Here is a 72,089-nt window from a genome sequence, read left to right as displayed (position 1 = left end):
TTTCCATTATTGTAAAGCTAATGATCACTTGATAAAGCAATGTCCTAAGTTGAAGGCCAAAGAGGCTAAGAAGAAAGAGGGTGGTTCCACTACAAATGCAGCCATTGTTGAGTCTTCTCTGAAAGGAGACTGTGATGCTGATGTTGATGCAGAATGGGCTTTTAGTACAGAGTGCACTTATTATCCTGTTGTCCATGATGCATGCACGTGAGTTGCTGCAGATTCACATGTGTGGTATTTCGACAGTGGTGCTACAAAGCATATTACCTCACATCGTGAATTGTTCACCTCTCTCGAGTCTGTCCCTGGCAGTTCTTTCACACTTGTTGATGCACTTTATGTACCTGGGATCAAGAAGAATCTTTTGTCTGTATCTGCACTTGTTAGACTTGGACTTGTAGTCAAATTTGTGGATAATAGATGTACAGTTCATGATCTCAATTTTGGTGATGAAATTGTTGCATAGGGCCTTTTATGCCACAGGCTGTATACTTGTCACAAGAACAGAATAATAGAGATAGGTAGCAAAAGATAGAGAAATAGATCTTTGTATTGATGGATTTTTGTAAAGTTTTGATACAACAGAGGAGCAATAAAATATATGAGCGCACTCCGTTGTACGAAGCTCGAACCTCCCGACCACCCCCGAGCTTCAGTTCGCTTGCATGCAGCATCTCACTCGCACTTGCACTCGCACTCACACTCACAATCGCACTCGTAGAAGAGGAGATCTATGAATGATCCCCAAACGCACCACCCGTCGTGCTTTTATCCTTCTTTTCCTCGAAAAGCCTGTGACTTCTCAAAATAGCCGCTTTTTAGGCGTTCAGTCAACTCGATTTTCACACCAAGTATACCTGCGAGAATAAGATAATAACGTGATCGCTAAGCGATCCGTGAAGGTTAGATTTTTATCATGACACTTTGCACAGATCCTGTTTCACACATTGATTTCTGCATCGCCTACAAAATAGCCAAAAGAACATACTCGTGCAACCAATTCAACATGATAATCAAAGTAAACAAACATAATTATGTACCTTCATAATGTCAATTGCAATAGTCTACCATGAAGAAACAAATCCACTTCTTGGTTGATAGCAGGGAGAGCTGTATGATGTTGTATGTCTGTCTGTCCCTGTGTATACTACACTGCTGCTGCCTTCTGTTTGTTTTCATCATAACTTTTACAAACGAACTCAGAACAGAGCAATCCAGGTACTCAAAACGACGGGAATAGGTTTGGTCTACAAGGCATCGTAGATAGAATTACGAAAAACGTTTTTCTTTGGCTGAAAATGAAACGTTTAGGTTGCGACTCATAAAAGCTCTATTTTTGGATCTCCACTACTTTTTCAACTTATTTTAAGCCTACCCATGCATTTTAAGCTAAAACACATAAATATAAAACATTGATATTAATAAAAATCTCAATTTTACTGTTCATAGACAGACTATCTGTTATTCATTAATCTTTATCAAATACGTCTTTAGTGTATTATTTAAAAAAACAATATATATTCTCTCTTAATATCTCAAACTCATTCATATAAGCTCTATTTAATAGACTATTCAACAATCTTTCAAATCGTGCTAAACGAAAGATATGCCCTGCTACATTCTTTTCGACTTTAAGAACTTCAAAGATTAGTCCTATTACATTCTCCCCTTATCAAAATTAACTCTGTCCTCAGATTTGGAAAGAGAGAAAATTCTCTTTGCAAAACACTAAGATCAACCCATGATTCTTCCTCTACTGGATAGTTTTGTCACTTAACCAAAACTTCCACAATGTCTCTATTTCTCAGATGTTTAACACGCCTATCTATCACTAAGTCTGGTTCTACTGTCAATGGTCCGTCATCTTTCAACTTAGAGTTGTCTTGTAAAACATGATGCACATCAGAAACATACTTTTTCAATAAACTCACATGAAATACAGGATGCACTTTAACATGAGAAGGCAATTCCAATTTGTAGGCTAATGAACCAATGCGCTTCAAAATTTTAAACGGCCCAGCAAATCGTGGAGACAATCTTCTATCCTTTTCAAGAATCAAATGAGACTTCTCACGAATAACCTTTAAAAAAACCATATCACCAGTTTCATACTCCACAACACGATGCTTCTTGTCATAATACAATTTATGTCTCTTTTCACTTTGTATGACAAGTGTGGAAAAAATCTTACAAATGCAGTTGCAGATTCAAGGGTTGTTTCAGATGGAAAATTGTGGCATGCACGTTTTGAGCGTCTCAATTTTACCAGTTTACTACGTTTGCAAAAATTTGATATGGTTGCTTCTTTGCCGCCTCTTGAAGCACCTATCAAACATGTTTGTGAAGGTTGTATTTTGGGTAAAATGCAGCATTCTAAGTTTCCAAAGGATGGTTCAGTTAGGGCCACATGCATTTGCAGCTTGTGCATAGCGATGTTTGTGGGGACATGCAGCTTGTGCATAGTGATGTTTGTGGGCACATGCAAACTTCGTCCTTGGGCATAGTGATGTTTGTGGGGACATGCAGCTTGTGCATAGTAATGTTTGTGGGCACATGCAAACTCCGTCCTTGCGCAATTACTTGTACTTCGTGACTTTCATTGATGATTACTCCAGGCATGCATGGGTATTTCTGCTTAAAGTGAAGTGCGAAGTTTTTAGGTGCTTCAAACAATTTCTGGTTATGGCTGAAAATGTATCAATATGTACTATGGGCACCCTCCGTTCCGATCAAGGGGGGGAGTATATGTCTCATCAATTTAATGCATTTCTGGCTAGTCATGGGATAAAACACCAATGTATAGTGCCTTATACACCTCGGCAAAATGGTGTTGCTGAGAGGAAAAACAGGTCACTTACAGAAATGGCACGATGTATGGTCAAAAGTCAAGCTTTTCCGCATTCTTTTTGGCTTGAGGCCATCATGTGTGCCACTTATGTACTTAACACGTGTCCTATAAAAGTTTTGCAGTCTATTATTCCATATGAAGCATGGCATGATAGAAAGCCTTCTATTGAGCACGTGCATGTTTTGGGTTGTTTGGCATATGCTTTGGTGCCACAAACACAGCACATGAAATTGGATGATAAGGCTGTCAAATGTATTTTTGTTGGTTATAGTGCTGAAAGCAAAGGTTACAGATTGTATCATCCGCAAACAAAGCGTATTTTGGTTTCACGGGATGTAGTGTTTATGGAAGATTCTGTTCAGCTCTTGTTGTCATGTACTAGAGACAGTAATGTAAGCTCACAGGACATTTATGACACTTTGTTGCCTCTTTTCAGTGGTGGAAGTTTGAATGTAAATTCCAATGAGGCAAATGTACAGCCTATGGGGGTTTTCAAAAATGTTATAGATTAGCCTATTACTAATGCAAATGTACATGATGTACTCATGAGGAAACGGCTAAAAATGAGCAGGCTAGATGTATGCCAAAGTGGTTGGTGCATACATTGCGTGACAGTAAATTGGATGCACCTTTGTCTAGTCGTACTCGGACAGGCTCTGTCCATGCATTAGATGCATCAGATTGTTATGCTTTGACTGTGTCTAGCTTACATGATGTTGAGGAACCTCTCTCTTTTGATGAAGCACAAAATTCAAAAAATTGGATGGCTGCCATGCAATCAGAATATGATGCACTTATAGAAAATGACACATGGAATTTATGTGATTTGCCTCTTGGCAAAAACTCCATTGGTACGAAGTGGGTTTACAAGTTGAAACGCAAGCCGGATGGTGAGATTGATCGCCATAAGGCTCAACTTGTTGGAAAGGGTTGTGCACAGCAAAAAGGCATAGATTATGACGAGACTTTTGCTCCCACTTGTCATATGACTACTGTGCATTTTTTATGTGCATTGGCAGTTCATTTTGGTTGGGATGTACATCAATTAGACATTATTACTGCTTTCTTCAATGGTGACATATTTGAGGAAGTTTATGTAACGCAGCCTCACGGTTTTGTCAAGAAAGGACAAGAGGATAAGGTGTGCAAATGTAACAAAGCTTTGTATGGGTTGAAGCAATCTCCTCGTGCTTGGTATGATAAGGGTGACACTCATTTAGTCAAACTAGGCTTTCGTAACAGTCCAACAGAAAGCACATTATATGTAAAGCGTGAGGATGATGTACTTCTCATTGTGGTTCTTTATGTAGATAATTTGCTGATCACTGGACCAAATGAGAGACATATTGTTGAATTTAATGCTGATTTGAATGCTACTTTCAAGATCAAAGATTTGGGGCTGTTGCATCATTACTTGGGTATACAGTTTAAGCAACGTGATGGTGGTATTGCCTTGTGTCAGAATAGTTACATAGAGACATTGCTATGTAAGCTTGGACTTGAGGATTGAAAACCTGTTGCCACTCTCATGGAAATAGGTTTGAAATTGAGTCTTCATGACGCTGGTGATCCTCCTGATGTCACTCTTTACCAAATTGTTGTTGGATGCCTCATTTATGTATGCAACACAAGGCCAGGTATTCAGTTTGCAGTCTTACAGGTCAGCAAATTTATGCATAGCCATGGGTCTAAGCATTGGCAAGCTGTCAAGAAGATTTTTCGCTACCTTAGTGGCACTTTACATCTTGGCTTGTTTTATCCCAAGGGGGGGATCATTACCGCCAAACTTACATGTTTTTTTGGACTCAGATTGGGCCGGTTGTTTTGACACGCGAGTGTCCACAACTGGTTTTTGTTTCATGCGTGGCAGTTCATATATATCATGGTTGAGCAAGAAGCGACCTACTATGGCTACTTCTAGTTGTGAGGCTAAGTATAGGGCAGTCTTCACAGCTACGGTTGAGTGTGTAAGGCTCAGATGCCTTATGGATGATTTGGGTGTTGGACAGGACACTGCCAACACTATCTACATTAACAGTCAAAGCGCATTGATAGTTGCGAGGAACCCAGTTTTTCATGCTCGCACAAAGCACATTGAGGTGCATTACCACTATGTCAGGGAGAGGCTCTCAGCAGGGGAGATCAGCTTGGCTTATGTGCTAACATAGGACAACCTTGCAGATCTTTTCACATAGACATTGTCTTGTGAGAAGCTCGAAGCTTTTCGCAAAGCTTTGGGCTTACTCCCCTTTGTGGACTGATCATGTCCTCACGGCATGGCACTTCCCTTTACTCATGTGCCAGCTCTCGTTCACCGCATCACTCCAGGGGGGATTTGTTATCATTTACATGTGGTAGTGATGTGTGTGAACACACTAGGACCGCCGGGGCATTTTTTCCCTCTTTAGGAGGTTTTTTCCCCCGTGCATTGTATATACGTCCATCACTCTAGGGCTATCTATCCTTCCATTGCACACTAAGTAATACAACCTCAATTGTGTGCCATGAGCTTCCTTCGTCTTCTCCAAGCTGTGTGCATTTCTTTGCAACCCTAATTCCAACAGAAGTTGTATCAAATCTCTCTCTCTCTCTGAGGCATTTGCACATTGGACTTTGCTACTGTGGACATTTGTGTACCTCCACGTGCTCTCTCTTCTCTGTCCCTCATAATGCCGTTGTTTGCCTTCTCCTTGCCCCTCATCATACTCCAAGAACCATGGCAAATCCTGGGAAACTCTTCCTCTTGAAGTTGCGGGATATCTGCTTAGGGTTAAAACTTGCTCTGGTTTTACCAATTTCGAGCATTGTCTGCAAGCTTGTAACACCTCTGATGTTGTTGAATTTGCACTTTTGCAACCATCTAACACAAGCAATAGCATTGTAAGCAGGAAATCCCAAGACCAAAATTTCAATGCTAGGAAGCAAGTGACTCGACTAGGGCATGAAGGCACACCAATAGGTTGTCAATCTCTTATTTGAACACAATACACTCCGTTTAAAGTAGTTATGTGTGCTCTAACCATGAAAAACTTGGTCCTTCTCTCAATGATCCATTCACGCATCAACATGCAAAACCAATAGCAAATCAACTCCAAACTTCATAGGCATTATCCTTGTAAGGTCAAAAACACTTATGGGCCCTAAAATCTTAAATTTCCATTTCAAAAAAAAAATGATTTTCTACAAACGCAAATTATAGGTCAGTAAATCTGCAATTTTTTGTTCCTAACAGCTGCTCCTAAGCATCAAGGCTCTAAATCAATAGTCAAATATGCAAAAACAACACTTGGAATAAAAGATATATCACCTTGAAGGTCATGGGATCAGCTAATGCTTGGATCTTGCGACGATACACTGTTGTGATGTGACACATACATAGTGGGAACGAATGCTACAAGGTCTATCTTGTGACTTTTTAGATACATAAGTATATTTTCTATAATATACATATGCATATCTAAGTATAATAATAAACTTTCTATCTCATCCTATTATTTATCTCGAGGGTGACATATTCTTACTTTACCGTCAAAAAGTACTATGGGAAAAAGCATCAATAGCTCCGCCTCTTTAACTAGGGGCAAAAAGCATTGGTTCTTTCTTTCTACTATCTCATTATTATCTCACACCCTAGCTAGATCCTATATCTAAGGTAACTTTCAATATATTTATATTCTATGTATTTTTATATTTTTTTAATATTTCTTTTTAATAGCTACCAGGAAGGAATCAAATCCTAGTGGGACACTAGCTTGCATGATTCTCAAAGATACACCTATCATTGATGCATTATTGCAAGCATGATTACAACACTTTGTCAAGGAGCAATGTCATTCTTTCATATTGCATGAGGTGTCCATTGGAATCAAATGAAAGTTTAAGCTAAGGGGACCACAAGAAGACTTTTGCTACCAAAACTATACCCTATTTTGATGATTTTTTTACACAAGTTTCCAATCCAAATTGAAAAAAGCATATAAAATGGGAGTCATAGCTTATGAGCTGAATTTTTTGCCCCTATTTTTTCTTTTTTAGTTGGACCCATGATCGAGGAGATATGATTAAAATACTGGGTCCCAATCTGCCCACATCATGCAGGGATAACACATTTCAAACTTTTCCAGTTTCTGTTCACACTGGCTCTTCTCTTCTTGTGTAAACCCTTGGGGGTTCCCTTCACCTATAAAAGGGGACCTCTTCTTCCTTGAAAACCATTCAAGCCATTCATGAGATGAATTCATGAGGGAGTGAGAGTAGTAATGCCTAATTGTACTTAGCCATAAACATAAGCCTAAGCCTACACTTACTCCTAGAGAAAAACTAGCCAATCTTGTAAGCTATCTTTGGAATATAATCTCTAATCAAAGAAGTACTTGAACTTGGTGCATCAATCAAGGCTTGAAGTCTTCCCTCTTCTTCTCTCTCCATCAAAAATGGTGAATAACTCCTGAAGGGTTTGTCAAGTAAGATTTTGATATTTTGTTGATTTCTTGTTGTTTTCTTTTTCATCTCTAATCCAACATATATCTCTAATTTCATCTCCCTCTCTAACCGAACGTATCTCTCTCACCCTAGAAATTCATTCTCTCTATAAATTCTAGGTTCTCCTTGCTACACGTACATTTCACCCCACAGTATCCTTATTGCCTACGGGCAAGAATAAGACTTGGGAGAGAAACTTCTCATCTCTTCACTTCTCTCATATCTACATTTCTCACATACTATCCTAGCTGAATAATTCAAATGATGTGAATTTCTATCGCTTCCACTATGTGCGATCTATTAGAATTAACGTTAGATTAGCCGTAAAATACACTTTTAACAACGAATAGTGTTTCTCTTTGGCCCAGAAAAACTCAATGAAATAATTCTTTCACCGGATCCCATCATACTACCCCTTATAGAGTATAACTTTTCTTTTGGCATAAGTGTAGTCATCTTGCTATGAACCAAGAGGATCTGTACACACAATTAATCCCAATCACTACACAAAACATATATATTATGGTAAGCACAAAATTACAATTCCAAAGAACAATTTGTAGCCTGTTTGGTCGGCAAAGATTGAACGCCATTAACTCCTCTATTAACCCTTTCATATTACCCATGATACGATATGACCATAGCCTTGATGTTTTTTTTCTTTGTGTGTGTGAGTGCAAGAGTGAAAGGCTTCTTTGATTGTACTTCCTTCCAAACCCTAGACTTCATGGCATCTATGGTTTAACTTCTTCATATAGTTTTTGGAGTTCTCTCACAAACTCTCACAACCAAAATCCCGGTGCTTTCTTGGCAAGACCGCAAATTTCTCGACATATTTTTGGTGAACCCAATGCAAAACTGCCAGGATGAGAGTTTTTGGGTAACCATATGGGTGATCATGTTGAGCAACATGGTATGCATTTTGACCCAACAATAATGCAAATGTTTCAAGCATTTGCAATGTTCATGCAACAACAACATGCCACTGAAAGAAGGGAGATTTCAACAACCAAAGCCATACAAGCGATCATCAACAAAATGGATCAATTCAATGGCAAAGATGTAACCAAGTACTTACGCAAGTATGTGAAGGAGATGGAGTTGCATCACGTGTCAGAAGATGAGATGATTCAAAGCTTTTAGCAAGTTGTTGTTCCAAAAATTAGGGAACATTTTAGGGGAATTAAAGATGGGCATGGGAGAAACTGGGAAGAAGTTAAAGTAGCTTTGAAGGAGGAATATTTAATGGAAGACTCTGAGAGAGTGACCAAAAGGACATTCTTAGAATGGGTAGTCAAGCCAAAGCAAGGAATATTAATAACAGAGCTACTTAGGGAATTTGAGCGACGCTATGCACAACTCACCAGGACAGAAAGGGCCACACTAGATGCAGAGAAGACATACCTTTTCTTACAAGCTGCAGGTAAAGAGTTTCAAGAAAATTTGGAGCTTCTTCTTGAAGATAAAGATGTTGAGCAAGGACTATAGACCGACTGAAATGAGGTTGAAGGTGTTGTCTCACTACTTGCCAAACGACAAAGAAGAAGAGACAAGATGGTAAACACTACAAGTCCTTCCACCTCAACTTCTAACAAAATGGTAAAGCCTACTTTTATTGCTCCTAAGTTTCATGAGTCCACGCTAGATGAGCTTGTGAAGGGAACGCGTGACTTGAAGGTGACGCTTGCAAAGCTTGAAGAAAAAGGCCAACCATCAGGGCCACTTCCTAGGCAAAGACAACATCCCAAAGAAGGTTTTGTTAGTAGATGTATTTGGTGTGATAGTACAAACCATGTACGAAGGGATTGTGATGGTTTTAGTGATGCTTTGACAAAAGATGTTGTCTTTTTTAAGGATGGTAAGATCCACTTAAGAGAGATAGGTCTACCCTTGAGAACTAACTTTGGGAAGGGGGGAATGCAAACCTTAGTTGAAGACGTGGCAACTAACCATGCCACCTCTTCGATTGAGGCAGCTACTTATGGAGTAAGAATTGAGCATCTTAGTGATGAAGAGGTGAGTGACCATCATGGTCAACTTTGGCCAAATGTGATGCAATTAGCTAAAAACGGGAAGCTTATGAAAGAGATTCTACATGAAGCAGGTGATTGCATACGTCTAGAAATAGGGTTGAGTGATCCGGTGGATCGTAGGCGTGAAAATGGTGATGAAGGGCCCCGAGAATTCACCATGGAAAACTTACCGCACCACGTAAGTGTAGGGGAGGGGTTTTTTTTAACAAGTTACATAAGCGTATAAGTTAGGGGAAGGCCCCAATAATCTATCTCCCAAGCTTAAAAATAAGGGAGGGGGGTATCATATTTATGGGGGGGGACCTGACTCGGGTTGATTACTTGTAACGATTGGTCATCGATGTGTACTAGAATTCAAATAAATTTAGGAAAGTTTTTTATCAGGTCACACATCAAATTTTGCATCAAGCCAGTCATAGATAAGGACTCATTTTGAGCAGGTCAAGGGTTGATTTACATCAGCTTTGATGGGTCAGAGTTGGACAAGTAGCCAAAGTGCAGGTTGAGCGGGCACATAGTTTGAAGGTCAAACTAAGACACATTGAGGGTACCTCTAGTTATCAATGGAAGTGGTTCCTTAGTACATTGCCAATCACTATGCCATACACTCTTTGACTAGTTTTGTTCAGTTAGATCGTTTTAGACCTGAATTTTATGTAAGATAAGGGTACGATAGTTTTCCTCATTGATTGTCGTATAAACGTAGAAAGGGGGTTCATATTTCCTAATATGAGTCGTATATAGGGGTTTTATCAAAGTTGTCCACTCGCAGGTGGCATCCCATTTTGTATATAGAGTGAATCCCCCGGGTGAAGGGCCTTCAAAAAGAGCTACAAGAAGTGGAGGGAGGAATGATGCAGCACCTTTCGAGCACCACCAACACAAGAGGCACCTTCACCAGAAGTAACCATGGAGGAATCTACAACAGGAAAAAAAAAGGAGCCAACAAAAGGTAAGCCAAAAGGACCAGCTTACAAACTACAATCTAACATTGAGCTTGCTACAGACTTGAAGAAACTTCTAGAGGAGAGGATTTTGAATAGCAAGGTTGAGTTTACTTTGGATGAGGTGCCTCGCATAGTCAAGTGTGAATTCCATGAAGAAATTATCGACATCATCAAGAGAAAGAAGCAAACACTTGGAGAGTCTATTCGCCCACAGGCTGAAGGCGATACTTTGAACACACAAGGAGTACAGGTGCATGCTAAAGAAGGTGACAAAGCTATGGTGGGATGCTACCAGTCTTCTTGGAATGTAAAGCAAGTGAAATTTGCTGATGATGGGAAAGAATCTCAAAGTATTCCTAGGAGCCACTATTCTAGAAGCCATTAGGCACACGGGCTACTACAGAGACATTGATCAAGGTAAGTGATCTTGAAGAACCATTTGTTGCCTTAAATGAACATGGTTTTGAAATAAGTATAATGTCAAAAAGTCTTTACAACAAATGTAAATGGCCAATGGACACAAAACACGGTTGGATGGTCAGAGTGGCAAACAATTCATCAGGTGAATTATATGTAGCATGTCCAAGTGTAAAGGTAACAATAGGTGATGTAAAAGTTGAACAAAACTTCTTTATATAGGACACATCTTCATGTCATCTTATCCTTGGACAACCCTACATTGTGGGAGTTCAAAGGGAAACAAAGGTAATGGATGATGGTTCAACTTATGCCAAGATACGAAGCAAAGATGGTAAACGTGTTGTTCAATTTCTCACAGTTTGTGTAAACCATGAAAGAACTCGTGACAACCTCAGAGATCATCCTCTTCCGAAGGTGAGCAAAGAGTTTCATGATCATAGGGAAATGTTGGATTTTGGCCAAGTACCATTGTAAAGCGGGATTGCAGTGGTACAGAAAGAAAAAGGGTTTCGCCTAATCCAAAAATAGGTGAAACTTTCTCAACGAGCTCCTTGGTAACAAGGAATGGATCAGTATGTTTTACAAAACTTGAAGATTTGAAGAGATGTGAGAGGCAATATATACATAATGTACAAATAGGCATGACCGAGAGTGGGTTGCTAGAGCCTACTGAAAATGTTTTGGGTTTGTGTGAGCAAGTTGCTTTTGTAGATACTATGGGTGAGCTTGATGCTATAATGGAGTCTAGTTTTTTGCATCTTGAAAATGAATTTGTGGAAGAATGCTCTATGGAAATGTATCAAGTCATAGAAGCCTTTAAAGAAAACCAATGTTTCAAGCAAACAGATGGCTTAGAAGTCCATGTTGAAACTAAATACAAGAGTGTAGCAAAGAAGGTGAAACCAATAGCTTCACCCTTACCACCCAAAAACAAGGAAAAGATTGAGTAAGCTGCTTTGCAACCAAGTTTGAGGAATCCTAAAAAGATTGGGCACACCTTCACAAAGGAGTCTTTTCAAGAGTTGCAGGTTGGTGGCGAGGAGTTTCTAACACAGAAAGAGACAAAGTGCTTTAAGGAAATGCTTTCAAAGCATGGTAAATTTTTTGCATTTGAGCCACATGAGATAGGATGTGTTGATCCTTCTATTGTAGCTCCTATGGTAAGTTTTACAATACCTCATGTGTCTTGGAATTTATGGCCTATTCCGGTTCCAAAGGCTCATTCGCCCAAGTTAGTAGAGCTATTGAATGAAAATATCAAAATGGGTATTTTGGAGCCTTCTTGTGCTCCATACTCAAACAGGTGGTTCACAGTTCCAAAGAAGAATGGTGCTCTACGTTTCATCCAAGGTATGCAACCAGTGAACAAGGTGACAATTAGAAGTATAGGTATAAGACCGATTGTGGATGAGTTTTTTGAGGCGTTTATCTACTCAATGGGGGATCTCTACTCAGGGTATGATCAATTTCAGCTTGCGATTGAAAGTAGAGACTTGGCAACCATGAGGACACCTTTGGGTTTGGTAAGGATGTGTACCTTGCCACAGGGAGCAACCAACTCGGTTGCTCATATGATGAATAGGATGATTAAGGTCTTACGTGACTTTATTCTTCAAATCACAATGTTTTTCATTGATGATTTCCTATCAAAGGATGTGAAGAAAGTGAGAAACATGAAGCTTTGGATCTCAGGGGATGTCGCAGGTTTGTGGAAAATCACATAAATGATTGTAATAAAATTCTATCTAGGTTGGAGGAAGTGAATCTTACTTTGTCAGGGAAAAATTCTATGTTTGGTGTCAATGAAGTGCTCATTGTGGGGCACATGTGCGGGCCATATGGTAGGAAACCTTGTCCAACAAAGGTAGATTCCATCCAAAGAATGAAAGAAACATGAACTAGCATCACTAAGGTTAGCATGTGTCTTTTGTGTTATTTGGATTCCACATTATGCACATGTAGTTTATCCTCTTTATGAATTGCTTAGAAAGAATCAAAAGTTTAAATGGAAAGAAGCACATGTAAAAGCTATGAAAAAGCTAAAGGAGTTGCTCCAGTCAGCACCAACTTTGAGAAAGGTAGACTATGAGTGTCAAAGGCCAGTAATTGTGACAGTAGACACCGGTCCTATAGGGATTGGATGGGCAATAAGGCAAGATGAGGAAGAGGGACACATGTATGTGGTGAGATTTGGAGCAAAGGTACTGAGTGCTCGCCAAAGAAACTATCCACAGGTAAAGAGAGAGTCATGAGGTATGGTTACAGCCTTGAAAAATGGAAAAGAGTACCTAATTGGTGCATGTGTGGTTGTAGAAACAGATTGTCTACCACTTCTTGGGATGATTACAAGCTGCTCAACTCCAGACATTGCTATGTTGCAATGGATTGCCTACATTAAGTCATTAAGTCATTAAATCCTGCGTTTAAGCACATTGCAGGTAAAGACAATACAGTGGCATAGATGCTATCAAGGGCAAGGTATGAAGATGAGTCACAGATGATTGACGAGGGAGATTATGTCGGCACAAAGTTCTATTCCGTCTCTCATGTCAAAGGTAGCAATGTTTGCATTACTAATCCACTTGAATTGTTATTGAAAGAGCTTTATGAAGGTGATTGGCTTCTATCCGTAGCTTGTTTGGTCGACAAAGATTGAACGCCATTAACTTATCTATTAACCCTTTCATATTACCCATGATACAATATGACCATAGCCTTGATGTTTTCATCTTTGTGTTGTTTTGATATTCTCTTTTGTGTTCTTTCTTTGTGTGTGTGAGTGCAAGAGAGAAATAGTGGGGCTTCTTTGATTGTACTTCCTTCCAAACCCTAGACTTCATGGCATCTATGATTTAACTCCTTCATATAGTTTTTGGAGTTCTCTCACAAACTCTCATAGCCAAAAGCCCGGTGCTTTCTTGGCAAGACCACAAATTTCTCGACAACGCTTGCAATGTTGATATCCACGCACAGAGCTCCTCAAGGCTAACATGATGGTGCTCTCAAAATTTTGATACGATGATCGTGCGGTGTGGTGAAGAGAGATAAAGAAACATTAGCAAGAGGCAATACACGACATGCAAAGAAACCTTATATGCTTCTACCTTTCATTAATAAATATTGTGAGGTGTGTTGCACTCAGACTGTGTATAGTGTTGATTACGTGCTTGTGGGATTCATCAAGTATGTATACATGTTGTTTTATGGCTTGTAGTATGTTAGTTTTTACATTTTGCAAGGTCCTCTGTGCTCTTGATTGTTGCAAAGGCTGTTGCAAGCACACCATTCTACAGTATATAGCAAGTCCATTCAATACTTGGGAGACATAGTTGCCACGTGTATGTCTTTTTTCATCCATACACCTTGGAATGTTGGAAACATAAACGAAGAGCATTTAGAAGAACAAGTCAAACAAGACAAAACCTTTTCCTTCATTTTCTTTTCCAACCTTTACATTAATGCATGCATTCACTATAAACATTAACTAAGGACATTCAATCCTTCAACTTAAATTAGCCTTAAATCACATAAATATATTTTTAATGGCTTTTGATTGTTCCAAAATCATATAGCTCATCTACAGCTGGCATGACCATTCTCATTTACATTTTCATCTCCAATTCAAGCATTGCATATTATTTTTTCTCTCTATTTTTTAGCCTCAAACTTTATTTCCTCAAAGCATTGTTAAATGTTACAAAATGAAATTCAATAATTAAAGTCTGATGGGGCTATTACCAAAATACAATTTTGGTGACATTACTTTGTCCTTACATGATAGTTGCCCTTAACTATAAATCATCTTAAGGAAAACAGGGATGCGGATCATCATTTGAACAACAACACCCTTCCGTAGTAGTGGGTGGCAGACATAGTATACAGCAAGCAAGTTTCCATATATCTGGCCCTACACACCTTGATGACTAGTCTATGTATTGCTTGAGGCACATAGTCTACCGCAAGCGTATCTTCATGCATTAAAATCTTAACACTAGAATGGTAACATGACACTTTTATGTCCTTGGACACTTTTGTGTCCTGTTAAGTGACCATTTTGCTTGAATTATTTGAAGAGTATGAAAATGAATTTCTAGGTGCTATATATCCACAAAGTTGCCTTATGAGCTGAAAAAAACTTAGCATTTTTTTTTTAGTATCGATCTCACCATTAACCTTACTCTTGCACAATATTTTTGAACCTAAACTGTGTGAAAAAACGGGTCCTGTTTTTTTTTTTTTTCAATTTTTGGCAACTATACCACTCTAAACTTCATGTTTAGATGGCTAGAGGTTAGGCCTTCATTGTTCTCAACATGTTTTGATGCTTGTAGGGAGAGCTAAGTGTTAAAATTGAAAGTTATGACCAATTTACAAGAATTGCATAATCCTGTTTTTTTGGCCAAAATTAGCACTTTTATGATTTTTTTGGTGGCTTTCTTGATATCCAAATTCAATTTTGATTGTGTAAGTGTAATGTATAACATAAAGCTAATCTTCCTTGAGTTTTGGGGGACCTGATATGCTATATAGCATAGTATATGATGATGGTTGAGTTTTTTGATACGATACATTTTAGAGTAGCAAGTATAACTTTCTCAATATTGCTAGTTTCTTAGACCAATTTTGTATATTTTGTAGGTAGTGACCATATCTAATCATAGACTACAAACTTGGCTAGATATTGAGTAGTTTCTATGGGTTTCTAGAAGTCATAATGCTAAACCCAATTTTTTCACATTTGCTGTATTTAGCACTTTATCATTGCCCCCAAGGTTCCAATTGTAAGAGATCCATTATCCTTTTGACATGCTCCATGGCTCCTTTTGAATCCAGAGGCCCAAAGGGAACTAAGAAAACATGTATATAGTATCTGTATTGAGCGTGACTATAGAAACTTTGATGATAGGTCCGCAGAATGGCAAAAATGCAACTTTTTTATACCTTTTTTTTTGCCCAAAAAAAAATTAGTGAGGCAAAAGCAACCATATGTTTTGGTCACCAACCCATTGAAGTTAACGGGGCATTTTATCTCATGTCCTACAAAAATCCCCACTCTTATTTATATGCAATCAACCATAAGAAATTGCTGTTTTGGGCAAAATGCACTGGTCCATCAACTTTGGAGGCTTGTAGTGACCAAGGGATGAGAAAAATTACAAGTTTCTCATTTTTTCCATATGTAGTAGTTATTGAACTATAAGCTCATGAAAGGATTTTTCAAAATGAGTGGATCTACTATGGTTTTGGAATTTTTTCCCAAAACCCTGAAAGGACACTTTTATGTCCTGTTAGGTTACCATTCTAGTGTTAAGTAATTTATAATTTTAATGAATACATAAGAGAAATACAGAAAAAAATTGTTTCATCAAAACCATTTCTACATTGATGTCTTGTTTGGTATTCAATTTCTATAAATATTTTATTGCATTTACATTGGTCATTGTATCATCTAGCTACAATTCATTACTTACCAAAAGTCATCAAAAGCATTTCTACATCCATGTCTTGTTTGGTGTTCAACCATATGAACATTTCACTTCTTTTGAGCCGATGTATGTATGTATAGAGTTCCTTACCTTGGGGCTGCAGCTTATCCACATACTTAAGAAACCTTGGTAGTTGGAAATGTCCTCAAGTTACTCAAACTCATGCTATGAATAATATGTGTCTCAACAAGAGGAAGTCATAGGTTTACTTGAAAGGCATAATTTTAGGCCAAATAGGTGGCAACTTGAGTCTATAAGCCAACCATTCACCCTTTTCATACTTTCTTTGTGACCATTTGAGTAACTTTGCATGAGTCTGGTGATCTATGCATTTCTCACCCTTGTCCTTGCTTGTGTTTTCTCATTTACAAGCCTTATTGGACGTGAAACATTAACCATTTATTGAATGCATTTTAAAAGAACTTTGATGCATTAGACAAAGATAACATTGGTATCATGTAGTATGGTGTGCTTTTTATCTTTAGACTAATATCTAGAAGAACACACACATATGTTTTTGTGGCAAAGTTTGAATCCTTTGTGCGACTTCAAATATTGAAAAACATATGCAAGAATATGTATTGGTCTCAAGTATTGCAAGTTAAAACATTGTCAACATAACCTTGAATGTAGCTTAAATACCACATTGCTCTTTAATTGAGATTTAAGCACAATCTTTTCTCTCATCATTCATGTGACACAACTCTTGTGCATCAATTACAATAGTAGTATCTGCAATATCTACCATGCTAGGTAGCCGTGGAGATACGCTACTGAATTAATTTTGAATCCTTGTGTAGTTTGAAAAAGCATAATTTACATAATTTTGCTTGCAAAATGTAAGCAACATAAAAAATTAAATACATAACTAGAAAATGAGTGTACCTTAATCAATGCAAGTAGATTTCTCCTTAATAATTATTCCTTCTTTAAAAGAAGAGGAAGTATGATTTCTTGAATTCTCTCCTTGATTGTAATCTTCACGCATATAGAACATCCAAATCCTTGTGGGAAATTCATTCATGAGATGCTCAAGTTGATGATTATAGTTCTCTTCTTTGGATTCCATGTTGCGATTACGAATGCTTTGCCTCACGTTCTCTCGGTGTTTATGTTGTTACTCTTATCTTTGATTGCTTAGACACAACATTCAAAGAGAAAGTGGATGCTCTTTTGGGAAGAGATTCGTGACAACATGCATGGTTTGAATCTCTTTCCCTACGTCATAACAACTCTTGCAAACCTCAACATGACTTCTTTTTTCCTCTCTTTGATAGAAATCAATATATTTTCAAGATTTGAGCTTCCCATGTTATCCATATTACTTGATAACTCAAATGTGAAAGCTCTCGGCCTTCTCTAATTAGAAACTCATATTCAATGAAATTAAGATATCTTTCTTTGTGATTATAAAAATTATTCTTGTTACATAAATTCATCTCTCGATTGAAAAAGAAATAAAGCTTTGACATTTTTGAATCTCTTAGATCAGGTCACTTCATGGAAGAAGAAGTTAACCTAAACTCTGATACCAATGTAATGAAGTTTGAAAATAATAGACTACCACCATCACTTCAGCGTCATCAAAATAAGAAATTCATAACATAATCACATAATCTTGTAGAACCTCAGAGAGAGAGAGAGAGAGAGATAACACAATATTGAAGGTCAGAATGGCCGACCCTCTCCCCATAGAGATTTTTGTATTACAAAAGCTTTCGACGAAGCTAAATACAATCATAATACATGAGCTTTCCTATAATGTGATATTTTTATCTATTGATAAAGCCAACGATTTTGGCCTTCTTTGATCTGAAACATAGATTCACAAAGTCCTCTATTTGACAAAGCGTCATCTTTTTCCTTATTTGACATCTCTTCTCCCTTATGTAGAAGCATCACAAAGCACACAAAACGCTTCAAAAACATGTGCATGCTTCTCTTCAGAAGAGTTTTACTTACTGAGTTCAATGCATGACAAATAACTTACCCAACGTCTTCTTCAATACTGGCAAGCAACAATGCTACAACAAAAACTAGTAGACATTACTAAAATATGAAATCAATACCATAGATGCATAGAGCTCAAAGAGAGCCATAGTAGCTATGGATATCTTTGGGGGGGGGGGGGGGAGAGAGAGAGAGAGAGAGAGAGAGAGAGAAGAGTGGGCCTTTTGAGAGGAATAATCCTTGCTTTTTCCAAGCTACCATTAGCCTCTCGTGCAACAATAATTCACATTTTTCACCTCTTTTGCTCTTCAATTCAAAAAGTGTTCAACACAAAAGCTATAGATATTGCCATTTCTATTCTAGAGTATGTTTCATTTTAGAGATCATCTCTCTATCATGAGATATGTCAAAAATACTATCATTAGGTCTCCTTTTGGTAGTTGAACCACTTCTAAACCTTTCCTTTAATTTTTTATCCACTAATTTCCTCGTGAGAAGTATCCATCACTCATATTCAAGAGGTGTGTGTGCATGGATACTTATGGGTACTCAAGCAATGTTCAAGCTAGCCCACATCTCCCTTTTGGCTAGCATTCCCGCACACTTTTTGGAAGCATTCAAGATTCATTTTTAATTCATTTTAGTCCCATAAAAGCACATTTGATTCCAAAAAGATTTCCATTGGTACTTCTAAATAAACTGAGATCTTGATATGCACCTTAGACTACCTGTTTTGGCACTTTTTAAGGTCGCTTCACCCTTCTGGCACCCTAAGGCTTGAGACGCTCCTTACAGCCATCTTTGTAATCTTGGTCCTTCCACTCCTTTTATTTTCTCTCTTTGGAATGGCCAATTCTATAGAGAAAAAACATTTAAGTAGACCAAAATTACATTTGGTGACAATACAATGCCAAAAAAGGGTGCTTGCATAAGTATACAAGGCAATATTCCCAAACTTCATACAAAAAAATTTACAAATATATCAAAATCTGCTAATGTAGCAAGCATTGTGCTCAAACAGGTGCCAAATTAATCAAGAAACTCAAAATCTATCTTAGATTTGTCAATACTTAAAAGTATCCAAAATCAAACTCGGTCCCCATCACGAGAGAAGTGAACCATTAGGAGACTGAAGGCAGTCAAAAAATGCACCAAAGCTGCACTAAATTGGTATTAAGAGGACCAAAAAAGTGTCAAAATCGAGTGAAAAATGCCTTAAATTGCATAATTGCACCATCATGTACATAAGGAGCTTCAAATATAATCCAAAATCCAACATCAAAACTATCTTTTCAGAGACACAACGCCATAAGCCTTCACTAAATAACATCAGCACATCCACTAGTGTAGACTTACATATCCGTAAAAGCATCTATGGGATCAAACTCAATGATCAGTCCTCAAAGATGCATAAGAGCCGATATCAATTGCAAGAGAGAATTCCATCAATCAACACTAAGTATGCATATACGACATGTGAAGACTCTTGTCAATGACAAAGCTGATAAGCACAATACCCAAGGTAAACACAATCAAGACTTTTTTCAAACGCATCAACTACAAAACTCTCATAAACTTGGCCTCAAATCAAAAGCTTCTCAAACACTTTATATCCACAAAGCATGACCCATAACCACATCCACAACCTACATGTTTGCACAAAAACATCCACCATATCATGAAGTTAGTTCAATCTTGGACTACATAAACTGTACAAGAGCATTTTTAGAGCTACTTTTGGATTTATGGAGCCAAATACCCAAGGCATGCACTCAAGAAGATCATCAAGAACTTCTGTGTGCTTGCTTAAGAACACCACAATGGTATACAAGTCCATGAGAGAGCTTCTTGGCTGCCTTTTGTGCGTTGAGGTTCGACGCTAGCAAGCAACTTCAAGCTTTGTCCCCTGCAAGTTGCAAGCCATGCCTTTTCCAAGTTGATATAATTTGAAAAAAACCAATGCTACTTGTTTCCTACTAGGAGTATTTTAATTTTATTGCTTTTTCATGGTATTGGCCTTAGTTAAATACAAACCCAGATGATGTCATTGAGGCCTTAAAGATTGGCTACTTATATTACTCATTCTAGTCAAACTACTATAGTTTTTTTAAGCCTTCACTCCCACACAACAATACCTACAATGCTATTTTTCAAAAGAGCCTTCCCAATCAACCTTGGCATTTCCACATTAATTGACTTAACCTTGCATTTGTTAATGTCAACCTACTACTCTTTTGGACATTCCGCATTCTGTTAACTTTAAAAATTGCTTGTGTTCACTCCCAGAAATCAGTCTTATTGCCTTTGGCCCCAAGTGAGCCCATTGTGTTGAGCCTTAGCTCCACACGCCATAGAAGGTAAACACTAACTCTCTCAACCGAGGTTTGAAACTTTAGGTTCCCATACCAAAGCTAAAATTGAGCTCTCTTAAAGAATGAACCACCATTGACTTTGATACAACTTGAAGGTGTAGGAACACACAGGTGCACAAGGATCAAGAGAGACAGGAGAGTAGACCGAGATGTAGGCGGAGTTCCGTGCATCAACACATACTATGGATTCTTATTGTATCTTTGTGTGATAAGAATGGAAAATAAAGAGTCAGTAAGATATGTAAATGAGATGTTCGGCTAGGGCACATTGGCTCTTTAACCCCAACCTGCTCAACTTTACCCCCTTGTCTTTGTGAGACCCGGTTGTTCTTAATCTCTCTATCTAGGATATAGCTTGTGGTTTTGGTACCCATATTGTGTTTGACCTTCATAATATCCTTGATCTTCCAAGTTGAATCAAAGCAGTATACATGCCTCATGCTTGTCTCTTCCTCCTATTTTTAGAGCTTGAAGCCATCTTGGATCATTGAACATGACTAAAGTGCACGAGTGAGAGCCTGTGTGTGTGTATGTGTGCAGAGCGAGAAGGGGAGAGAGAGAGAGAGAGAGAGAGAGAGAGAGAGAGAGAGAGAGAGAGAGAGAGAGAGAGAGAGACCACGATGTGGGGTGGAGCAGAGTGCCAAGAAACAACACTCACTCCTTATTCTTCTATGTATAAACAATAAGTGAGTAAGTTAGTAGAGTCAGTGGCCGATCGGACACACCGCATGTCCGACCTCAGGCCCGACCTCAGGCAAAGGCACAACACCTTTACCCCAACAACCTCCCATGTAAAGGCAAATGTGCCAAAACTGCGTGCTACTAGCTAAACTACTAGTATGTACAAGAAACCAGGTGAGAGACTTTCTCAACCTATGCCCACTGGCTCGCTCTCTCATTGATCTACATGCAACCATATGGGCTCTAGTGGTAAGCAAGCATGCATATCCAATCTAGAGCCCGCATGTAAATCCTGCAGACAACTCTGTATGGTCCATAAAGCTCCATTATGCATCATGCTAGTGTCAGTCATAGTACAACTGACAATTCCTATTGCAAATGCTTCCACTATAGCTACTAAGATGGGCCTCTACACTAGTAGGTCGTACATGAGACCCCTAAACACTCGTAGGTCCTAGCCTTCTCTATGGTATGTGCAATCCCTGCACCATTAGGACTAAAGACAAATGGATGTGACAAATCAAGGGTGCTCCACACTGTGACTATCCCTGCATCCATCATACCATGATCTACATGTCCTGGCATAACCATGTCAACATCTAGCATGAGAATATTGAAGAACTCCATGTCCATCATCTCTATCTGTGTCTCTGGGAAGCAGACCCACTCTACCTCTACCTGCACAAACTCTGACAACACCTATTGTGTCTCACTAGAGCACTGTCACTCTACCTCTATCTCTATAGAGTCTAGTGGCACGTCCTACATAGCTCAATGCTTTGTCTCATGAGCATGGTGGATCTCAACTACAAAGGAGACACGTCTCGTCTCTTGCTCAAACCATGCCAGTAACAAAATTGAGAAAACTTGAGACACATGTATAGGATATCTCAAGCCATTGCGGGCTCCTCTAGCAACCTTAATGAACCGCGATGCATCTAGAAAGACTACTATCTAAGTAATTTTGAACACCCACAATTTTCTCTACCTGCCTCACTGATATCAAGCTCTATCTCAGCTGAGGAACATAGCACACATGTCGTAGCATATATGATGCACCACTGGGCAGTGAAAAGCAAACATCTCATGCACCTGCAATGGCAAACGCCGAACCATCGGTCAAGTGCACACAACCAAATCTCCCACTAGAGAAGATGCTAAACCAGTCACGATGTGGTGTGATGTGGAACATTGCATCCTCATCTAGCAATCAACATGGAGAAGTGTCACCTCTCAAAGACATGTAAGCAAGAGGAACGCTAAAGAAAACGTGACATAACCGTCACTAGCATATGAAGCCATCACTCTAGCATGTGTCAAAACCTCATTTGCACCATGCATAGATCTCCGTTGTTGCCTCATACATCTAAAACAACAACGCCTAATGTGCCATGTGTGACCACAATGCCAACAACGTAAGTATCGGAAACTATGAGACCACCGTCTCTCATGAGTCATCACTGTAAACTCTAAACTGTCACGCGTCTCCAATATGGATGCTAAGAAGCCAAATTTATGGCAAGAAATCTTGGCAGAAAATTGGCAGAGTCTCCCTTGTAAACTAAGCAAAAAAAAAAAACTCAAGTACAATCTCTATCATAAACCATGCCAAGCTGTCAACAAAGTGGGAGATCACTGAACCACTACACAATCATGGAAATCATGATCAAATGCATCAAAATTGATGCTCACATATGCATAAAATCAACTCCACAACCTACAAACTGCAGGCATACAATCTGGGACAAACAGTTCAACCAAGCATAAAGCGCATAACCAAGTAGCTGCTCTTGCTGCAAGAGGCCAAAATATCAATTACACTGCTAAGAGACCACCTCTTCAATGCTATGAGTGTGGAGGTCCACATCGTGTAGCCGACTATCCTATTAGGCTACAAAAGAATGACACACTAATTCAAACCAATCAAGCGAGCACGAGTATAATGCCGATACTCATGTGTAATTGATGTGGCATAAATCATTTGATTGCCCAATGTCCAAAAAATCCAAATGCACCAAAGATCACGCCATTAAACTTGATTAAAGTTACCGAGTGTTGGGGTATAGGCGCCTGTGCCTTGCCCGGCCGCCCAGAGTCTGGGCGCCCACTGACTTGTATACCTTATACATAGCATAAGTGTATAGGGGGCTGCTCACTCTTTTGAGTCTCCCCACCCATATCTGTGTTGTGTGTCTCCTTCTCTCTCTCTCTCACTCTTCGTCTGTGGTGCTCCCCGATCCCCTTCAATTGGTATCAGAGCTATGGTGACCGCGGAGAGCATGACGGCTTTGAGAGCTTCAAGGCGATAGCTCGCTCGCTCTCGAAGGTAGAGAGATTAAGAAAGCTTGGTCGAGGAGGCGGTTGCGGCTTCCTTTGTGAGAGGAGCTTTTGAGCTCAGTGGAGCTCATTAGAGAAGTGCTCGGCGGAGGAGAGCTTGACATTCGAGTGCTTGGATGCTGTTGTGGCAGAGCTCTTGCGTTGGAGCTTGCATTGAGAGGACATTGCATCACGCAGAGTGGAGCAGGAGCAGGTTCAAGAGTGTGTGCAGCTCGTTTTTGCCATTTTCGGGCTCTAAAATGCAGTTTTTTGCGTAGCTCCGTCATACAGAGTCAGATCTACATGATCCAGGAGTCTAGGTTAGGGTTTTGGCACGCTCCGGATGCGATGGTGATGTCTATTTGCTGAAATTATGCTTTGAATTACAGTAGCAACCAGCAAATTCATAGGTGTACATAGGTTTTTGGATATGCATTTGTCCAGAGAGCCACTCATGCGACAGTGAGCTATGTTGCCATGGTCTTGGCGGTTTATGTATGCCATATATGGATTTGTGTATTTGTTTCTGGCTGAGATTATTTGAGATTTGGTTCAATTTATAGAAGAAACTCTGTTGGATTTTATCCAGGTTCTCGCCATAGCTTCTACGTATCCGTAGGTTGCTCTTTGACAGTTTAGTGGTTGAGTTTACTCCCACTTTGACAGGTGATTTTCAGTCATCATTTGGTTGGAGTTTGGAGTCACTTGTGTATGCCCTTGTGTGCCGTATTTCGTATTGCGCATAGCGACAGATCTTGCAAGGTTTTGCGAAATGTTGCTATAGTTATCTGGCAGACATTTGGTCATCGATTGAAAGGTATTTTGGCAGCAATCATCACTCACATGTATGTCATTTGAGGTACCGTTGAGTGGTACTCCGGCAAGAGCGGGTATGCTCATATGTATGACTTTGTGAGGTGATTCCGGTCGAGTTTATTCCCGGACTGGCCATCGTGGCATATATTATTGTCTCTTTGAGGTTTACTGTTGAGATTTTGCTCCAGTTACAAAGGAGACTCTGCCAAAATTTTGTCAGATATTTATGCGCGATTAAGTCGTATTGACTTGTGATTTTGTGCAAGGTTTTGCACGGTTATTGGTGCAACTTTGCATCAGGTTTTGAGCCATATTTTGCGGACTTTTGTTGATGCGATTCGAGCCAGTTTAGGGCTGATTTGGTTGACACTTGCTACTCATTGTTGGTTGCTCTTTTGCGAGGATTATGGCTGATTTTTCATTTGACTTCCAGCGTTATGGTCTGACACAGTTTGATGGTGTAGATTTTGTTGCTTGGAAGGAGCATATGCTTGTTGCATTGGCGGATTTGGGGCAGGATAAACCCTTGCGTGGTTTATCGGCGAAGCCTAAGTCTATGCTTGATGATGATTGGCAGGATCTTGATGAGTTAGCAATGTCTACGATTCGTTTGCATCTGGTTGAGTCTGTTGACTGGCAGGTCTCGAGGGAGACTACAACTCATGCTTTATGGCAAAGTTTACATGCTATGTACGCGACATCCATGTCTACAGGGGAGTCTAGTCCCACTTCTATGTCCATGGGAGAGATTGGTCCCACACGCAAGTCTCGACGGCATAGAGACTTGACATGTTGGCATTGTGGACATAGAGGGCACATTAGGCGTCGATGTTTCAGGCGTTTGAGACAACGGAGGCGACAGATGTGTGATGCAGATTTGGGCACGACAGATGCTAGTGAGATCAGTACGATGGTTACTGAGTATGCTTGTGACGACGATGTCACATTTACATCTAGCTTGTCTTCAGACGATCTTATGTCTACGGATTGCATATCGGATTACACATTGTCTTCACAGTGGTTACTAGATTCAGATGCTACATTCCATGTCACGTCGCATCGTGAGTGGTTTAGTACGTTTTCTAGTGGGAGACTTGGTGGTGTGCACATGGCTGATGGTGTTGCGTATGACATTAAGGGTGCAGGAGACGTATGTTTGTCCTTGCCTAGTGGTATGAGATTTAGCCTGCGTCATGTGCGTTATGTGCCAGATCTGAGACGGGATTTGATCTTAGTCAGACAGTTACGGGATAATGGATGTCGGGTATCGCTGCTTGAGCGATCTTTTGCGTTGCATTTGGGCTCTCTAGTGATTGCGAGAGGTGCCAGGAGTGGTACAGGTTACCCATTGCACTGTGTTGTCTCTGTGATCACGCAGCCAGGTAGAGAGCGAGAGAGCAGGCGAGTCTCTTTTGCTCATGGGTTACAGGGTACTTTGCATGGAGTGCAGAGTAGTGAGCTTGTTGTGCACACAGTTGGGGCACGACTTGAGCAGTCACACAGAGAGGTGATAGAGTCAGACATGCATGCTTTGATAGTGACTGAGCAAAGCAAAGAGTCAGTTGTGCGAGATACTTCTATGTAGGATAGGCAGGTAGAGCGGTCTTGCTCTAGTGAGTCACAACAGGAGGACGTTGTGCAAGAGTCTATGCATACGGAGTTAGAGCATGAGAGCTCTAGTGAGTCACAGCAGATTGAGTGGTCATGTTTGCAGTGGATGATTGCAAAGGAGGCTGAGATGTCAGCGATTATGCAATCATTCATTTCTATGCTCGACAGTGAGCATGGGCATATAGTTGTGCAGGATATGTCTTCCAGCAGACATCTAGAGCAGCTGGTTTGCTCTGAGGTTGCACGACAAGTTGATGCGTCTTTTGCGGACAGTCAGGAGATGCATGTGGCTGACACACCTCGTCAGTCAGAGATGCCTATTGCCAGGGATATATATGTTGATGCATGCTCTGTAGAGCTAGTAGGGCCCGCTAGCATTGCATCGGCATTCGGTGGTCTCATGTATGAGATGCTGATCTTGAGACCGGATATCGCAGCTGTAGTGGGAGCATTTGAAGTTGGGATTGTCAGTCGTTTGTTGACTGATGACGGCATAGTGCACGAGGGAGATATGCAGGTATTGCGTACATACTTGCAGTACGTGTGCGGTACTTATGGTGGTGTATGGACTTACACAGGAGCAGGACAGCCGGATGCACACGATCACAGCCAGCCAGTGGGCATCGGTTGAGAGCAGTTTTCTCTCACCTTTTGTAGTCTTTAGACTAGGTTCCCTTGCTTAAAGGCACAGCCGCCTTTAAGTGGGAGGTTGTTGGGGTATAGGCGCCTGTGCCTTGCCCGGCCGCCCAGAGTCTGGGTGCCCACTGACTTGTATACCTTATACATAGCATAAGTGTATAGGGGGCTGCTCACTCTTTTGAGTCTCCCCACCCATATCTGTGTTGTGTGTCTCCTTCTCTCTCTCTCTCACTCTTCGTCTGTGGTGCTCTCCGATCCCCTTCGCCGAGGAGCCATCACAAAGTACACCTGTGGTACTAGTAAACGTACTCACACGATCGATGCTCCAAAAACAAAATTATATTCTTGAGGAAAGAGACACAGCATCAATTGCCCAATCTTAGAAAAAGAAGAAAACACGAAGGAAGAGATCGCAAAAAGCAGCCAAGTCAGAACCGAGTTCAAAGACCAACATAGGGACTGGTGACGACCCCGTATATATGAATGACGTTGAAGAGGATTCTGATTCAGGTGAAACCATGGAGACCAAAACGACCACTAAGATAGAAACCAACACGGAAGATCTTCATGAGCCACAATGGCCAGGATCCAAGAAGAAGATAGGAACTTATCCAAACCCTACAAAGGAGATTGAGCGAGTCAAGCAATTAAGGAGTTTGGTAGAAGATACCCAAAGGGATCTAGAACCAGCACCTAGGCAGATCCCTACGCAACAACAACCTCACCAAGTCCATAGACCATTAGCCATACCTAGTGTCATCCAAGAAGAAAGTGACTTAAAGTCATGGGAAAGTGGGCGTACTCACTTCTTGATGGAAATAATGTTTACAGAGGGACTACCTGATCCTATCGAAGAAATGGAGCTCCCATCTTCCCCATGTCAAGGGACTGAAGCCCAAAAGGTGTCGTTAAACATTGCCAAATTGATGGATTTCATGTCTTCAGAAGTTAGAACCACCATCATGTCCAAACTATATAAAGACCCTGAGCTAGTCTCAGCTCTTCGAGCCTTCCTCAATGGGGAACTAAAGTTTGGGCTACCACAATTTGCACAAATGGATGGAGCTGGGGAGATGCCAATAGAGGAGGAACACTTAAATCCACAACCCAACCTAGATGAGAACTTTGTTACAGAAATTAATTTATACATGTTAACAAGTTGGGACAATACTTTGAGGGTGATGAATCCAATGCAACCATACCAATCACTACTAAGGGATTAACTGTGAAGGGAATCCTTGATGGTGGCGCTGGGGTTACCATTGTGACTAAAAATTGATGGGAAACCACCTTGCAACCACAACTATTGTAGTGAAGATGGCCAATGGGTCTATCGTTAAACCTATTGGGATGCTAGATGACCTCAAGATCAAGGTCTTTGGACATAAAATAAGAGTTACCTTCATTGTTATGGATTTATCCAAGCACACTATGGCATCGGAGATGATCTTAGGACGTCCTTTCATGAGGGAAGCAAAAATGGAGCATGGCTGGTCTAAAAACCATGTTTACTTGCAGTTCCAAGATTCTGTCATTCGAGTGGATCTTGTAACAGGTCGAGCACATCCTCTAGGAAATAGGTTTATAATTGATCATAGATCTGACACCACAGTTCACTCGGCCCCATTGCAATATTGTTACACGTGTAAAGCGGACACTGATGTTGGGGAAGATTCTCCTTATATGGACATACTACCTGGGATGACTGAGTCGGACAATGTGGATTGGGTCCACCTAGCAGCAACCATAGACACTTGGGGAAATAGGGGGACGACCTGGGTAACACCTGAGGGGGATGAAATGCCCATACCCTTAAATATGCTACAAGCAATGCATATAGTTTCTGACAAGATTCATCCTTATATAACAAAGAGAACATACAAGTGGGTCCCTAAATCTTCTTTAGCGACCATAGCTAGTGCTAAAAAATAGAAGCCTTGTAAGAAACATCCCACTCGCTCCAAGAAATATAAGGAAATGTGGCGTTGGATTCCTAAACGACTATTAGAATCCCAAGGCTACTATCAAGGAAATGACATGACCCATGTACGCCCAATCTAGTAGCTCCAAAACGAATCAATGATCGTCGAAATAAAAAAATCACAGAATGCTACACACCCACTCTAGAGCTAGTTTGGGTACCTAAGAAAGAATGATTTGTTCCACCTAGTTCAGGAAGGGGGAGTCCTATGAAGCTTCTAGCTCCTCATCTAATGCATCCATAGAGGTAAAAGCTTCTCCACAGCCTCCACCTACAATAGTGGACATCCATGAAGCTACAAAGGAATTCACACCTCCCAATGTTCAAGAATCACCTGATGAACCACTTCAAGTTCGATCCTGGGAGAGTACCTTACCACCCTTGCAACTCGATGAGGCACCTAAGGTAATAGAAAACTACTGGCAGAAATCCTCACCTATTACCAATTGGAACAATTGGTTTCAAAAGGTGACGAGCACATTTCAAACAGGTATGATCTACCCAAGGAAGGGGGGAGTGTTTGCTGACAGTCATCATTCACTCACTCCCCTCTCAACCTTCCTCCCTGACCTCTCAATCTTCCAATCTTAGGGAATGTATATATAAAGCCTTATACTCACCAAAACAAAAATAATAAACAACAAGAGCAATTAGCAAACGAGTATGCACAATAAAAGTCAAAACATTGACCCAGACCTACGCATTCACATCCGGTACACTGAAACAAAGATCTATGTCATTAAACACCTTTGATCCTCATCACTCGAGTGATGGAAGGGTAGGTAGGATTAGTACAATAGGAGTGTTTCTGTTTTAGAGTTTAGTGATCAACAAAGTTATTTCTTCCCACTGATGTGCCTCCTAGAGGTATTCTTTGTGTTTCCTAGTGTGTACAGGAACGTGTTGTTGTGGTTAGGATTTGGACTATTTCTCTCATCCACTCTTCAAATCAAGCGTGATCATCAACACAAACAGGTGTTTCTTTTCCATTAGCATGTCCCCTTATCTTTTTTGCATCTATGTTTATCTGCTTTAATTATGATTGGTAGCATAATATTCAACGCATTTGCTTAGTACCAAACATTAAATTCAATGTAACTTTTGTCACAATCACTTGTCTAGGTTTCAAAATCAAGTATTCTGACTAAGTTAGTTTGACCAAGCTAGGCGTTCGAGATCTTCTCTTAATACCATGGGGAAGGCCTTCCTAATTATCAATGGTTACTTAGGTTCTTAATCCGATTTAGGCAGCATTGTGTGAAATGTACTAGGGCTTTCTAGTGGGCTTAGTCCCTATTGACCTTTAGCTCAAGTATTATAAAGGGAGTTTACTAGTGTGATGAGCCTGGGAGGGTAACAGTGTTATATGACCCCCCAAAGTTACAAAATTAAAATGTTGAAAACGAAAAAACAAAAAATCAAAGTGCCACAATGTAAAATCTTTAGCTGGAAGAGAAACCTCAGCTTGATTTGGTACTCGACTCACATGTATCGCCTATGGTACTAGAGCCCTAGAGGCTCCCAGTGTGGGTGCTTTTCCTTGAAAAGCAAAAAACCCAAGGCATACAAAATAAGCACACCCATCAAAATTGAAACAATGTGAAAAGACTTTGGGGGGTCAAAGAAAAGGAAATAAGTCAGACGATGATTTCATGAGCAATTCCTTTTATCGTAGCTTAACTACAAGGTCTTTTAGGTATAGCCTCTAGTCAGCCCTCGGACATGAATACTTGGCTCTCACGATTAAACAACTTAATTGACCAGAGAAAATTGAGAACCTTGCCCATGGTATTAATAGTCGATCGTTAGTGCCTTTCGACCGTTAATTTAGCAACCCTAGACTTGTTTAGTTTTTTATCTTTACAACTGTTTATGCGTTTGATTATATTCAGTTTAATGTTTATTGCTGACAAATGGTTTAAAATTCTATTATCGATCAAATTATCTGCCTACAACTGCATATGCTTTTTAATTGTATATGAGAATGCAATTACTGTGCCAATGTCGTTTGATTTTGCAGTGACTGAAGAAGGCTAAGGACATTCATCTCAAATGCTCTTCCACCTCGACGAACGAGCTTCAACTCAATAGCTTCCAAGGACGGAATCTACATCAAGAAGGGGGGCATGTTAACCCTCACACACATTCCTATCACCTAAGATAGACGCCGTATTATTTATTTGGTAGAGTCAGGTGCCGGGTTTGTCGGTCCAATAGGAAAAGGGTAAGAGTGATCGCCAATGAGAGACGCACTCTAACTGTAACATTCAAGGGATTAGTTGGCTAAGCATGGGTGCCCAAGTGTGAATGGGGCGAGCTCATATAAAAGTCAACTAAACCTAAAATTCACTCATTCTCTCATTTGTGCGATTGAAGAGTGCTCTTGCTCCATCTCCATCTTCTTCTTCTTCATCTCCTTGTGTGTGTGTGTGTATGCGTGAGAGAGAGAGTGTGTGTGTGTGTGTATGCGATCGAGCATTGCGGCGGCACGACGGCGACGAGGCGGTTGAGCGTGACGTAGCGCCGTCTCCCTCTTCTTCACGGCGAGGAATCCTTCACGATGGCAAGCGTAGAGCGGTGAGTGACACACCATCGCCATCTTTGAGCTACTAGTTTAGGCTTGTTGTGTGCTTGGAGCCATTTGTGGCTCGCACACAGTGTATCGGCAAGTTCCTTGCATTGACACATGCGGCAGACGCACACGACGGCGGCGAGGCGGTTGAACGCGGCGTAGCGGCATCTCCCTCTTCTTCGCGGTGAGGAATCCTTCACGACAGCAAGCGTAGAGCGGTGAGTGACATACCATCACCATATTTGAGCTTACTAGTTTAGGCTTGTTATGTGCTTGGAGCCATTTGTGGCTCGCACGTAGTGTATTGGCAAGTTCCTTGCATTGACAAACGCGCACACACGTGGCATGACACGTGGTGCCAAAAAGATGCCAAGTGTATTGTCGCCCAACGACAGTACACGTGGCATGCCACCTGGACACCTCACCATGGACGTGGCAGCCCACATGGTCAACGTGGCATGCCATGTGTATTATTGGTTGGCGATGATTAACGTGGCAAACCACGTGTCCACGAGGCGGCCTACGTGGTCGCTCCATGGCCACGTGGTCTACCATTGGGTGACTCTTGGCCCTTGGGCTACGCGCTACCCAACGACTTTTGGCCACGCGGGGACACACGCTGCCGCATGCTGCCTCACCCCCCCCCCCAGCGTCGCCCACACACCCCCTGCTCCACACCTGACCGCCCACACACCCCCCCGGCCGCCGACACACCCTGGCACCCGCACACCCGATCGCCCTTCCTACCACACAAATACATGCTGTCATCGGCCCTTGGCGCATTGGAAAGCGATCACACGTCACATTTGTGGTAGCATGTGTGTGGCCCACGCATGTCACACCCCCCCCCCCCCCCCCCCACACACACACACACACACACACACACACCTCACATTGAATGTGTGTGCTTGTCATACACACATATTTGCGTGCGCATACAGTCGCACACAAAAATTATATTATATATAATTTTTAAAAATACTTTTTTTAAATTATATATATTTAATATTGTTTTTAAATAAATTTATTAAAATATTAAAATATTAATAAATTTAAATTTATAACGGCTATATTATTAGATGTGAGTATATAAACAATTTGTTGGTTTATATAATGTGATCTTATGCTTAATTATTTGTTTAGCTTATTATTATGGATTGTTCTTTATTTTTCCTTGATAAAGAGCTTTCTTATTCTTTTTACAATGGTAAATTTATATATCTGAATCATTTCTTTTAGAAATAATTTCTCCAATGCAATTTACAACTTTAGATGCAGTGATCGAAGTTGGTGATATTGAGATGAATTTGCCTCTTGAAAAGACGCTCAACAATTTGGGTGAATTCGTCTATGTACTGGATGAATAGCTTTCACATAAATACAAAGTCAATGTGTCCCATCGAGCACACTATGCAGTCTCACCTAGCACAACTCCCATTGCCATTATGGATAGTCCGTCAGAGGTGCACTTCGCTCAAAAGCAGTTAGTAGATCTTTGCACCCCGCCTCGAGTTTTGCTTCCAAATAGCTTCAAAAGGAGTATAAGACAGAAACTTCTGTAGGCCGAAAAGAAGGGCACACTGACAAAGCTTTTAATGCAAATACAACAAGTGGAACAAGTTACAAAGATTCCAAGGGCTTACAATAGTGATCTTGTTTTAGAGTTTCCACCTTCCATGGGGAGATTGCACCATATGGATGCAATGGAGCATAAGTATGATCCTCATTTGTGGTCGAAGCCACAAACGTCCAATATAGTTTTCTCGGGTGTAGTGCGTCTTAGTCATTGCATAGGATCTCTGAAGTGCATGAATGAACAATGTGCCCGCTTGGTGGGATGGGATGGGATTCACACAATCTTTCCATCCCATCCCACCAAATTTGCATAAACAATTGTTGTGAAGTCCAACTAATTTATACATACTTGATGCCCCATACCACCATGCATAAATGACTGGTTGGAAGCTCCATTGTGAACCATGAGATTAAACAATCATTGCAAAATCATGCAATTTAGATGCTCTACTATGGCATTCCTATGATTGAAGTGAGGCATACGACTTCTTATATGTACTTTTAGCAATCAAACCAGCAATGAGGATTTGACATCCATAATTGGAAACTAACTTAGTCTAAGATTGTCCTAAAAAATGTATCAATATTTGAAACCGCATGCCCCAAAATAGGATGAGACTTAGCAAGGAAAGACCAAGCTTCCTAGTTTTGAATACAAAAGTTAACTGGAAGATACCCTTGGAATCTTTGCTTGTCATACCTTGTGAAACTCTTTGGTAAACCCGTGTCCGAATCAAAAGAGACAAAATTTGTGTCGCAAACACATGTATAAGAGGCACTCATGCACTCACTTTTAGTAAAAGTCTCAAAGACACCCAAACAAACAACATTTGTATACTTAAACCCAATGGTACCTTCCAAGCCCTTGGAGCAAATCTACAAAGTCCATATGATGTAGGAGGAAAATCTCATAGCATAACTCAAACATACGAATAGAGAAAATTTTTGTTGGATGGAATCTAACCTTTCAGAGCAATAAAAAAACCTTTGTAGTTGAATGTTTATCACGTGCTAGGAAGTTTTTAAGATCCTTTGTATTGGATGATATGTTATGAAATGCATCAACACTCTTAATGCAGTAAGTGTTACATTTCATCCACAAATGATGTGCCACTACACATCAATGTGGTTTGTCCTCACGTGGAAGACTGGGTGCAATGGAAATTGTACACTACTAAGGTTATCACCATAACTAACAACTATATGCTACTAAGATTGACACAATGAAGGGAAACCAACCTCTAAACCTATATTTCCAACTCTCCAAGTAGCAATACAACCATGCCACCTCACATTCTACCACTATAGCACCCCTATACTTAGCCTTTGTACTTGATGAAGCAATCATGGGTCGCTTCTTGGTGCTCCATGTGATATCGACATTCTCATGATTTTGTTCAAAAAGGGTAAGAAAGCACGGTGTGTAGGTTTGAAAAGGCTTTCATATGGTTTGAAACAAGCTCCTTGTGCTTAGTATGAAAAGAAACATGCTTAATTGATTACACATGGTTTTGTATGTGCATGACATGTTGGTCACATGCCCCATTGACACACATATTGTTCATGTTGATTCAAAGGATGATTTGGAGGTGTGCCATTATGTCAAGAAAACTATGTGAAGAAATTGCTATGGAAATTTGGTCTTGAGGACCATAAATTTATGGCCACAACTACAACAATGGGTGTGAGATTTGATGTCTTTCTTTATCAGTAGGCTGATGGTTACCTTAGCTATGCATGAAGCGGCAAGGTTTGATATCCATCTTAGTTATTACTCTCAAAGGATAGCTCAAAGAAGAACCCTACCCTCCCTCCATTATCATTGTTGGGTGTCTAGCTATCCATTATGACGCTCTTCTCTCATACTTTGCCAGCATATTTTCAACCTTTTCAATATTACAAATGTAAAGGAGATGTAGTAAGTAAAGATAAAGGAGCAAAGTGGTTGATTCCACCTAATGCAAAATATTTAAGCTCAAATTTGTGCCTAGAAAAATATCCTATGCTATTAGCTTTAATGTTTTGATTGCATGGAGGTTACAATTGTTTGAATGCTTGAGCCAATTGATTGTTGCATCTATTGACTGAGTTGGGGTAGATGAACATGGAATACCAAGTCATGTCGCACAAAAATACATATTGGATTCTCTATCCTCCCCAATCTCTCTCTCTCTCTCTCTCTCTCTCTCTCTCTCTCTCTCTCTCTCTCTCTCTCTCTCACACACACACACACACACACACACACACACACACACTTACAGCCATCGGCTGCTGCCCCTTCCTTTTCCCATTGGCCTCCCCTTGGGCAAGGCGAACTTTGAAACTACAAGGGTTTTTTTCCATGAGGATGGATCCCCAAGCTAAAAATAGAATATAGAGCTCATTCACCCCTTTCAAGCTAACATGTCTTTCTGTGCCCACCCTATGAGTGGGTCCACAACAAATCGTCTTGAAGCACAAATCCGAGAGTCAAGGATGAGAACGTGGAGATCAAGGCATGTCTTGCTACCTTGGAGACGTGTCTTTGCTTCTTGAAGTCACAAAAGCAAGCAAAGAATAACCACCTCCTTGCCAAAGCAAAAGAAGTCAAACACACACTCACCACAAATCATGGCCAATCTTGCCACTAAAGTCCACCAGTGGATCCAATAGATCACCTTGAAGCACAAATCCAAGAGCTCAAGGACAAGAACATGGAGCTCAAGGCATGTCTTGGTGCCTTGAAGATGTGTCTCTCCTTCTTGGCGTCAAAAAAGCAAGCAAACATAAGCACCTCCTTGCCAAACCAAAAGAAGTCGAACCCACACTCACCACAAAGCATGCCCAATCTGTTATGAGCACGTATAGATCTAGAAGAGATCAAGAGGAGGCACTCACAATGTACAAGAACTTGGATTTGATGATAAGCTTAATATTGATTACAAGACTTAATACTTCATTAAGAGAGCTAGATGCAAGACTTGGATTGCATGACTTGAGTACAAGACAAGGCTTGATTGTAAGGACAAGAATTGAACATAAGAACTAGAAGAGGGATTTCCTTATAGGAGGCTCACAACTGGTGTTGGCAAGATTGAGGGGCTTGTGGCCCAAGACCCCTATTTATACTAGTGCTTGAGGAGGTTACTTGAGGAGGTTAGAATCTTCTAGAACCTTCTTGATCCTTCTAGTTCTTCTAGAACCTTCTAGATCCTTCTTCAACTTTCTAGAGATTTTTAAAAACTTCTAGATTCTTTCGGAATCTTCTCCATGTTTCTAGAAACTTCTTGATCCTTCTAGATCCTTCTAGATTCTTCTAGAGCCTTCTGGATCCTTTTAGAACCTTCTGGATCCTTCTTCAAATTTCTAGAGCTTTCCAGAAACTTTTAGATTCTTTTGAAATCTTCTCCAAGCTTCTAGAAACTTCTTGATCCTTCTAGTTCTTCTAGAACCTTCTAGATCCTTCTTCAACTTTCTAGAGCTTTCCAGAAACTTCTAGATTCTTCCGGAATTTTCTCCACGTTTCTAGAATCTTCTAGATCCTTCTAGCGATGATGTAGGCGATGATGCAGGCAGCGATTGACTCTCAAGCATCCATGACATTACCCCCTCCTTTAGCAATGAGTTCCACGAAGAGCTGTGGTGTTCCTTGAGTTGGGTTTCCATGGATGTTGTTGATGGAACTCTTGGACTTTGAGAGATGCATGTTGTAAATTATGTGTTGGTTCCCAGGTTCATTCACTAACATCATAGCCTTTCCAATGCACCAAGTACTGTAGCCTGCCACGCGAAACTCGAGAATCTAGGACTTTCTCGACCTCATATTCGTCATGTCCTTGAATCTCAACTAGAGGAGGTGGTTGTAGGGCTCTTCCTAAGATCTTAGATGTGTGACAAGGTTCTAGGACTGAGACATGAAAGACCGGATGGATTTTCATGGATGAGGGCAATCGGAGTCGATAGGTGACTGGATTGACTTGACGGATAATTTTAAACAGGCCAAGCCTTGGATAATCAAGCTTATGACAAGGACGAGATGAACGCAGATCACGTCGGAGGAGCCACACTTTATCCCCTTCTTTGTATTTTGGATGCTGCATGCGATGGAGATCTACACTTTCCTTATACTTGGATTGAGCTTCTTTGATATGAATCGTAAGTTCTTTGTGAATTGCAAATAATTGTTGTGTAAGATGAATAGCAGCTGGATTCTTGATTTGATAGTGTCTGTGGATATCCTGTTTGGGATGTTGACCATAATTAGCAAAGAATGGAGTGTGACGGGTGAAGGCATGAGAACTGTTATTATAGGAGAATTTTGCTAGCGATAGGAGCTCGACCCAATTATCCTGGTGATAATTGACAGTACAGTGGAGATACTGTTCCAAAACTTGATTTACTCTCTCTGTTTGTCCATCACTTTGTGGGCGATTGGATGAGGAGAGGTTGATATGTACTTCGAGTAGCTTGAATAAGCTTTTCCAAAAGCTAGAAATGAATTGTGGGCCTCAATCAGAAACTATGTCATCCGGTAATCCGTGATAATGATAGATATGCTATAGAAAGAGTTTGGTCGTACCTTCGTTGATGATGGTTTTAGTGGTTGGAATGAAGTGTGCCATTTTTGTAAACCGATCCACGACTACTAAAATGGAGTCAAATCCTTGTGACAAGGGTAGCTCTACAATGAAATCCATGGAGATGGATGACCATGGTTTGGTTGGAATGGGCAAGGGGTGGAGTAACCCATGAGGATGATGACGAGGGGCCTTTGATCTATTGCAAGTGTCACAAGTGCCTACATACTCCTTGACAAACTTCCACATTTGAGGCCACCAAAAGTCACGGGAGAGAAACTCAATTGTCTTATTAACCCCGAAATGCCCTATTGATGGAAGATCATGCCGTTGCTGAAGTACCTCCAAGCGTGTTGGTCCTGGCAGAATATAGAGAAGAACCTTATAGTAAATTAGTCCTTCAATTTCTTGAAAGTCCTCATTAACCTCGTGTCCTTGTATTTGTTGTCTAATATTCTGAGCAGGTGGGTCTTTGGCAATTTGCATCTTCACCTTAGAAAGCAAAGTAGAATCTTCAGGAGCTTGGCTCATGGTGGTGTTTAGCTTAAGCTGCTCAGGTTTCAAAATCACTGACTCTTGTTGATCAAATGTTGCATCGCCTTCTCTAGGTGCAAGGTAGGATCTTCTTGATAAGGCATCTGGATTAGCTTGTTGACGGCCAGGTCTATAAGAGAAAAGAAAATCAAACCTTGATAGGATCCCACTCCACCTGGCTTGGCGACGATTCAAGACGCGGGATGTCATGAAGTATTCCAAATTCTTATGATCTATATAGACAGTGATCTTATGAGGAGCTCCTTCAAGTAGGTGACACCAAGTGTCAAATGAGTCGATGATTGCTAAGAGCTCTTTGTCATGGATTTCATAATCGAATTCTGCAGCTGAGAACTTGCGGGAATGAAAAGCCACTGGATGAACTCGCTTAGTGTGTGAACCTTTGGCATAGTCAATAAAAGATCTTTTACGTCATCCTTTAATCCCCACGAAAATTGGCTAATGAAATATTCCTCATGCCAAGTCAGATCACAAGTGAGCTTTGAAATTCGGATGCATAGATGGATGCAGATCTTGATCCTTGGCGAACATTTCTAAGTTTGGTTTCAACAACCCTTGCTCTATCAATATTCCCAAAGGTTGCAGAGAACTCCCGCACAAAAGCTTCAAAGTCATGAAGGAGAGGAGATTCTTTTTCAAGTAAGGGAGCAAACCAACAGAGAGCCGTACCTGAGAGGAGGGTCCCAATAAGGCCTACTTGAGAGGCATCATCTAGATAATGCTCTCGTTGCATTCGAATGAAGAAACGCACTTGTTGGAGAAAACTTCTAAACTTTGATCTAGTCCCATCAAATTTTTCAGGCATGCTGACCTTCGGCTCCTTCTTATGTTGTTGAGAATAGCTGGATCTTGCAGCTTGTGCTTGATGTGTGCTTGTCTCTTGACGCTCTTGAATTTGAAGTTGAAGATATTGCAACGCTGGTCCCAAGATTAGGGGTTGCCCTGCTTGAAGTTGAGTGTTACTCTCACGAAGTTCTTGTAGCTGAGCTTGAATGCTTTGCAATGCGTTGATGAGACCTTCCATCGTCGGCTCCATGATGGCTTGAGAAGATTAAGAGATGGTAGTCTTGCCAAACTGTTATGAGCGCGTATATAGCTAGAAGAGATCAAGAGGAGGCACTCACAATGTACAGGAACTTGGATTTGGTGATAAGCTTAATATTGATTACAAGACTTAATACTTTATTAAGAGAGCTAGATGCAAGACTTGGATTACATGACTTGAGTACAAAACAAGGCTTGATTGCAAGGACAAGACTTGAACATAAGAACTAGAAGAGGGATTTCCTCATAGGAGGCTCACAATTGGTGTTGGCAAGACTGAGAGGCTTGCGGTCCAAGACCCCTATTTATACTAGTGCTTGAGGAGGTTACTTGAGGAGGTTAGAATCTTCTAGAACCTTCTTGATCCTTCTAGTTCTTCTAGAACCTTCTAGATCCTTCTTCAACTTTCTAGAGCTTTCTAGAGACTTCTAGATTCTTTTGAAATCTTCTCCATGTTTCTAGAAACTTCTAGAATCTTCTAGATCCTTCTAGATTCTTCTAGCGATGATGCAGGCAGCGACTGACTCTCAAGCATCCATGACACAATCTTGCCAACACGCTTAATTTACAATGGCGATTTGCCCTCTACTTGGTGGGGGGGAGGAGGGGAATAATTTTTGGCGAGCACTTTTTTGGAATTGAGTGAGCAGATTCCAAAGAAGATTCTCTCTCCCATTTTGGAAATATGCCCAAACCAATCGCACCCCTCCAATGGGAGCAATAGGATCCATTTGTCCAGTGGAATTCAAGGAGCCTAAAAATGGTTGAAAAGCAACCATGTAATTATCTCTCAATCATATTTACTAATTTGTCAAAGAGTTAGATATTGTGTTGAAAAATATTATGCATTTACCTAACCTAAACATGTCCTTAATGTTATTATGTGACAATGGACTACAAACGTGCGCTCAGACTGGTGATGGGCACTATGCTCTAACTCCAAACCATATGATTGAGATCTCTCTTGGACACTCGCATGCGATATTGTATGGTTACCACCCTCCTCACCCTAAGACTTTGCTCTTCCATCATCATGAGTGTATGATTGTGAGTGTGTGTTGTGGTGGATACTATCTTCATTGCCTCCTCCATGGCCCACCATTTTATCCTCATTGCTATCCCTATATTGTTCATGTCTTGCCTTCTTTTTGCGCTTTCCACTAGATCGTTTTCCTTCCTAGTTATCCTCACTCCATTGCTTTTTTGCTAGAGGTGAATCTTTTCTAGAAGCCGCAATCCACGGGCATTGAAAGGTTTTTTTTTGTGTAGTGAAAAATTTGACTCAAAATTATAAAGAAAACTATCTCTAAGTGTGTTTACTTACCATTATACTCGAGGGCTTCTTTTGCTAGAAACACTCCATTGGGATAATCTAACCACCACGGATTACTTCACTACAAAGCTCTTTTCCGAAGTTTTTTGATCCACTCCTTTAGGTAAAGTCCAGTCTCCTCCCTCTTCAATTCATCCATGCCTCAGATGGATGTTCTAGGTGGAGCAACCAGTTCTCTATGCACTTCTTCACTGTCTACATGGTCTGCAGATCACCTTGAGAAAGAAGTAGAAAAAGTCTACATTATGATAACATCATTTCATTCGTAGCTTACATAAAAAGTCTACATTATGATAACATCATTTCATTCGTAGCTTACATAAAAAGAAGATAGCGTGCTACGCATGCCATGTGTGGTTGTTCCTATGGCTTATTCGTGGCTCACATTTGACTTTTCCACTTGCTAAAGGCCTTCTCGATATGGCATGTGCAATAGGCTTGCAAGGTGGATGCTAAACCAACCTCTAATTTCTATATAGCCGCTCTATGTGCTTCTTCCACCTCATAAGAGGAGCTCTCAACTTCACATCAAGTTCAAGAGTAAACTCTTGTAATTGCCAACAATATGTATGGCATCAGAGCCATTTAAAGAAATTCATGTGTGTTAGGGGATTCTAGCCTCTTTAAGTGCTTCATTGCCTTCAAACTGAATATCTAGCAATCTATCTTCCTATATTTTAATCTTTCAATTACTCGACAAATGAATGTTTTCTCACCACACTGGGTAGTGTTTCTTCCTTGACAGCATCTTTTCACTTATTTTAGGGGTGGGGCACCCCCCATGGTGCCCAAAAGGTCACCAAGGGGCCAATCCCACCAAAATTTTTAAAAAAATCAGTAGCAACTCGCTCTCATCTGCTGATTTTTGCAACATGAGAGGGTTGCAAGGGCAAGTTCAGCAAGAAGTCCTTAAAGGTTCAAAGCTTTGACATACACAATATTTCATGGAAAAGCAAGGTAAAAGCAAGAATCTAGACTCTCAAGCAAAGGTATCAGCTTTAAGGAGCAAGGCTCCATATATCATTGTTGAAAGGCAATTTACCCTCGAATCGGGCCATATGGGCTCTAAGATCAATAAGATTGACAAGATCAAAGCATTTTTTTATGACGCTTCTCAACATATGTCTAACGTGAGCAAGGTAACTTCTTTCAATTTTTTTATCAGTTTCTCAATCACAGAGCTGATGCATGTAAGCAAGGTTGCCTAGTAGTATGGCAAGTTCAAGAAAGGCCTCTGGCTTGTAACGCAAAGATGTTTGGTAGGGCCAACCATTTGTTACACTTCAAGAAGTCGACATGGATATTTCCCTCTATTTTGGAGCTTTGGATTTGAATTTTTACTCCAGGATGGCTCCTAGTAGGCAAGTTTTTTAGAGCTAGATGTAGTCGGAAATGGCCATGATCAATACCTACCACGAGTTGGGTTTCGATCTTATTAGGTCGATCAAGACACAATTGTACATGGTGAATGTCATAAAATCTAATAGCTAACCAACCCAAATGATTTTTTCATTTTAAACTGGTCATTCAACGTGGGAGAATAAACGGGAACAAGGGATAGAATATAGATATGTCCTTATAGATCTATCTCAACACAGGGCCAAGGTTAAAAGGGTCCAAATGAGAGATAGTTTGTCAAAGAGCAAGGCTAGCTAATGGAGCTTAAAGACCTTAGGTCTAGATTCATTAAAGACCTCCAAAGGTTAGTGTTAAAAAGTCCTTTGACCTTAGGCAAGCTAGGGCTCTGCTTGAGGTGGGAACCCGGTCCAAGCTTGAGTGCTTAATGACTAAGGTGCTAAGGTGCTCCATGACTAAGGTGCTTGAGGGGCTTGAGGAGTCCCAAAAGTCAAACATGATCCCTACTCAAGGGGGGCCAAGCCCTCATTGTAGGAGCATGAGAGAGCACATATACCCTCACACAAGGCAAGCTTGGTCTAAAGAAGCAACAAGGACACTTGTCAAATTTCAATCCATGTTGCCCTCATGGATGCATAAAGCCGATTGGCTGGCCTCTCAAGGGGTCCAATGATCATTTAGCTAATTAAATTAATTGTGTATGCATTTATCAAGTCCTCTCTCTCAAAGGGGAAAGGGGGACACTTGCTCCAAGGCTAGAATGGTTGCTTGATATGCACTCTGCATGTGATTGTATAGGCTTGAAGGGGTCCAATCAACTTCCATCATGAGCTACAAGGGGGGGGCGACTAAGGAAGCTGGGGTACTCTCTCTCTCTCTCTCTCTCTCTCTCTCTCTCTCTCTCTCTCACTGTGTGAGATGCAAAGTGCAAGAGCTCCATCTCCTTCTCCAACCTTACTGAGAAGTTGAGAGCCTACACCAACACTCTTGGCTATGGAATGCAAATCCAACCAAGAGTCATGTTTCAATGCTTAAGCTTGACAGCTTCTTCATCATCATTATTATTATGTTATGCTATGCTATGCAAGAAGAGTGATGATAAGTGAGTAACTACCTCTTTTCGTATATTGCTTCTTCTTCCTCTTCCCTATCCTCATTCCCCGCTAGCTCTCTCCGCCTTTGAAGGTGTTTGAGGCCTTGGGAATGAGGTCGGGGATGGTTAATGGTTTTACAAGATTATGTTATGCTCGTGATGCATGAAACTTTCCATCTTCATTGCATCACCTAGGTCACAACAAGGAACAAAAAGATTGTATTGTACCAAGTCTCTCTTGATGGGAGAATCTATGATACAAAAGCCTATTGGAGGGGGGACCGGCTCCACATAAATCCACCCTCAATTATTGTCAAGTTCTCTAACTCTCTCTTGCAAAAGTATTGTTTCATGCCAAGTTAATTAAGTATTATGGTTATGTTGCCATTGCTATTTAAGTTCACCCTCTATGTTCTCAAAGTAGTCTCATGAAAATACTCACTCTAATTCTCTTAATTCCTCTATTTTCAAAGTTCATAGGCCATTTCCATTACATTGGTATTAGAGCTATTGGTTTCTCTTTTCTTGCTTAAGAAGAGAGGTTCTTAAGTTGTCCATGAAAGGTTGGACTTGTTCATTGCAATAGGGTAAGTGGGACAAGGATCTATTATCTTGGTTTAAAAGGACTTAGTTTGAGGTACATCGTTGGAAACTATAGTATTAATAATGGAGTCTCTCAAGGCTTGCCTTTGGCTTTAACCATTATTGAGCTACTAGCAAGCTCCACATGAACCATAATCAACCGAGCAATGTTAGACCCTCTTCACTAGTCTTTGCAATCAACAGTGTCTAAACCACGATGTGGCTGCTTGAGAAGTAATTTTTAAAGGTAAATAAGAGTAGCGACTAAGGTTTTTGAGGGTACTAAAGCACAAATTAATTCGTACATAAGTTTGATTGCATGGCTGACAATAACCAAGAGAGTAGAATGAACATTGATAACTTTGATTTTGCACGTAAAGGTACTAATGGTGATGCCCCCATGTTTGTTAATTATCTTGTTACTAGGTTGCAGCAAGCTAAGGGCAACCCTGCTTCGCAAGCTGAAGTTACTCAACAACTTTGTGCTTATGGGATTTCCCTTTCTCTCCAAGAAGAGAGAGAGCTTAGTAGGCCTCTTGATGAGACTCCCAAAAGAAGACTCTCTCCCATAAGATAGGAGGAATCCAAAGAACAAGAAAGAAGCAAATCCCTAAGTTCCTTTGAAGATCTGGCTCCACGAAGATGGCAGTCTAAATGGTCGCCAACTCCTCCCAAGAGGAAACGATCAACCCATAGTCCTTCTCATCGTCACTTTGAAAGGGAAGAGAGGAAACAAAGGAAGAAAAAGGCAAGAAAGAGGTCACCCTCTTCTCCTTCTTCTTCACCTTCCTCCTCTTTCAACGAAAGGAGCGGATATTCTCCTAGAGAATACAAGAGGAGAGGATATCGCAAATCTTACCCTGCATGGCAAAGGCCCCAAAAGCTCAAGAAATTCAAAGAGGAAGGAATACAATATCTCTTTTCTCACCTATGATGGCGCCTTTGGTGCTACCAACAAAGTATTGGCCTTCATCCAGCAATTTGACATGGTATTTGGAGACGAGGGATTCATAGAGTCCTCCAAGCTACGCCATGTAGCTACTGTGAACTTTCAGAAATATACTCGTCAATGGTGGGCTAGCCTTCGTGGCAACAGCAAAGCCCCAAAGACATGGAAAACTCTACGAGTTTCCATCATGAAGCAATTCCTTGCAAGCAATGCAAAGGACAAAGTGTTTACCGAATGGCAGAGTTTGAAGCTGCTTTCCCACGAGTCTATCCACAAATATGTGGACAAGTTTTGGGATTTACATCTCAAGGCTACCATCTTTCAAAAAGATAGACTTCGCCAATTAAAAGCAAAAATTATGTGCGGGATTACCTGAAGAAATAACCAAGTATGTCAACTCCCAACGGACTAGTTCTATCACCAAAGTAATCCACCACACTATGGTTGCTTCACGCATCAATTTCCAACAAGGGGCTAAAAGGAATGCCAAGCCCATGGAGGACAAAGAGTGAAATGATGCAAAGGGGAAAAAAAATGCCCAAAACTCTTCCCAAGGCAATTCCAACAACAATCGGTGCAAGGAGAAGGGAGTTTACAAAGGTAAATATAAACTCTCTCCTGAAGAGCTAGAAGCTTTTAGTTGCTACAAACGGGAGCGCGTAGAGCCCTGCAAATACCAAGAATAGTACAAATAGTACACTACAAACCATAAAACGATAAATACGCATACCTAGCACATCCAAGAGCACGGAATAGAAGTTGTATGCATGCACATAGAGAGCGAGAGAGAGTAAGCGAGAACATGCAGGCGCACCTCCTAGAGTGGAGTGCTACGCCGGCACAGTGAGAGAGGAGGGAGGAGAGGAGAGAAGAAGACACTAGCACTGGGTGCAATCTCCCCCCGTGCAAGAGTAACCATTTCCCTCTTGCACGTATTTGATTTATAGTTTCTTGAATGGTCAAATTGAGTACAAACTGGCCGGACTATCATAAATGACCAAAGCTCATAAAAGAGCACTTGAATAATAGAATGTACATACTATATATATATATATATATATATATATATATATATATATATATATATATATCCGTTCACATAGACCTAGATCGGTCAAGCCTTTTCCACCTATCAGCTATAATAAATAGTAAAATATCAATTTCATAACATACCTCTCGTTATTGTAGGTCATGGAAAAATTTGTACGTTGTTTTGTCTTGTCTTACACTATCAAACTCCTATAGGTAGCACACTTTCTTGGTTCTCATTTGTTGCTCGCTCTACTTGTAGCCCCTACCAGCCTTCTGCATATGTGCTAGGTTGAACCCACTTCTTCCACTCCCAATGTCGGCCCTGATTTGTAGCTCCACCTGGTAGCACCCTCCTCTTGTGCTCCTTAACATTGCATGGTCCCCCCACCTCACACCACTTGTAGCGTTGAGTACTTGTCTCAACTCTCCCCACCTAGCCCTATCGCCCCCTAACTGCTTCTATTCAAGCCCTTAGCAGCAGCTCATTCTCCCCCATGTGCTGCTTTCGTCCCTCCTATGATTTGTCGTGCTAGGCATCCCTAAACGGCACCCTTGTTCTCCTTCTTCTTGCTTAACTCCTCTTGACCTGCTCACGCCCCTACTCAGCACCTTAGCAAACGACCACCTTTTCCATTTTCAGCTCCACTCTCGAACGCTGCTCACACAACCACCTCTCCCTTGGGAGGCCAACCTTGCAAATGGCGACCTTCTTCAGCCTAGCGTCGTACTGCACATGGCGCTCCCATTCGCCCTCTTTGTAGCACCCCCAAGGCAAGGCTCCATAACTTTAATATCCATATCACAAAGCAACCATTGAGCGGAAGCCTTCCATTGACATGAGATAATGGGCAATGTTGCATGGGGTTGGTAGTGCTACATTAGGTCGCATGTAGGTGTGGTAAGTAGCCCACCATGGGTGATTGCAGACATGTGCACATTTGGACACAACATCGAGAGAGAGAGAGAGAGAGAGAGAGAGAGAGAGAGAGAGAGAGAGAGAGAGAGAGAGAGAATTATGTATGGCATGCGTGCTAAGTAACGGGACGAGAGAGAAAGACGGTTGTAGGGTCAAACACACAGAGAGAGAGAGAGAGAGAGAGAGAGAGAGAGAGAGAGAGAGTTTTTAAGTATGAAAATCCCCTCATAATTGAACCATACTTAGACAATTGTATTAAATAATATATTAAATAACAATATTTTAAAACAAGATGTCATATAACTCAATTAACATTTCATATACACCAATACAAAATTCTATATCTAATGGATAATACATTCATTTAGATCAGAAATTTGATCTTTGATCATTACAAATTGATATCTTAGTGTTGTATCTCTGCGTGTCCATCCTTTGGGGTGAGCTTCCACTACCTCTACATGGAGAAGGATCCAGCTGTCACCTACATCCATACAAAAACATTCAGTTAGAACTGGCTATGTTTGTGTGTGTTGCAGGTGTCGACATTGGATCCAGTTGTTATCCATGTCACACCTGTAGACCTAGTTTATAGCTTACCCTAAGGATAGACCATTTAGTTGAATTTTCAAGTAAATCAAACTCTGTTTGCAGGATCATGTTTGTGTTAAGTTTTCCTAAAAGAAAAGATGCTAGTGTCTACTACCAAGTTTTATACAAACATTAGTAACTGAAAAAAAATCGGACAGAGTCTTGTTTGTACTTTAGCCAATTTTTCAAAAAATAACCGTATATGCCGTCTCTAACTGAGACTCTCCACAGGAGGTTTGAGGCTTCCATGGCATAGAGCATAACTACTTCAAGTCTCAAACTTAGTTGTGTCAAAAAAAGAAATAAAACCTCAATACTATTACCATTCATTGAAGTTAAGCAAAAACCTTTTTGTCACATAACTAATTTGGTTTCATGCTTCAATAATAAAACAAGTAGGTATTCCATATACCAATATTCATTATATGTCAAGAAGAATCATTCTGTGCACCATGCAATGACACAAAGACAAACACACACACCCAAGGATTCCTTTGATGAATAGATCATTATCTAAGCTTATTCATGAAGTAGAAACTTCTCCAACAATAGTAATGTGACAAATGAATTATTCAAAAGTATGAGCTTGTCAGGTAGACCCAAATATGAGAAGTCTCCTAAAACATACTTTCCAGCAATCATCTACTCATATGTTAGCTAGACCTTTGTCTTAGTAGTTGACACACTTAGTTTATATGTTACTTAGATTTGCAAAATTTCGACAACATCTCCCTTGTAAATCGGATAACATTTCCAAAAAAAAAAACATTTATGCCATCTCATGGAGAGACCCTCACAAGAGGATTAAGGTCAAGCCATAAAAACTATTTGCAAGACATAATCAATTACTTTGCAGCCCAGCATATCCTCATACCTGAGGCCAACTTATATCCTGTGTTTTGATGCTCCTATTTTATATACTCAATTTAAAAAAAATGGCTAACACAACCTTCATGAATCCCAAAAACATACTTAATTGAGTCTAACTTGATTGTTTTAGGAGAAAAAGTACCATTTAGGAATGTATTAGTCCATAAGGTGTTCATTGATAGGTATCAAAAGACCATAATTATCTTAAAGAGTGCATTTAATGTATGTTTTGGCTTTTTATTAGTATGCAACCTAAACGATTGTTTGGTTAAAAAATGATCAAAGTAACAGATTATCACAGCCATTCTAAGTAGGTGAAAACACCTACCTGATGAGAGCATCTCCATGGAAACCTGTGTGAGTTTCATGTCGAAGACCATCATGATACTCCAATAAGATCAGTGATTCCTTAGGTGAATGAGCCTGAGCAAGGACAGAATTCCTTGATGATCATGCTTGCACTCTTTCATCCAAGGCAAATCCGAGTGTTGATGAAACTGAGTTCATTCAGTGCCGCCATTCGTTGGTTGTGTTTACTTGCTTTCTTCACCATCATGTCCACCTTGCATATAGGTTTGTCTGAGTCAAGACCTATGTATGCATGTCTGACTGTGTATAGCTGAATGTGAGGGATCTGAATGTGTTATGTGTGATGAAGCCTAGGCGTTAGTCTCGTGTGTGTGTGTGTGTGTGTGTGTGTGTGTGTGTGTGTGTGTGTGTGTGTGTGTGTGTGTGTGTGTGTGTGTGTGTGTGTGTGAGTGTGAGGGGGGGGGGGGGGGGGGGGGTTGTCGAATTTCCCTTGAGATCTGATACAAGCCAGAGCGCTCGAAAAGTTTTTTCTCACAAAGGTATGGCAATGGTTGCATGAGGGGGGCTCCAGTGTGCAAGTTGCTCCATGGAGTAGCAAATGCAGGGCTCAGCTAGTATTGTGAGGTTGAAGCCAGTACGGCTGAAGAACAGTGTGCATCCCAGAGGGACTATCGAACAAGCTAAAACTTGAAGGGTTGCCTAGAAACCATACCCTCGCAATGTACAAGTGGATGAGGCTGGCGAAGAAAAGATGAGCAGAAGATGGGCCGAGCTAGTAGAAGATGGACCACAACGAAGTATGAGACAAAAGGCCAGAGGGATCCAAGTAACCCCACATCCTTAGTTGCCTATTTTTATTGAAGCTTGGGTTTATTCTTATCTATCCCCTGCTCTATACTTTGCTCATGTGCTGCAAGTTCAATGATACACCCACTTCAAGTTAGGTGCATGTATGGTGAACCTATGTTCTCCTCTATTATACATGTTATCACATGGGACACAGCTACAGCCACTTGGAATTGGCAATCCATTAAAAATGTAACCCTTTGATTATGTTTTGGACCTTGACTTTCAAAGACAATTTTAAGAAAAAAAAACCTTTCGTCTTGCAATAGTCAGAGATTGTGAGAACACCTGGGGAGTATCCTAGTATGCACCCGATCATCCGAGGAGCTCATATGGAAAATCCAGCTGAATTACGATGGATTGTATCTTGCGGACGAGAAGATAAAAAGATAGCTCCAAGGCATGAGCACAAAAAAAGTACAAAGAGATAGACAAAAGGAATCTCCTTAATCTTGAGATAAGGCCAAATAATAAAAAAGGTATATTGCCAAGCAGTTGAGCAAATCATCAGCCTAGAAGATATTTTTATGTAGTGTGGGGCAAATTTTGAAGGATTTACCTGTTTAAGTGTGTGTGTGTGTGTGTGTGTGTGTGTGTGTGTGTGTGTGAACCAGATAGCGAGATCAAGATTACCAAAGAGGGAAGAAGTCAGTCAAGGGTTAGTCAAGGAATTGTCAACTAGATAAGTATGTGTGTGTGTGTGTGTGTGTGTGTGTGTGTGTGTGTGTGTGTGTGTGTGTGTGTGCGCTTGCGTGCGCGCATGCGTGTGTGTGTAGGGGGTTCATATGCGTTAGACAAAGCAGAGAATAAAGAAAGTGACAAAGAGATACTGGTGTTGCATGCATGGGTGCCCTCTGCTTCCACTAGCAGTATCGATGGGTCGCCGCTCACGAGCGTGTGGAGTGAAGGCCGTGCAAATTCATTGGCTACCAATGGTCATTGTAGTTGCATGGCATTTTCTGGGTAGCCGTGATTTGGTGGGCTTTCTCTACCCGTCGGCACGTGGTCTCTACCTATTGGTTACCATTTCGCTAGCTGACAATGGCATCTGTAGTGGGTGCTAACACTTGTGACCAGTTGGCCAGTTGAAAACGGCGTCTGGTGGTGGTGTCGTTGTGCCACGGCCACCATGCGCGTTCATGTACACTAATCTGCTATTTCGTCCCTAATGTTGCTCTCTTATGGGATGCATTTTGTTATTCTTGGTCCATGCTGAGGTGCAAATCACTACAACACCTACATTGTAGACTACACTATCATGCCCATGTTGCATTTTTGTCATGGGCTAAATCTTCAAAAGCTCCAAAAAGGACTCCTAGCCACATGGCATGCTACTACGAGGTATCATGAGATTATTTTCAAGTTGAGATGCAGGTATCATGGGAGTTTTCCCTATGCAGGTTGAGATGCTCTTGAAGATCTCTTGGGGTCAATTCCCATCACCTTACATCGGTACCTCTAGGCACACAACAGAGAGTGCATTGCTTGGTGCGCAATGGAAAGATAGATAGCCCTAGAATGACGGGCGTATATACAATGTGCGTGAGAAAAAAAACCTCCTAGTGAGGGAAAAAATGTCGGGGCGGTCCTAACTGTGTTCACACACATCACTACCACATGTATATGGTAACATACATCTCATTGAGGGTCCAAAAAGGAGATGGTCTACCAAAGACCAACGAGCAGATAGGCCATTGTGTGTCTCCGAGGAAGAAGCTGTTGAAGCTATGATGTGTGCGCAGAGCCGGTAGGGATGTCAATTCGTGTGTTGAGCTCGTCGATGTGTGTGCCAGCTTGGAGCAAGTGTATATGGTCATTTTGTGAAGAGAAGCTATCATTGATGATCTTTAGTGTCTATTTCTTGTGCCCTCTTCTCTTCTCTGCTTGTGTGCGTGTGTTTTCGGTTGTTGTTGGTAGGTGTGCTCCCTCGAAAGTTAGTAGAGTCAGTGGGAGGTCGGACACCAAACGTCCAACCACATGTAGAGGCATAGTGCCTTTATTGTAACAATGACTTCTTGAGACAAACATCCTCAATGCAACAAATGGAAGCGCAATGTGTTTGCAAAATACAAAAAACACATGCTAAAAGCAATAAATCAATAGATTTGCATACCTGGCAATTCGCACATACACACAATCAAGAACAATGCATGCTTTGAGAGAGATAGAGAAGGAAAGAGAGCAAGAAAGCACGTATAGATGCACCTCCTACAGTGAAGTGCTACACAGGCACTGAGAGAGGAGAGGAGAGGTGAGAACAAAGAAGAGGAACATGGGAGAGTGGGTGCAATCTCTCCTCGTGCAAGAGTGAGCATTTTTCTCTTCCAAGTATTTACTTATAGGTTTTTTGAATGCTCAAAATGATTACAAACTATCCGCCTTGACATAAAGTGACCATAGCTCATAAAGAGCTCTTTAGTAATACAATATCAATAAACATGCTATCCTTTTGCATTTTCCATAGATCGCTTATGCTTTTACCACCTATCAACTATAATAAATAAATGTTTAGCCATTTCATTACATACCTCTCCGTTAGGAAAGCAACTGCCCTTAGTTAACATGTTATCAATTTGCAACTCACGCTTGGCAAAAATAATGGTTAAAATTATATGTCAGAACTATCATGTATCAAAATGAAAATTCATTTAGTTATACAAATAAATTTTCTTATGACTGCCATCATCCACATGCTATATATTCTAGTGTATCATACCACAAAAATAAGCAATATAGTCATATCCTGATGTATCAAGATATCATTGGTCACATTCATCGTTCAATAATCAATTGCCATAGATCCCAAGTCCAGTTCCATAAACATTATCGACAACAAATCATCAGAAGTAAAATCAAATCCAATTCCAAGTCCAAATTCAATTTAGTTTCATTATATACCCCGATTAACAAAATCATACTAGGTGCAGTGGTGGCCGACCATTGCAGCATGATTTTATAATCGGTGTTGCCTAAATGGTCAAATCAACACCAATTGGTCATGCTACCTAAATTGGTAAATCTACACTTGTGCTACCTGAATCAACACATCTACACTGAATAGTTAATTTGTTGTTTGTGCCTAAGTCGACGAATCTGCACTTTTAAGCGGTGTTGCCTAAATTGGCGGATCTAGACCACGATGAACTTTACACACTGCCTGAATCAATGAATCTGTGTGTAGGTGACCAATGGACTAGGCAAGGCATAAAACCAAAACATAAACTACCTATTTGATACACCATATTTGTGTAGGTTGGAATATTGAAGTATGTATAGTGTTGTCGATCATCTCAAATAAAAACACGAGTAGTTTGCAATTGTAAGTACAACAGTGTGCAAGGATAACCATTAAGAAATGTGTAGGAATTATCTATGGTTCCTAATCTGGGTAAATGAATATGGTTAAGGTCATCAACACAATTATTCTCCCAATCCTCTTTCAAGAGAAACTTAGATCCCCCAATTGTGACACAGTAAGATAGATTGAAAATGGCTCATCAACAACTTTTCCATGTCAACAAGCTTAGAATCAAAAAACACTAATGATGAAGCATAGTGAGAGGATGTATAGAGAAAAAGGCAAGCATTAATTCCTCGGCTCACTTTGAAAACCTATTACATGCTTTTCCGTCATCTACTTTAGTACTACAAAGGCTTGGAACTCAACTAATCTATAAAAATAATTAAACACAAAGTATTTTCATCCAGTGTGGAACTGGATGCCTAAACTAAGCAACAATTGAATTAAAACATAAAAATAAACAGGAAAAAGAAATTTCTTGAACACAAATGAAAAAATGATCCATAACCTTGTTGAAACTAAATTGGAGAAAACTTAGCGTGAAAAAAAACCCTACTATCTGAACTTAACACCATAGATCAACTAGGCCACAAAACATAAAAATGTGGGAACCAAGCTCGATTTCTCTTTTGTGAGGCAAGTAATTAAAAGAAAGAAGTATCACATTGAGGTAGGACCACTACATCAATTGTATGGAGTTGTAGAAGGCAAAATAACACTTTAAAAGGTGTGCTATCTTGAGCCGTGGTTGGCAAAGAGAACAAAATTTGCGTGAAAATAACCGAATTAGTTTAGCAGGATGATTTACAATAGTTTACTCACATGAACAACAAGGAGAGGAAGTTGTTAACTGAGTCAACGTCAGTTAACAGAAGCTGCTAAAGACCAAAGACGTACGGATGCACATCAAGGATGAATGCAAAGAAGCAGTAAAGATTGGAGTTACACATTTTCCACGTTTTCCCAAAATGGTCACGTATTGTAAATTCCCGATTTATTTCAAGCCATTGTAATATTTAATGTGTTACGGGCTCAATGGGAGTTCCAAGTTGTAAAGAATAGATCACTATTGTGCCTAGGTTGCAGATTCAGTAAGTGGTGAGCCCTAAAGGCCTTGGGCGCCTAGACATTGCATATTTTTAACTTAGGTATATAAGGCAGTGTGTAAAAGAAATTACGGTTCTCAAGTGATTTGTTGAGAGCACTCTTTGGTGAGAGATCTTGAGGTGTGTGGCTATGGATCATGAGACTTGATTAACACTAATCAATGATTCATTCTCTCTCACTATGTCTCTCTCTTACTTCTTATGATTGCCTATGATGCTTAGATTAACAAGATCTTAACTAATTAGTGGTTAATCCCTCTCTAATCTTGTGTGATTGCGCTCTTTTGCTTGTGTGTGCATGTAGGTTGATTAGAGTGTGGTGCTCGACAGATCTATGTGTGTGTGCTTGCGATTAGTGTGTTGCATGATAGGATTAGTGTTGTGTGCGTCTTGCAATCGTAGTGTGTGTGATTGGGTTGATTAGAGAAGTGGATGTTAGGAAATAAGACGTAGCTAAATAGATAATTGAGTAGATTACTTAATGGAGAGAGACAGATTTATATACACGAGATTATAGAGTAGAGAGAGAGAGAGAGAGTACACACGATATACGTGGTTCACCCAATGTGGGCTACGTCCACGGGAAAGCAGCCACTCAATGGCTTTAGTACTTCAAAAGAAGAAGTAGTTTACAAAGGGATTATACCCTTAATGGAGCTCCCGCCTTGCTTCACTCTCACCACTTCACACTCACCTTGTTGCATCAACTTCACACTATGAAATGTGTGTAGAAATGGCCTCCTTTTATAGGCCAAAAGGGTTGCCCTCTCTTATGAGAGACAGCCATGTGTAGCCGCCCTTATGCGAATAAGTCCAAATCGGACCCTCCAACCGCCCATGTGTGGCCGCCCTTGAGAAGACAAGTCCGCTTTTGAATTCGGCCACCGGCCACCGGTCATTGACTTCCGACCACCGGCCACCGGCCAACCGACCGGTTGTTTTCCGACCACTTTCTGGCCGCCGTCCGGCCATAATATTCCGGCGAAAAAGAATATTCCAACGAAAAAAAAGTCTCGGGGGCAGAGGCCCCCGAGGCCTTTAAAGTTGCCCCTGATTCTTGTCCGTGAAAATTTTGGTTTCCGGTGAGTGATTTTCCTTCACGCACGATGGCTTCTCCTCATAATGGGGGCCTTACAAATGTGCGCTTTTACCACAGAAAATTACAAGGATAAATCAGGCTCCATACTTAACTCCTCGGAAGTGCCAGAAAGTGCCAGAAAAACACAAAAAAAGAAAATATAGAAACACCGGGGAAATCTCACAGCGAGCAAACTACGAAAAAGGGAGAAACAACAAAAACTCACTAGAAAAAAAAATCGAGAAGTGCGAAAACAGTTTTGGTGATCATTCAAGCCGAGGTCATCACAGTTCTAGCACAGATCTGGACATTGTTCCCAGAGTTCAGACAACGAACGCCAGGGACTAAAAGTCATTGTGCAAACCGAAATTGGCAAGTGCCAGCAATTGCATTGCAAATTGAGCTTCTAATCGGATGAACACGGACACAACTTGCATACGATTGCAGATTAGGCTAGTACAAGCAGCAAAAATTCTGCTAATCAATACAAAAGTCTGCTAGGAGATAGTTTTTACAGATTGAGCCAACATGGACTTAAATCGAGCTGAGAGTTCACGTACAACAGAGCATGCTAGTAGCAGTGGCAACACATGAACAACTGCAACAGAGCAAATTTTGCAGCTATATGGCTACAATGGGGATAAATTTTTGTACACAGATACAGAAGGTCATAGGTATCTTATGGGTAGCAAAAGCAGCATAGGAGCCAAGATCCTATTGATCAGAGTAAAGCCAGATTCAAAGAACTCCCAGATGTTCACAGACTTCAGTGGAGCCAGGTATTGCAAGCTCAAAGGTGAAGTGCAGATAGAAGTGCAAAAGATCAACCCAAGTGCTTATCCAGAAATCTGCACAAGCCAGCACGGCATTCATTTAGTGCATACGCAATCAGGGTCATTGTACATGGATTACAATGGTCAAATCTATAGTCGCGAGCCAGAATTGCAAGATCCAACAAATCAACCAATAGAAGCAAATCTAATTGGAGAACCGAGCCAAAGACGGTACAAAGGTCAAGATGGAGCAATCTATAGCTTGATGCTTAGTGTTCTAAAAGAAGAAGCCGACAACTTGGCAAGCATAGAAGCAGAAGCTTCGCAGCAAGATCTTGACATGATAGAGCCAGATGAAGTACCACTTGTCATGGCGTATTGCTCAGATTGTGGACGAAAAGGTGGACATTTTCATGAAGATTGTCCAAGAAACCCAGACAACAAGGACACATCAACCACCAAGCAAGGTACATAGCAAATTGGAAATGCGAATCTCGATGTAAGTGCATCAAACCCGTCACTTTTAGTGCAATCAGATGATTTTGCATTACCATTAAAAGCACCAGTAAAAACACTGCAAATTCAAAATCAGCATAAGGATGCACAGGCACCTGAAAAGCTTAAAATTGATTCTTTGAACAACAAATTCTTGCATGAATTTAGTAAAGGTGTCGAGATATCACCAAAGGGTGAAAAGACTGTTAGGTTTGCAAATGATTTTGCATCCACTGACACAAGTGTGCAATCATTCACGAGTCTAAGGGACACATCAAACAGAATGATGTTAGCTTTGTATGGTACACATAATTCATATGCACACTATGTAGACCAAAAAGGGTCTAGTGATAGATTAGAAGGATGGTTCATTTCAGAGGAAAGAATCTATTATAGCCCATCCTCTCTAGAGCTGAAGGATATCACCAAGGTGAACCCAGAAATTTGTTCAGAGTCAAACTCTCCTCCATCAAAAATCAAGCTTCGATGTTGTGACCAAACAAACATATACTTTGATTGAAACAGTCGTAGATATAGACGAGAGTCTAGCATCTACGATACCTTGGGTCCTGAAACCGTAGAATCTCATATCATAGGAGACCCATGGGATAGACAATATCAGGGCAAAGATAATGCTATCTATAGCTTGACTTGGGGAATAATTTGTCATGTTTCACAAAGATACATAGGAAACTATGTAGAAGGTTTGCAGATGCCAAATGTCAACAGTGCTGTCCAAAGTGTACCTTCACAATCCCAAAAGGTGAGACTAAATCAAAGCCAAAAAAAATTTAACTCTTACAATGAAGCAGGCTATAGTGATCACCCTAGGAAGGGGGGAGCTGTAAATCCATCAAGCTTAGCTCTAATACCAAGAAATGCTACAACAGTTAGAAGCCCAGAGCTTCTAGCCAATAGACCTCTTCAAAGCAGAAACCATTGAAAGATCATATGGTTGTTGGAAGTTTCCAATTCACCCAGATTCCATTAGAGTCTGCAGACAAATGCTTATATGAAGATCATGAAGGAAAAAAGTTTCAACTGATCTCCACAAGTCAGGTTCAAAAGCCAACAAAGCCAATAGTGTTCAAACAGTTACATGTGACCAAGCTCACATATGCATATCAAGATGCACATGATAACGAATATAAACAAGGTCGTGATCTTGTAAAAACCCCTACAAATGGCCCGACTAAAGTCAAAGACTATCTAAAGATGATGCAGAGCCTCAAGCTCCCAGAACAGGTGGCACAAAAGTCAATGTCAATAGAAGCTAAAGTCAAGAAAGCTATACAAAGGTCACCACCAAAATTTCCTCCGAAGAGACAGATTCTGCCAGAAAGTACAGTGGATCTTTTAAGGTCAAAGGTTACTCAGATGCAGGAGGACAATGCTCAACAATTGCAAAAAAGTGCAGTATTACAGCCAATGGAGTCAACATCGATTGAAGTAGGTGATCAAAGCAAAGAAGTTGAAGAAAAAGGTCAATTCAAGGACATTGCCACAACAGAATCAATCAATACAAAAAGAAATCCTGAGAATATCAAGTGCAACATCACCAGTGATAACGAAGAAAAGTTGTCAAGTGAATAAAGCTAGATTTTCAGTTAGACAAGAACCTTATGTCTCTTCGCACTTGGAAAAGATGTGGCCAACCATAACTGGAAGATGCTCCTGAATTTGTGAGCATATCAGGAGACAAACGAGCAGAATGCTAGGGAAGCATCTCCACCACCATTGAAGTAAGTTCACAGATCATCAAAGCTCAATTTTATGTGATTACAGCAAAGGATATGCCAGAAGACATCATAATGGGAATGCCAATGGCCCAGAAGATGTTAGAGATGCATAATTCAATGCAGATGTAGTCTTTAGAGGCAACAAAGAAGGAAGACCAAGATTGGTCACCCATGAACGATAGCACAAAGTCCTCAAGCACAATTCAAATGGAGACTGATGCCAAAGAAAAGCTTATTGAAGATGATTCATCTCCATCAATCGGAACTTTAGAAGAGATTAAAGCAAATCAGGCAATAGCAAGTGCAGATGAAACAAAGCAAAGAGTAACCACAGAATCTATTGAACAGAGAATGCCATCAAAGACAGAAGTTAAAAAGACGGGGGTTGCAAACAGTCAAGAAGCAATAGGAAGTCCAAAGATCAATCACTTATTGCCAACAGAATCAGTTGTTGTAAGTCGGATTGTAACAAAAAGTGTCAAGCTACCCTCCATAGAGACACAGTTAGATCAAGATGAGACCATGGCAAAAGCTGGACAAAGATATTTAATAGAACCAAAATTTCCAGATTCAGAGTTGCAAAAGCCACAAGGATCGAAGAAAAATCTTGCAGACAAAGGTAAATCTAAAGTGGAACTTCCACCGATTAGCAAAGAAGGTGTGACATCATATGCCTCTACATCAAAGAACCCTCATGGATCAGCTTCTTCAAGCAAGTTAGGCTTTCAAAACTTCAAGTCAATTGCTGACCCAATTGAAACCTCAAAGCGGACACCCAAAAAAGCAAAGATATTTCAGCCAAAGTACTCAAGAAATTGAAGAAAAGTCAAGCAAGGGTTTGTTCAGAGCAATCTAGTCAAAGTCAATGATTTGGTTTGGATTGAAGACAAGAAGTCAACACAGAAAGACAAACACATGGGATAGATAGCATCACAATGGAGCTTAAATGAACAGGATTGCTATGGAGGTAACACATAGATATGGGTTCCAAAACCGCAGGTTAGGGCATATGAAGTCCCTCCCAAGAAACAAGGCCCATAAGGTATCAACCTCGACAATATCCTAAGATACCTAAGAAGCAAGTATACAACAGAACAACATCGAAAGAGGCTAAAGTCCACCACAAGTCACAAGAGGATACAGAACAAAGATGGATCTTAAAGAATGTTCTTCTTGGACAAGGATTCTATACATGGTATACAAAGATTTGGCTACCAGTCAACCACAAGCCAACTGCAGCTACACCAGATCTGCATGAAGATGTCAAGAGCTCAACAAGACCTAGAGCTCAACAAAGGAGTTACAAAGGTCCTCAAAAGATTTGGATTCATAAGTCTTCCAATGCTCCTAGTCAAAACTCAAATGTCAACGATCAACAAAGGCCTACAACAACATCAAAGACTCATATCAACATGCCTAAATGGAGAATCAAACAGATAATGGAGTCTTCACAGTCAAAGAAGGACGACCCAACCAACATGAATGCAGATTCAAAGATGATAAAACAGGTATGGCAAAAGAAACCTTCAATGCCAGCTTGGTCCTTCAGTAATCCTCTTTTTGAGGATTCAAGCTTACTTTTACCTGAAGAAATGTTTGTAGCAAGTACAAGAATGTAAAAAGTCAAGTCGCCAGGGTGCAAAAAACACTCTTTGGCATAGGCAGAGTCGGGCTGCTGAGCCATAAAATGAGCAAAGCATTAGTCTCAAATCTTCAAGTCATATTAAACTATGTGCTAAGAGTCGTAGTTATTAGGCTTACGCTCAAGCTGGAAGAGTTGAGCATATCTAAGTTGTGTTGCTCATGCTGGATGAGATGAGCATAAGAGTCGAAGTCTATTAACTTACAATTGGTGGAGTGTCGTAGAGTCCAACACTCACGCACAGTGCACAGTAAGATGAGAGCATGTATCCTCGTCAACGAAAACCATTCTTAAAGGGTGCCAGCTTGCAAAGCCGTGTCATATGCTTTTATAACTACACCATCTTTCTGAAGAACCCCTCAAAACCTTTCTTGCACAACATATTGTTTCCCATTCATTTTTGTGTATGCATAAATAAGATGTCCCACCATTGGACATATGCATTAGACACTCTTTTTGCTTCCACCTATGCACCTTGAGTGGACTACAACAGGCAAACCAATGTACCATCATGCTACCGTCTCACATTTGCTGCCTTTTTATTTCCATATCTATCAGCAAATAATCTCTTGAGTACTTTATTAACATTTTCCATGCTAATAAGAACTCCAATAATGCGCGTATCCCAAAGGCACTTTTTTCCCACTGGGTTTTTTCCCTTTGGTCATCAAGGTATTAGACCCTAATTTATAACCTCATCATTCTACTTCCCTTGTACATACTTTTCATAAATAAACATCAACCTCATCATTATGATATTACAACGGACAAATGCAACATCATCTCTCACATTAGACATATTTGGACCAATGAAGACAATCATCCCATCAACCACCAATCAAAAACCTTCCACAGCCTTCACGGACACTTTTCGACAGTGCCCGAGAACGGGCACTAAAATAGGAAGGGGGGAATGTTAACTAAGTCAACGTCAGTTAACAGAAGCTGCTAAAGACCGAAGACATACGGATGCACATCAAGGATGAATGCAAAGAATCAATAAAGATTGGAGTTACACATTTTCCACGTTTTTCCAAAATGGTCACGTATTGTAACTTCCCGATTTATTTCAAGCCATTGTAATATTTTAATGTGTTACGGGCTCAATGGGAGTTCCAAGCTGTAAAGAATAGGTCACTTATTGTGCGTAGGTTACAGATTAAGTAAGTGGTGAGTCCTAAAGGCCTTGGGCGCCCGGACATTGCATATTTTTAACCTAGGTATATAAGGTAGTGTGTAAAAAAAATTAGGGTTCTCAAGTCATTTGTTGAGAGCACTCTTTGGTGAGAGCTCTTGAGGTGTGTGGCTATGGAGTCCTTGAGCTTCTCCTTGCTCATGAGACTTGATTAACGCTAATCAATGATTCATTCTCTCTCACTATGCCTCTTTCTTACTTCTTATGATTGCCTATGATGCTTAGATTAATTAGATCTTAACTAATTAGTGGTTAATCCCTCTCTAATCTTGTGTCATTGCTCTCTTTTGCTTGTGTGTGCATGTAGGTTTGATTGGAGTGTGGTACTCGATAGATCTATGTGTGTGTGCTTGCGATTAGTGTGTTGCATGATAGGATTAGTGTTGTGTGTGTCTTGCAATCGTAGTGTGTGTGATTGGGTTGATTAGAGGTGAAGAGAAGTGGATATGGAGATTGCCCTTCATTGCGGCCTAGCTCCTCCATAGGCCGAGAAGCTCACCTTATAGATTTAACCATTTGTGTTGCCACGATTAGCTCACTAACCGTGTGAGTGTTTCCATGCCCTAGCAGGGTAGCTTATCCCTCCGGATTGATAATTTTGTTGGTCATTGGAGCTATTGCAACGATGGGTGCATAGCATAAGAATGGCCTAGTAGATAATAGAGATCCAAATACCAAGAATGGTGAGATGGTCTCGTAGCTCCTTATAGGCCTTTGCCACCTTTTGCTTGTGTGGAAATATAGATTAGGTTTTTTGAGAGTGATCATGGGAGATATCCTCAAGCTAGCATTGATGGAGTGTGTTTTGTTTGCATGTACTAGCCTCCCTTGCAATATCTGCATGCACTGCATCATCAAGAGTACTCATCGCATATGGATGTGTCATCGCCGACATTGGGATGGCTACGTCCCTCTCACCCACAAGCAGAACCATGCATCCTGATATCGACTCATTAGCCTCTAGCATGAGCATATCAAAGAACTCCATGTCTGTCATCTCTACATGTGCCTCTAGGGAGCATACCTGCTTTAGCTCTACCTACACAGACTTTGACAACACCCGATGTGTCTCACTAGAGCACTGTTGCTCAACCTTCACATCTACAGAGTCTATTGGCATGTCTTGCATAGCTAAATGCTCTCTCCCATGAGCATGGTGGAGCTCACCTGCAAAGGAGACATGTCTCGTCTCTCCCTCAATGCATGCCAGCAATAAAACTAAGACCATGTCATCTCATACCTCAAATACATGAATAGGATTTATCAAGCCATTGCGCGCTCCCCTGGAAATCACTAGTGATCAGTAATGCATATGGAAAGACTGCTCTCTAAGTAGTGTTTGACACCCACAATCTGCTAACTGTTTCACTAAGATCAAACTTTGTCTCGGTTGAGGAACATAGTGCACGTCATAGCCACTAGGTGATGACAAATGAACATCTCCTGCACCTATAATGTCAAAACTACATGGATGTCAAGGATCCAAAATTATGGCGAGAAAACCTAGGAGGAAAGTGACAGAGTTTCCCCTGTAACAACTTGAGCAAAACCGCAAGCAAAATCGCAACCACAAACTAGAAACAAAGTGGGACATCACTCAACCATTACACAATCACAAAAAACATGATCAATTGCATGAAAACTGATGCTCGCATATGCATAAAACAAGTCTACAATCTGCAATCTGCAGGCATAAGCAATGTAACTGAACCAAGTGAGCCAATCCTGGGACAAACAACTCAATCGAGTGTAAAACGCATAACCATATATGCAAGTAGTGAACAAACACGCTCAAAACGCATCCCACAAGGAAACTGCCTGCAAAAATTTACAAAAAAACTTCTAAAGCCTATGACTACATGTATTGTAGCCACACAAGTATATACAACTCTCACTCCTGCAAGAGTGGATGCAAGAACACTAAACTATGTCCAAGCTGACAAAACCTGTCAAAGTGGGAGTAAGACTTGACCACTAAACCATCAGAGTAAAGTGGAGATACACACAAAACATGACGAGAATCTGGGAAAAATCCGACAGAGTTTCCCCTAAAAACTGAGTAAAAACTAAAAAACCTCACCAAAACCACATAAAGCATGAATAGACACTCGGTATCTTAGTAAACAGATCCACAAATGGTATACATAAAACTGCCAAAACCCTGGCAAGCCAGCTCACTCTTGAACAAGTGGCTCTATGGATGATTGCACTTATGTAAGAATTTTGTAAACCTATGAATCTGCTACCTGCAGTTGTATCCACATATGCATACATAGCATGAAACTATGGTGCTAACAATCTCTTTGAAATGACCCACACAGTCATGCATGAGCACTATATGTGCTGCATAATCTACAATGGAAAGTATGTGCAACTTGTAAGCAAAACGCTTGGAACTTGGCACACCTACCTTGTCGATCGAAAAACACGTTGATCAAAAACCAAACATATAGTATAACCAACAACCTGTGGCCGTAAACGCTATCGAAGAGCCGAGCGTGCTCAAGGGAAAATTGCTCTGAAATGATCCGCCAGAGCCGTATGTGTCGGTATGTGTGGTCGTCAAAGGTGGAAAGTGGAGAATCAATGAATCCAAAACGCCAAATTGAGAACGGGAAGGGTCACCAAGGAGACACTACGGCACCAAGCCGCTCTGAATGTGGGCTAGAGGAGAGCCAATACCGGTCTCTCTCACTCTTGCTATGTTGAAGGCGAGAAAATGCTCGATGCCGACTTTCATTGCCATACATAAGTGTCAATGATGTAGCTGCCTAATCGATGTTAAGCCTAATGTTCAAGCCAAGAAAAATGGTCGAAAGTCGAGGGTGTGATGGTCAAATTCATATGCACACCGGAGGAGAGCGGATGTGCTCTTTCTCCCTCCCTTGCTCTATGCCAATGTCGTCAGAGAGTGTCGAGCTGATGTCAGGCGATGCTCGGGCTTATTTGCCCGTGCGCTAACCACTTGCGTGAGCCATTTTTCATCATGTGGTGCTTGACCTTGGCCAATTTTTCAAACCGCTATGAATCCCCTTTTTGATGCTCTATGCCAATGTGTATGTGTGGGAACACACTCTTGCACACATTTCTTCAACAAAAAAATATTGCTTTGCAACTTCTTTGTTCTTCTCTCTCCCACTCTACACTTTGTAGTAGCACGAAGCTCTTCCATTTCTCCTTCAGAAGGCATAATTGCCAATGCTAAGCAATTCCAAAACCTCAAGCTTTGCTCAATTTCGGTTTGTAGCATGATTGCTGCTTGTGAGTCCCCTTTTGCAAACTACTCTCATTGCTAAGGAGAGAGAGAGAGAGAGAGAGAGAGAGAGAGAGAGAGAGAGAGTATCACACTACTACACACACCCAAAGCTATTGCTTGCTAGCGCTATCTTCAACAGCATGTGGCCAGTGCTAATGATGAGTTAGAAGCAATGTTGTTGTTGGCTGTCTGTTTCTAGCTCCATGCTCAACTTTACTCGACTTGCATCAATCCCACGCTCAATGCTCGATTGGCTCATTATGGCAAGCCTTAACACACTCCAATTTGCAATGCCTTTTACTGCTTCAATTTCCCTTACCTTCTTTGTAAGCTCCAAAGTCAATTATGAGCTGTCATGATTTGCTTGTTAGCATTCAAGCTACTCCATTCATTCTTTCCCTTGCTTTCAATTTCACTTGCTCACTAATTGCTACCAATGCTCACAGCTCTCGATTCCATTTGCAAGGCTTCCCTCTTATTGCAGCATTTTGATTTCCTACTTGCTCTCAAGCTCTGTGCTTACAAATCTCGATTCTACACACGTTTGATTCTCTACACACTCCCAATTTGTGCAGAGATTCTAAGATCTCCCTCAAGATTCCATTGAAGGATGCAAGGGGGCTGCACACATCAGAGCTTTGAGCTACGTAAAGCTTTAGATATGCCTTCTCCTTGCCGAATCCGGGCCAAGCTACCTCTGATCTGATGCCACCAAGCACTAACCTCCCTCGCCATTGAGGGAGCACTATAACCCACCGCAATCACCACCACGGCTCTAATACCAGATGAAAGCGTGCTAGTGTGCGGATGTGTGTGTTCACGGTGTAGTGCAATGTGTGCAGGGAAAGGGAGAAGCAAGAGAGCACGCTTGTGTGGGTGGAACAAGCCTCAAGAATGAGAGGAACTCCTTATTCTTTTAGGTATAATAAGAGTAAGGAAAAGGTCAATGGGTGGTTGACCAATCGTGCAGCCGCGGGCAGAGGCATAATGCCTTTACCCCAACACCACCGGCATTGGGTAGGCACTGGAGCCGAAGAGAAGTTGGTAGAAAGGAGGATAGAGTTCAACGACTATGGGTGTGCATGGCTTGGTGCTCAGGTCGCATGTAAGGAAGTGATGGTAAGAGGGAGTTTGTGAGCCGCCATGCATGCTGTGGGGGGTGCTGGTTGGACTTTCCATCTTGGGTCACCAATATCTCTACCACATGCAAAATAAGGCTACTGGCGGCGATGACTGTAGAGCAAGCTCGTGTGAGTATTTTTTAATTAAAAAATTTGAGACCTTTAAGGTCTTTTAGGGTTATGTCCCATGGCAAAAAAGGGAAAATAAAAACTTTCACATCTGCACCTCCTCAGATGTCTTATCATCGAATTGATCTATGAGGTCTCTTGGGATAGTTCTCTTTGATGCTAAATTGAATGTTTCTTCCTTTGAGTTACGAAGGGCCTTGTGGATTATCACTTAAGAGGTTCTTCTTCTTCAGGTTACCAAGGGCCTTGTGGATTATCACTTAGGAGGTTCTTGTGGGATTACCCTTATGCTATGAACGCTTTTGTCCCATCTTCTGCAAACTTGGATGGATCTTGTAGGTCACTTGGAATTGCATTCCATGATGGCAACAATTTTCCTATTCTTCTTCTTCTTCTACCTCATCTTCTTGATATATCTACCTGTTTACCAAGCTATGCTAAAAATGCATTGATCTCCTCGGTAGTAGTCTTTGGGTTTGAATTTCTACGATTGGAGGGAAAAAAATTATCCTTCTTATTTTTAATTTTTTTCGTCAAACTATCTTTTTGTAATAAGCCAGATTCTTCACTCCTTGCTAATCCACTTTAACTAAATTCTAATCAAATTAGTTTTTTTGTTCTCCTTTATCCCTATACAAAACTCCTATTATTATACAAATCTCCCACTATTTCTACTCTAAGAGAAGATAAACATGCAATTTTGTTTAGATTGATCTACAAGGATAGATCATACCAAGCAAGAAAGAAAATAAAAAGAGAGCAAATCGGCATAGAAAATATAAAAGACTTAGTTCTACTATATTTCTTGTCCTAATTCAAGTTCTCCATAACTATGCTTGTATTTTCAGCAACGTAGGCAAAGCTTTGATACTAATACCATAGACGAGAGTGTGACCTGCTTGCAAAATACAAGCTAAAAGCAATAAATCAATAGATCTACCTACTTGGAAAATCACACATACACACAATCGAGAACAATACATGATATGAGAGAGATAGAAAAGGAAAGAGAGCAGGAGAGCACGTGTAGATGCACCTCCTAGAGCGAAGTGCTACACATGCACGGAGAGAGGAGAGGTGACAAAGGAGAAGAGGAACACAGGGCACTGGGTGCAATCTTACACATATTTACTTAGAGATTTCTTGAGTACTCAAAATGATTACAAATTGTTTGCCCAAATCATTGCCGATGACTAGCTCTTATGCTAAAATTTATCCTTGGCTGACTACACACTTTTCACTCTTTTGTCTCCATAAGGGATTGGATTCCCATTTTGTAGCTTTGACATGGGTTCTAACTTTGACTTTTTGACATGAACTTCGGTCCCTTTGGTTGTGACCAATTGTGTAGGATCATCCTTGGTTAATCTACTATCATGAGTTTATCACTTTGGGCTTTACATCTTGTTGATTGATCTAGATCCATTCTTCATTATGTATCCACTTGTTTGTGCTTTGAAACACTAGAACTCTAAAGTTATAGGGCTTTTATTATTAGATATTTAACCAAGGTCACATCTCCATGCAAGTATGTAGTTGTGACAATGTGAGAAACCCCTTTCAAAGGTTGATGATGATACAAGTATAAACTATTCTTGTGCATTCTCCAAACGAGTTTCTCGACATTAAAACCAACTTTAGAGCTTTGTGTAGATTTGGTTTACAATATAATGTTGGAAATACCATATGACATGAGATGTTTGTCTAGTCAAGTAGCGAGTTAATCATACACACACACACACACACACACACACAACAAGAGGCAAACTCTATGAGATGAGCAATGGCAAATGGAGAAGCTATGCAAATGCTAGGTCATCCTGACCCACTTCTCCTCGCTTCTATTAGACACAATCTCACGCACAAGATGAAATGGTGCACAATTCTAACTAATCTCAATTAATCACACTATAAACACACACATGGATCTAAAGAGTCAAGCATGCACCAATTAAGCATAGCTACCTATCACCTTTAAAGAAGGTGAGTTTGCTTTCTTAAGGGTTCCTACATACACACACACACAAGAAGAGGCAAACTCTATGAGGTGAGCAATGGCAAATGGAGAAGCTATGCAAATGATAGGTCATCATGACCCACTTCTCCTCACTTCACAATCTCACACACAAGATGAAATGGCGCCCAATTCTAACTAATCTCAATTAATCACACTATAAACACACACACACATGGATCTAAAGAGTCAAGCATGCACCAATTAAGCATAGCTACCTATCACCTTTGAAGAAGGTGAATTTGCTTTCTTAAGGGTTCCTACACAGTCACACACCATGAAAATAGGAAAGTGAGCTAAAATTTTATCATGGTATTGTGGACATTTCAAAATCCTTAAGAAGATTGGGGACTTAGCTTACATACTTGAGTTTTCAGAGAGCTGTCAAGTGCATCCTATGTTCCAATTTAGCAAGTCGAAGGAGTCCCTTCGTCCATAGGAGAACATTGTTTCTCTTATTATGCAGCTGGAGCTTATAGACCCACTAGTAGTTTCACATGAACTTGAAAAATTCCCTGGATTTATGGATTTTCCTATTAGACACATGGTTTACAAAGAGGTTCTAGTAAAGTGGAAGGGCAGAGACAAGAATGCATCTACTTGGGAACATCATAGTGCTATTACAAAAAGATTTTCCGAGTTCGTCTTCGAGAATGAAAAATATTCTTTGGGGGGAGGGTAATGTTACGTAGTTGATAGTGCTACTAGAGGCTTGACCAGGCATCAACCCCATTTGTAGGTGTGCAGTGGCATGCATGCTTGGGCACCCATGACAAAGTGTGCAGGCAACTGGGCTAGTGTAAGTAGGTAGGCTATTACATATAGCCCAAAGGTGAGAGTTATTCTCATCATTCAGTCTAAGGTTGGGCGGAGAGGCCAAGCCTTGTTCCTCTAGTTTGGAGTGCCCATAGTTGATGTTGTTAGGTGGAGAACTAACATTTTGTATTATAAAAGACCTTCATAAGGTACCACAATGAGACCATTCTACATGCATTAGATGTAATAATTACATGGATTCTTAGGGAAACGTATAGATTTAGTAGTAAGCTATGTCAAAATTTATACCTTCGTATAGCAAGCTATCTCATTGTCTGGATGGTGATAGTAGTATGGATACTCTTCTAGTAGGTATCACTGTCTGGATGGCTCATGCATATGTAACCACAGATACATGCAAAACCACACTTATAATGCATAAAACTTTTATCCATGTCTATTAATGTAAACACTAGTAACATCCCACAATCGTGAAGTTTCTTGAAAGGATACTATGTAGACACTAGGAACATCTCACAATCATGAAGTTTCTTGAAAGGATACAAGAAATTAACATGGTCCTATGCTTAGCTTGGTCAAAGAGTTTTTTTTTTTCAAAACTCACAATTTCTGAGTGGAATATATTAAAACCAAAAAATTACATACCCAACCATGGTGTCAACTAGAACCACAAGAACCCAGACAGTTAGATACAACCAACTCATGTCACACCTTATACATCCAACAAAAACCACCTCAGGGCTTTACAAGGGCCCATTACCCTACAACATCAAACAAGAGAACAAGCTTACTTGCCACTTATGGGGGGAGTCCAAGCCTCCATCACCATCGTATTAGACCAAGGAGAGTAGATGCCACCATAGCCCCTCCTGTTGTCACGAGGGGAAGCCATGCCATCACCCGAACAAGGCAAAGCCAACCAAAAATAGAGTCGTAGAGGATAACCCAAGAGACGGATTACCCGCAGAACCATCAGCCAAAACCAGATTTCTAACAGGCCTTAGGGAGGCCACACCCCTTCATACGGTGTGTCCTGTTGCCACCAAGGGAGACACCTCCTGCCACGAGCCGACCCCTACCCAGGACACCAAACTGCAATGGGAGATGGAATCAAGGCATACACGAGGGAAGGCACAGCCAGGTGGCCCCCATTGGAGCAGACCCTTGTCCCTCTGGCATCTCCGCCATTTCCTCGATCCGCCACCAGCCCTGCTGCTGCGCCTAGACACCGGCCACTCTTTGCCACAACAAGCCCTTAAAGCCTCCCTGCTTCGGCTTCTCGCAAGTTGATTGACCGATGCCTAGACGCAGAACTCCAAACCCTCGCAACCCTTAAGGTCTATAGTTTAGCTTGGTCAAAGATTTTAATCCTGTAGGTTTGGCACTAGCACATAGATGCAAGGGATACTTTCTTTTTAACGATAAAAAATATTGTTGAAAGAGAGGAGAAAACACATTAAGTTATCTTCTTAACACATCTACCCACCAGCAATAATGAAAAAATCTTCATCTTGAGTGGTGTTTGATCTTAATTATATGCTACATGGCCTACTTGTAGATGTGGCTGATGAATAGAGATAAAGGTAATGCATACTTTCATGAAATTATTGTGAAGGCCATAGTAGTCTAATGTTCATGACGAGTTATGATGCATTGCATCACTACCATGGGGTAGAGTATAGCCTCTATGGCAACTATACAAGAAATGGAATTCCTCAACTACATAGCAAAAAGAGAAGGTAAAAGGAAAGTTACAAGGGGACAAGTATGCCACCGCTACACAACCAAGGTTTGAGGTGTTATCCTTGCATAATGTAGTGCATGGTGCGCTATACTATGCAAGGAAAATTACAAGGGGGACATGTACGCCACCACCACACAACCAGGGTTTGAGGTGTTATCTTTGCATAGTGACGTGCATGGTGCACTCTATAGCCCTCTATGGTTGGGTGGTATAACCTGAGCTCCTTACCTCCTCCTCCCTCGATCGTGGCAAAGTTATGGGTGTATAACATGACCTCGTGTGGTGATATAGAGACAAGACCATCATACTTCACATCATTTGATCGATTCTTTGTTACAAGACTAAAGGTGGAGACAAAAGTACCATAAGAATCTAAGAAAGCATTAAGAACTTTCTGCACAAGAGTACTGGGAATGACCTCACAAATGGCAATTAACTATTCATTGAGAATTTTAAACTTTGCAAGAAATACAACCATATCGTTTTCTTCATGCATAACCTTGGACTCTAACTCCTTACATAAGTAAGCAAATTTTGGTGAATTAGGACATGCATACAAAGAAGCTATTCTATCCCATACTTATTTTGTTGTTTGTGATGAGCAAATGTGTGGAGTAACAAACGTGCCTGCTCAGAAGTAAGCAAAACAATACTAGAAGTAGAACTGCTTAAACATGCACCATATGTTACCATATACGTGTGGTAGTGATGTGTGTGAACACACTAGGACCGTCGGGGCATTTTTTCCCTCTTTAGGAGGTTTTCTCCAAGCTGTGTGCGTTTCTCTGCAACCCTAATTCCAACAATTGGTATCAGAGTAGGTTGAATCTTCTCGGACTTAGTCGCCAGTAGCTCCAGCACACGCCTGCTCATTTTTCTCCGATTTTAGTGAGCTTTGGCAAACGTTCGCAGGTTGACAAATATTTCGGGTAACCTCGTAGAGCTTAGTCTGCTCAGATTTTTGATTCAAGCTCATTTCAACCTCCGTTTCCACTACAGGCAGTAATCAAGCTATTTCATCATTTTGTGCAGAATCTTTGTCAGTGCCATTTTCTGCATAACAAGTGCCTTACAGTCTTCTACGGTTTGTGCTATATAGCACGTGCTGTTCCCGCTTCGTTTCTCCTCTTTTCGGGCAGTTTTCACATCAGGTGCAACATTTACCATGGCTGACAACAACAACACAAATGTGTTCAAGATGTTTGCTGCTGCTACTGCTGAGGACAGATTGGATGGGGACAATTACCCTATATGGGCTTACATGATGCAACATGTTCTTGTGTCAAAGGGCACCTAGAATATTGTGTAGGGCATTGATGTACGTCGTGGGTTTGAGGATGCAGGCGATGTTGAGGATGTGGCAGGTCTTGCTGCAAGGATTGCTACTATTAGAGTTGTTTTGTCTACGGCAGCACAATCTCGTTGGGATGTAAAGGATGCGAGGCTCATGCATTGATTGTGTTGTCTATGAAGCGCACCATTGTTCCTCGCATTTGTCCAGCAAAATCTGCAAAACATGCTTGTGATATTTTGGTTGGTCTTTATGAAAGTTGCAATGAGGCTAAAATTGCTTTGCTGCGTAAAGAGCTGGAGTCGAAGATTATACATGAGGAAGATGATATGGACACTTTCCTTGCCGGTGTCAAGGATATCAATGAGCAACTTATTTCTGTAGACTGTTCTTGATGCCTTACCAGATTCTTACCAGACTTTTGCTACTACTTGGAGACTTATGACCCAAGGAAATCCAGAATTTGTCAAGTTTGATACATTATGCACATTGCTATTGCAAGAGTCACTTTCCAGAAAAAAAGGACTAGACAACGTGCAATTGAATAGGCTTTTATTGCTTCTCAAAGAAAGGGTGGTAACAGCAATGCAGCCACTTCTTATGGTTCTACTGCGAGTGGTAAAACTTCAGTTCCCAATGCTTTTGCTGGCAGCACTTTGTCTGGCAATTCAGGTGATAAGGGCAAAAAGAAGATGCATTGCCATTATTGTAAAGCTAATAATCACTTGATCAAGCAGTGTTCTAAGTTGAAGGCCAAAGAGGCTAAGAAGAAAGAGAGCGGTTCCACTGCAACTGCTTGTTCCACTACAAATGCAGCCATTGTTGAGTCTTCTGTGAAAGGAGACTATGATGCTGATGTTGATACAAAATGGGCTTTTAGTGTAGAGTGCACTTACAATCCCGTTGTCCATGATGCATGCATGTCAATTGCTACAAATTCACATGTGTGGTATTTCGACAGTGGTGCTACAAAGCACATTACCTCACATCATAAATTGTTCACCTCTCTCAAGTCTATCCCTCTTGTGAATTCAATCACTTGTGCCAACAATGCCTCTTATCCGGTTCAAGGAGTTGGAAAGATTGTGCTTACTGTTGCAAATGGCAGTTCTTTCACACTTGTTGATGCACTTTATGTACCTGGGATCAAGAAGAATCCCTTGTCTGTATCTGCACTTGCTAGACTTGGGCTTGTAGTCAAATTTGTAGATGACACATGTACAGTTCATGATCTCAATTTTGGTGATGAAATTGTTGCATCTGGGCTTTGGTGTTGTGGGCTGTATAAGCTCACTTTGTATGACAAGTGTGGACAAAATTTTGCAAATGCAGTTGCTGATTCAAGGGCTATTTTAGATGCAAAACTTTGGCATGCACGTTTTGGTCATATGAATTTTTCCAGTTTGTTGCATTTGTAGAAATCATGGTTGCTTCTTTACTACCTCTTGAAGCACCAGTCGAACATGTTTGTGAAGGCTGTATTTTGGGTAAGATACAGTGTTCGAAGTTTCCAAAGGATGGTTCAGTTAGGGCTACATGCAGGTTGCAGCTTGTGCATAATGATGTTTGTGGGCCCATGCAAACTCCGTCCTTGGGCAATTACCTTTACTTCGTGACTTTCATTGATGATTACTCCAGGCATGCATGGGTATTTTCGCTTAAAGCGA

At 40.8% G+C, this 72,089-nt stretch overlaps 1 pseudogene; it reads right to left on the bottom strand.

Moving 5' to 3' along the window:
* Nucleotides 1–36,322: 36,322 nt before the first annotated feature.
* On the bottom strand, nucleotides 36,323–61,272 carry LOC147431041 (uncharacterized; annotated as a pseudogene).
* Nucleotides 61,273–72,089: the final 10,817 nt, after the last annotated feature.

This window comes from Adiantum capillus-veneris, chromosome 21 (assembly GCF_014529385.1).
Source record: "Adiantum capillus-veneris isolate H3 chromosome 21, ASM1452938v2, whole genome shotgun sequence".
In the NCBI taxonomy this organism is placed as follows: domain Eukaryota; kingdom Viridiplantae; phylum Streptophyta; class Polypodiopsida; order Polypodiales; family Pteridaceae; genus Adiantum; species Adiantum capillus-veneris.
The sequence above is the reverse complement of the archived record's forward strand: the minus strand, read 5'-3'. Positions and strand labels throughout refer to the sequence as shown.